Source organism: Oncorhynchus mykiss, chromosome 18 (genome assembly GCF_057628025.1).
Source record: "Oncorhynchus mykiss isolate SJ-2025 chromosome 18, ASM5762802v1, whole genome shotgun sequence".
Classification (NCBI taxonomy): Eukaryota; Metazoa; Chordata; class Actinopteri; order Salmoniformes; family Salmonidae; genus Oncorhynchus; species Oncorhynchus mykiss.
In genome coordinates this window covers 34521217-34593305 of record NC_143039.1, presented here as the reverse complement: position 1 = coordinate 34593305, position 72089 = coordinate 34521217, and positions in this window count along the sequence as shown.

The following is a 72089-nucleotide window of genomic DNA, read 5'->3' as shown; positions in this document are numbered from 1 at the left end:
TTCATTAATCTGTCATTATGCTAAAGACTACTGACATCGCCTTGATCAACTGTAATCAGGACGGATCATCTCATCTTAGGTATTATATGAGGATTTGGTTGCAATCGTGAATATTCCATGTTTTGAATTCATTTCATATTTGCTTAATTTTCAACTGGGTTGACATTTGTTACAGGCCATTCTGTAGGTCTGGGTCAAGGGTCAAGTTATCCTAACAGTGTTATAGCACATAGACTTCACACTCATTGTTACTATTGTGAACAAAATTCTTCAATTCAATCATTTGACTGAACGTCTCCTGCCTTTCGTCATGCTATAAAAGCCTTTACTTTTAAATGTAAGTTTCCAGAGAAACTGTTGAGTGCTACAGTGGGTCTAATCCTGGGCCCTGATTGGTTAAAACCGCATTCCAACCTGTGTCTATTCCACAAGTTACCACCGGCTAAAGCTAAGATGTTGATATGCCTATTTACTCTATTCCATCTCACGGCACAATCCACTACCATCAGCCCAGCCAGGCAATTTAAAAACTTGATCTCCACTATAAAAAGCATCTAGACATAATCTCCCATTTCTTTTAGACTAGCAATTGGTTTTCAATAACTAAAATTTGTATAAAGCTTGCTGTCTCTCTGATATTTGCAACATTGTTTCAGTATTGAAATTTGATCTCTAGCTGTCCAATAGTAATGAATGTGTAGGGGTCAGTAGTCCGGATGAGAAAGACAGGAAGGCAGCTTTTTTTTAGCCTGTAGAAATCATGAATCAGCTGGCATAATTTTTATGTATATATACAAAGTAATGTCAGTAGGAATCAGGTCTTTCCAGTTTCAGTTTGAAGTAGCAGTTTGTGCTAGCTGTGCTGTTGGCTAGCTCCTCTGAACAACAGTGTCCTGACCAGAGAGCATATTTTCTTTGCGAGGTGAAATCGGCCATCATCAGCTCATTGTTATGGAGTTACCAAAATAAATGTCACTAGAAAACAACTTATAGACATCCAAATGCAGCTACTTTGTTGTTACTCCCTCTGCACTGTTTGACGTGTCTGCAAGTTAGCCATAGCTGGCTAGCAAGCAAGCAAGGGATAAGAACGTTGGCAATAGAACATTTAAATACGAACGACTGGGTCGCGTCCATAGATACAGAACAAGAAGACTTAACAACTGGGTCGTGTCTCTGGCAACTGAACCGATAGAATTAGCAACCAGACGGCTTGGGTAGCAACCTTAGATTTGTGTCGGAAACATATCTCGTGGAAGGATGAAATAGTATCAATAAATTCATCAAAGTAACGTTTCTGAAAATATGTCAATCATTATTTGACGATGTTGGTAACCGGTTGTATAAAAGTGATAATGCCCTCGAAGCCCGTGTTTGGAGGATATATTGACACAGTTTGCTGGCCCTTGATTTTGTCTGGGCCTAACAACACCCGGGCTAGTATATCCTCCAACCACTGGCTTCTCTTGCATTATCACATAAATATTTCACAGGACTGAAAACTCTCTCCCTCATCCAACAAATAGCCTAGACGACGGGCCTGGGATGTGAAATGTGTGTATTAGAGCAGTCTGTTCGGTAAAAATAAAACAGTACAAGAGCCACAGTCTGAATCTGAAATGGAGCCCTATGGGCCCTTGTCAAAAGTATTGTGCTATATAGGGAATAGAGTGCTATTTGGGACGCATTCACTGGTCAGCCGCTGGCCGACAGCCAAGTTTTCACAGAGAAGGGATAAGGATACTGATGAAGAGCTTCTTCGTTTTGAGAGCAAAATAATCATTTTCCGGAGACTTGTGCTTTCAATCAGATCCACTTGCAGCAGTTGTTATCTTGGCATGGCGGTTGAGATCAATAACAACCTGAGTGACTCTGCCAAAATGATCAGAGTAGCTGAGCAAGCCTTGCATATCTTCCTCAGTCTTTCATATTTCAAAAGTCAAAATAGAGACATTGATCATATAAACAATCAGAATAGGCCCAGTGGCTTACCCCTGTCATTGGCTTGAGGCCAGTGCACACCACTTTTTGTGCTCTGGCTTCAGTCTGAACATGGAAAACCCTTCATCATGAGGGTCTATGTGGGCACTCCTGACATGTTATCACTGGAACTGCAAGTCAGTGTATTGGTAAGGTATTGGTTCGAGTCCCACTCCTGACATGTTATCACTGGAACTGCAAGTCTGTGTATTGGTAAGGTATTGGTTCGAGTCCCACTCCTGACATGTTATCACTGGAACTGCAAGTCCGTGTATTGGTAAGGTATTGGTTCGAGTCCCACTTCTGACACCATGTATAGACAGGCCACCATTATGTTTGCTTCAGAACTTAAAGCTAGAATCCGGAGTTGAAACAATAACAAAGCGGACACCCCGCCTCTGTTTTGATCAAAAGCTGAGGGATGGGCCTGGATAAATGTAGCCACTCTCAATATTTTTTTTATTTTTTACATTTACGTTGTTTACAAACAATGGAGTAAAACAAGCTTATATTGTGGGTTCTGACGGGGTTTGACAGATGAACTATGCTCATGAGGTGCTTATAAGTTATAACCTTTAAGAATCAATGGTTATAATTAAGTCAAAAAATGGATGCAGCAACTGCAGATTCTAGATTTAAGTGCCCTTGGTGAGCCTGTAACTGTCCTAACATTTAGACCAAATGAAAGCACAGTTTAAAGGCCCTCTTTGTAAGCTGCACTACGGAAGCTATTGTTATATATTACTACGATACTGCTGTTGACTTCACTTCATATCGTTATATACAATCATTTATAGATTTTCATCATGGGCATTTGGGTAATAACTTTGTTTTGTTTTGCACACAAGTTAATAAGGGAACTTGATTTGTGAAATTACCTCTTCTAATTACAGAGTCAATTAGACAGTAGATTACAATTATCCTGATTTGACAACAAATGAAGCCACTTGAATTAAGACAGAGAGCGAGAGGTGGGTAACAAGAGTTACAGGGAGGAGAAAACACAACACAGCAGCTCCATGACTTAGCCTGTTCGTTCAACACATTTGTTGTTGCTGTTGTTGTCATACGTATTCCCCGTCCTCATGGGGCTAACATCAGAGAGACAGCTCAGGTTAATATCAGAGACAAATCTTTTCCTACATAACAGCCTATTCTGATGGGGAATGGGTCCTGTGTAGCTCAGTTGGTAGAGAATGGTGCTTGCAATGCCAGGATAGTGTGTTTGATTACTGGGACCACCCATATGTCAAATGTATGCACACATGTTAGTTAGTTTGGATAAATGGCATTTATTATTATAATGTTACGTGTCTTTTCCTTCACTCTTAGTAGCACTGATGTTGCAGATGGTTGCTAGTTTTGAAGATGGATTTACATTCCTTTTTATTTTTGTATTATTATTTAACCAGGTAGGCTAGTTGAGAACAAGTTCTCATTTACAACTGCGACCTGGCCAAGATAAAGCAAAGCGGTGCGACACAAACAACAACACAGAGTTACACATGGAGTAACAATCATACAGTCAATAATACAGTAGAAAAAGTCTATATACAGTGTGTGCTAATGAGGTAGGATAAGGGAGGTAAGGTAATGAATAGGCCATAGTGGCTAAATAATTACAATATGGCAATAAACACTGGAGTGATAAATGTGCAGAAGATGAGTGTGCAAGTAGAGATACTGGGGTGCAAAAAAGCAAAATAAATAACAGTATGGGGATGAGGTAGTTTGATGGGCTATTTACAGATGGGCTATGTACAGGTGTAGGGATCTGTGAGTTGCTCTGACAGCTGGTGCGTAAAGCTAGTGGGGGAGATATGAGTCTCCTGCTTTAGTGATTTTTGCAGTTTGTTCCAGTCATTTGCAGCAGAAAACTGGGAAGAAAGGCGGCCGAAGGAGGAATTGGCTTTGGGGGTGACCAGTGAAATATGCCTGCTGGAGCACGTGCTATGGGTGGGTGCTGCTATGGTGACCAGTGAGCTGAGATAAAGGCGGGGCTTTACCTAGCAGAGACTAGGTCTTCTTCTTGATCATGCTCATTGGTTGTTTTTCCTACTTTACTTGAAAGCACTGATTGTACGTCTTATCCAGAGAGACTGATCTGTAAAATCTAAATGCCATGTAATGAATCTGTGCCGTAGTGAGTTACATGTGCTCCTACTCTGCAGTAAGGCATCCATGCATGTTTTAGTTGGGCCCTCAAAGGGTGCCACAGCAGCTACCGTAACAAAGCTGCAAAAAGACACAAAACCACACAACAGCCCACTTAAATGGGGATAAGCACTTTGTACTTACACAGAGACCTGTGGACCCAACTGGGAGATGTGTCCCAAATAGCATTATATTCCCTAGTGGTGCATTACTTTTGACCAGGGTTGGATGGTCCATAAGGCCCTGGTCAAAAGTAGTGCACTATATAGGGAATACGGTGCCATTTGGAACGAAACCTGGGTGTTGTAGGGTGACGGATCAGGTGTTTCTCTGCTGATCTGACTTAATCTGCATCCTAAATGACACCCTATTCATAGGTCAAAAGTAGTGCTATTTGAGAGGGAGAAAATGTTGCAGCGTGTGCAGGGTTAGGGAGGATAGGTGGGTATAGGGTGTCATTTTGGACTAATTCCTCAATCTGTAGAGCCGGCACCACTTCTGACAAATCCTTACAACCTGACCTGCCATTGCACTTTTTTTTTGTAAATAATTTTCTAAAACCTTTATTTAACTAGGCAAGTCAGTTAATTAAGAACACATTCTTATTTACAATGGCCAAACCCTAACAATGCTGGGCCAATTGTGCGCCGCCTTATGGGACTCCCAATCACGGCTGGTTGCGATACAGCCTGGAATCAAGCCAGGGTCTGTAGTGACGCATCTAGCACCAAGATGCAGTGCCTTAGACCGCTGTGCCACTCGGGAGCTCCATCACAGCAACACAGCAACAGGTTCAGAGACTTTTTGTCTGAAGAGAATCGACTGCTGGGACAGTTCTTTATTTTTTTAATGTTGTTTTTCTATATAGAGCCATAGTTCTAACATGGGATTTATTTGGGATGATATCAAGCTAGTCATCCGAAGATATAGCTCTGGAACCGTCCACCATCTTCAGTAGACGTCAGAAGATGTACTGTGTGTTGCTTGTGATAATGAGTGGCCTTGTTAGACAATTCAGCAGGACCGACAAGTTTCTCCCAACACTGTCACAACACATCCCATCAGACATCATCAAGAGCAATCCATTGGATTGTCAGTGGTGAAGACAATGTGACGTGCTGAAATTAAACAACGGTAATGCTTTTTAATCTGCAGTGGGACTCACACACACACACACACACACACACACACACACACACACACACACACACACACACACACACACACACACACACACACACACACACACCCTGCTCCACAACCCTGCCCACACTAATGTGCCTAGCCTGTCACCGCTGCTTCAAACATGGAACAGCCTAGCTTAGCCTGTAACGCATGCTGCGTCTATGAATTGGGGTTTGTGATGAGATGCATTTGTTTCTGGAATTAATGTAGCTGTCCAGGAGCTCCTGGTGGGCCCATTATCCAAGCTGGGTCTTGGGTCTACTTTAGGAAGAGCTACATGGTACACAATGTACTGTATTAAAGGACATGGAATTCTAATCATCCAGGGGGGGTAGGGGTGGGGTTAAAGGGGGTAGGGGTGCAGGGTGGTGCAGGGGTAGGGGTATTGGAGGGTAGGTGGGTGTAAGGGTAGCGGGGATAGGGAGACATTAGGGACTAATTCCTTAATTTGTGGCACTGGCACAACTACTGCCAATGCATTACGACCAGACCTGCCATTGCTGCCATCTCACTTTACAGCAACAGGTTCAGATACTTTTTACCTGAAGAGAATCTACTGCTGGGACAGTTCTTTATTGGGGTAGACATCCAATGTTGTTGTTCTATCTAGAGCCACAGTTCTAACATGGGATTTATTGGGGATGATACCAATCTACTCATCCGACAATATAGCTCTCCAACCGTGCACCATCTTCAGTAGACGTCAGAAGATAAAGATTCAGTGGAAACACTACAGGTTCGGTACCGTGTGCTGCTAGTGATCAAGAGTGGCCTTGTAGACAATTCAGCAGGACCGACAAGTTTCTCCCAACACTGCCACAACACATCCCATCAGACATCATCAACAGCAATCCACCAGTCAGTGGTGAAAACAATGTGACGTGCTGAAATTAAACAACGGTAATGCTTTTTGATTTGCAGGAGAAACCACACACACTGCTCACTCAAAAGAAGTGCACTATATAGACTGAGTGTACAAAACATTAGGAACCTTTCTAATATTGAGTTGCAACCCCTTTTGCCCTCAGAACAGCCTCAATTCGTCAGGGCATGGACACTACAAGTTGTGGAAAGCGTTCTACAGGGATGCTGGCCCATGTTGACTCCAATGCTTCCCACAGTTGTGTCAAGTTGGCTGGATGGCCTTTCAGTGGTGGACCATTCTTGAAACACACAGGAAACTGTTGAGCATGAAAAACCCAGCAGCGTTGCAGTTCTTGACACTAACCGGTGTGCCTGGCACCTACTACCATACCCTGTTCAAAGGCACTTCAACATTTTGTCTTGCCCATTCACCCTCTGAATCACACACATACAAATCCATGTCTCAGTTGTCTCAAAGCTTAAAAATCCTTCTTCCACCTGTCTCCTCCCCTTCATCTATACTGATTGAAGTCGATTTAACAGGTGACATCAATAAGGGATCATAGCTTTCACCTGGATTCACCTGGTCAGTATATGTCATGGAAAGAGCAGGTGTTCCTAATGTTTCGTACACTCAGTGTATGTGTGTCATGATACATTAAGAGGTCAGGGGGTTCTTGCAGGCCCTGTGTTTAGATGTCCTGGTTCTCTGATGTCTCTCCATGTCCCTTCGAGCCCCATGCATGTTGTTGTTGGAGGCAGAAATAGCCTGAGCATTCCTCGCCTGGGCCAGAAAAATCATGATCGGAGATGCTGATGAACCAGCAACCCGTTCAGGAGTGAGAGTGTGAGAGTGTGAGAGTGTGTGTGTGTGTGTGTGTGTGTGTGTGTGTGTGTGTGTGTGTGTGTGTGTGTGTGTGTGTGTGTGTGTGTGTGTGTGTGTGTGTGTGTGTGTGTGTGTGTGTGTGTGTGTAGCAGGCTGGCGGGTTATAGGGACTATTTTCAATAAACACAAACCCCCAGCGGCCCTAGCCGCCCGGTGCCGCTCCAGATCCTACCCCATTACCCTGGCCAACAAGTCAGTCAGGGAGGCACCATGGTCCCATGTGGCTCAGTTGGTAGAGCATAGGGCCTGCAATGCCAGGGTTGTGAAATTCCCACGGGGGACCAGTAGGAAAAAAACTGAATGTATGCAGTCACTACAGTAAGTTGCTCTGGATAAGCGTGTCTGCAAAATAACAAATGTAAAAAAAAATGTCAAATGTAATGCACTGTAATCACACACCACCTGCTCTGCTGGTTCCCTGCCTGCTTACATCACTACATGGCCACTCTCTGAGTCCTGCTGTGCCCTGTCAGTGTGAAACACTCCCCACCGGGCAATGTAATTTCAAAGAAATTATGTTGAACCAATGTTGAATTGACATCTGTGCCCAGTGGGACGAACACAATTGTGGTTGGTGATGAGATCCATTTGTTTCTGTAATTAATGTGGCTGTCCAGTAGCTCTTGGCGGGCCTATTATCCAGGGCTGGGTTCTGGCGCTATTTTAGGAAGAGCGACATGGTACACAATGTACTGACTTAAAGGGCATGGAATCATCCAAGGGTATTAGGGGTGGGGGTAAAGGGGTAGGGGGACTGGAGGGTAGGTGGGGATAGGGGATAGGGGATGGGGGGCATTTGGGACTCATTCCTTAATCTGTATCACTGGCACCACTTCAGCCAATGCATTAGACCCAACCTGCCATTGCTGCCATCTCTCATCACCGAAACAGGTTCAGAGCCTTGTGATTTTTTATCTGAAGAGAATCCACTGTTGTGACAGTTCTTTATTGGGGTTAGAAATCCAATGGTGTTGTTCTATCTAGAGCCATAGTTCTAACATGGGATTTATTTGGGATGATATCAAGCTGGTCATTCGACGATATAGCTCTTCAACCGTCCACCAGCTTCAGTAAACATCAGAAGATAAAGATTAAAAAATTCAGGGGAGCAACTCAGTGGGCTCCTGAGTGGTACAGTGGTCTAAGGCACTGCATCTCAGTGTGAGAGGTGTCACTACAGTCCTTGGTTCAAGTCCAGGCTGTATCACATCTGGCTGTGATTGGGAGTTTCATAGGGCGGTGCACAATTGGCCCAGTGTCTTCTGGGTTTGGCTGGGGTAGGCCATCATTGTAAATAAGAATTTGTTCTTAAAAGATTCCACCCCTATTTTTTCAATGTTCACCTAAAATGACACACCCAGTGCCAATCTAACTGCCTGTAGCTCAGGACTTGAAGCAAGGATATGCATATTATTGATACCATTTGAAAGGAAACACTTTAAAGTTTGTGGAAGTGTGAAATGAATGTAGGAGAATATAGCACATTAGATCTGGTAAAAGATAATTCAAAGAAAAAATAATGCGTTTTTTTTTACCATCATCTTTGAAATGCAAGAGAAAGGCCAAATTGTGTTATACCAGCCCGGGCGCAATTTAGATTTTGGCCACTAGATGACAGCAGTGTATGTGCAAAGATTTAGACTGATCCAAGGAACCATTGCATTTCTGTTCAAAATGTTGCATCAAGATTGCCCAAATGTACCTCATTGGTTTATTAATAACTTTTTAAGTTCATAACTGTGCACTCTCATCAAACAATAACATGGCATTCTTCCACTGTAGTAGCTACTGTAAATTGGACCGTGCTGTTAGATGTTGTTAGAAGTTAAGCTTTCTGCCAATATCAGATATGTCTATATCCTGTGATATGTTGTTACTTACTACCTCATGCCAATTGCATTAGCCTACATTAGCTCAACCATCCCGTGAGGGACCCACCGATCCTGTGGAGGTTAACTGACTTGCCTAGTAAAATAAATGCTAAATATAATAAATAAAAACACTGCAGGTTCTGTACCGTGTGCTGCTAGTGATCAAGAGTGGCCTTGTAGACAATTCAGCAGGACCGACAAGTTTCTCCCAACACTGCCACAACACATCCCATCAGACATCATCAACAGCAATCCACCAGTCAGTGGTGAAAACAATGTGACGTGCTGAAATTAAACAACGTTAATGTTTTTTGACCTGCAGGAGAAACCACACACACTGTTCCTCCCGTTGGGCCCTGCTCAAAAGTAGTGCACTATGTAGGGCAGAGGTATTCAACTCTGACCCTACAAGGTAAGAAGAGCCTGCTGGTTTTCTCTTCTACCTGATGATGAATTTTACACACCTGGTGTACCAGGTCTAAATCAATCCCTGATTAGAGGAGAACAATGGAAAAATGCAGTGGAACTGGATTTGAGGTCCAGAGTTGAGTTTGAGGGATATAGGGAGTAGGGTGCGATTTTGGGACTCAACCTGTATGTACTGGATGTTTCTGCGGTTAGTTGCAATAACAATTGGAAGGGAATCAGAGAGCGTATGTGTCATAGTAAGAGGTCGGGTGTCATTGAAGGACCTGTGTTTAGATGTCCTGGTTCTCGGATGTCCCTCCATGTCCCTTTGTGTTGTTGAGAGGCAGAAACTATTTTCAACAGACACAAACGCCTAACCACCCTAGCCCCCCTGCTGCCGCTACAGATCCTGCCCCCTGAACCCCAACACCCGGGCCAACAAGTCAGGCAGGCACCATGCATCATCCTCACACGCAACCCTTTCTGCTGGCTCCCAGCCGACTTACATCACTACATGGCCACTCTCTGAGTCCCGCTGCTCCCTGTCAGTGTCGAACAGTGTGAGGCACACACAGACTCCACTGGGCACACACTGGTTGAATCAACATTGTTTCACGTCATTTCAATGAAATTACGTTGAACCAGCATGGAATAGACGTTGAATTGACTTCCGTGCCCAATGAGAAACACACAAACGACCCCATAACTAGGTGGTAAGGGATAGGGAGGGGGGGGGGGGGGGGTAAGGGGTACAGTGTATGAGGGGTGACCTCATGTAACCGTGTCTTTGAAGGATTTAATTGGTAGCGGTAATGAGGACAGCACATGGCTGGTTGTCATTTATAACACCACACTGTCTGCTGTTTAAGAATATCACCTTGACTGGGATGTGTATGTAAGGCCTGCTCTGTAATGTGACACTGACAATGTGGTCAGTACTGGTTTTAAATGGGTTTTAAATGTCTCAACCGTTGAACTGTATGAACCCTTGTCTTCAAGTGCAGGACAAGACTGGCTACTGTGATGGGCTCCTAGCCGCTGTGTGCCTGCCTTTTGGGGTGTACGTCATTGTATAGGAGGTTTTTATAGTCACAGATGGGACTGTCTCCACTAAAACAACACCCCAGCCTGATAGACATCTTATATGACAATAACACATTTATGCCACCAGGGTCAAGGCTCCCTGTGTTTTTCCCTCTGTCCCTTTATATTTATATTCTGTTCAAAGAAGCCTTTAGGCCACAGATCTCCTCTTTCTCGTCACAGTCATTTCCGGTCCTATTTTGGAAAGCGCTGATACTAAGGTACACAGCGATGTCGAGGCAAAATAAACCTCGCTTTGATTGACAGAAGAATGTGCGGCTATTAAGTTGCTGCAGGAGGGCAGGGGGTTCAATGGGGAGCTGGGTGTGTGAGTCTGGAGGGCTTCTTTGCTTGCACACACATTCTTCTTGTTCCCAATATTTTTTTTTTTAAACAGAAAGAGACCTTGGGTCACCCCATCGTCCCCCTGAGAGGGTGAGACCTTGAGGCCTGTCACTCTAGGAATCCGATACCACCAACAGTATGATTGATGAGGTGTGTGCGTGTGTGTGTGTGAGGCCCCTTTCTCATTTTCAGCTCAACGGTGAAGGATTAAACATGCCTCCTGTTGCTGTTTACACAGTGTCATTTCAGATGGGCCCTGTTTGCCTGGTTTTCCAAACTTAAACTTGTTTAACATAGTTTTTACTGGTTTGACGTGTTTAAATGTCTCTGCAGAGCAGGATGCCGATCTATTTCTACTTTTCACTGTTATTTCCCTCATTATCTGACACAGAAAGGATGAAAAAACCCAAGATATTACATTTGGAGTCTACAGTACAGTAAATGGATGTCACCAGCCGGGGTGAGAGCAGCCGATTGGCTAGTGGTGATGTCATGCACAAGATAAATTATGCCCTGGGCTCCTCCCACTCCAGCCAGAATGAGCTCATCGGTTGCCCTTGGTCTGGGTTCTCTCTCTCTCTCTCTCTCTCTCTCTGATCCCACTATTAATTTCATCATGAGACGCAGTGCTGGCTTCACCATTCTGACTGATATCCCCTTTTCCCCGTGCCACACCTTCTGAATCCCAAATCAGATGGGAAGTGAGCTGGCCATAGAATTAGAATCATTCTATTTCTATGGAGATGGCAACAGGAGTATTGCTGGCATCAGTACCATAGATGCCATCACCCTAAATGCCATCTCGTGCTTGATTCTGTTGACAAGGCACTAAGCCATAGGGTTCCAAATGTATAGTATGTCCCCATGCCTCTACTAATCCACTCAAATGTAAAAATAGTGTCAAAAGGGTAACACATTATATTAACGTTCAGTAATACATTTCTAAGGCATTTACGAACAGTTTGACTCCCACATCTGTAAATGTTAGTAAGCTAGTTATTCACACATTTATTTAAAATGTTCAATATATTTCCTTAAAATATCCTGCTTATTCCTTTACCAAATTACCATGTTCTAGGCCATTTTGCGACATTAAAGAGATTCTCCGGTACTTTTGTATACTTTCTAGACCGCAGTTCTGAAAGTAGCTCTCGCAAGCCAAAAGTGGTCCCCGAAATATGCATACTACTTCACACACCTGTATGTGCAGATATGAGCACCACGTCATCGCTCTCTCTCGCTCGCTCTGCTGTGCATGCCTCTTGCTAGCTGTCACTCACATGGCAAGTGGCTGAAGCTCATTTGCTAGAATATGAATTGCTATGGGGCTGGCCCACATTGGGGGAACATTTTGGGAAAATGGAGCAGCATAGCTTCCAGAAAAACAGTTGCTTTCAAACTAGGGATGTCATGGCTAATTATGGTAAGACAGTAATTCTGCTCATAGATTATGCATGTACAGTATGAACTACACATTGACACATCCAGCCCAAAGCTGGATGTCTAAAAAACGCCCAAGTTCCAGAGCATGTCTTTAAGGAGCATCAGGTACTGCTGGAATGTCTACCAAAGCAATGTCCATAAGTTCTGTGAGAAATTACACAGGTCACTCAAAATATTTACAAAGCATTTATAAAGTACAAACAGCGCTCACTTTAGATTAGGGACCGCAAAAACAGTATTAATGATTAGTAAATTGTTTATAAATGTGGGGGTAATGAATAATATAACTATTATAACGGCCTTATAAATGGTTTATTACTGAATGTCAACATAAAATGTTACCTTTGAAAGCACCAAGCCATCTCTCTATATCCAGATTTAACCCTGAGAAGCTTTGAGCTTTGCTACCTACTACCGAACAACAAAGCACTGGCCTCTTGAATATCCTGTATGAATCATAGGAATTTATAGAATTTTCATATAACAGATATGGCCTCTGGGCATTTTCTCTTCTTTCATATAGCGATGTGAATGGATCTATAGTACCTAGTGCCCGCCCACGCAAGCAGAGAGATGGCTGTAACGGCCGTTGTTGGTGGAAGAAGGTGAGGACCAAGGTGCAGCGTGGTATGTGTCCATATTTATTAAAATTAACACGGAAATAACAAAAATACCAAAGAGAAACGACCGAAAACAGTTCTGGCTGGTGCAGACACACAATAGAAAACAGAAAACAATCACCCACGAAACACAATAGAAACAGGCTCCCTAAATATGGTTCTCAATCAGGGACAAAGATTGACCGCTGCCTCTGATTGAGAACCATACCAGGCCAAACACAGAAATAGCAAATCATAGAAAAACTAACATAGACAACCCACCCAACTCACGCCCTGACCATACTAAAACAAAGACATAACAAAAGAACTAAGGTCAGAACGTGAGAATGGCTATGTTTATAGGTAGTCTTTTGTCCATCCAAGAGTACAGTACATCCCATTTTAGTTGGTTCAGTGCCAAGGCAATTTGAGGAAGGACCCTATTTTAACATCAAGAGAGGTGATTCAGGTTGGGATATAGTCGTTGATCTTCTATAGAGTACAAAATGCAATGCTGCCCTCTGATGGCTATTTTAAATGAGTAGAATGGTTGATTGAATTGGCTTCTAGTATATGTGTTATCACTGACATCTAGTGGAATCTCAGTTTAATTCCACTCCCGGCCATATATTCAGGCTGTATTATTTTCTATAATGTGGTTCTGGTAGCAGCTATATCTAAACTAGAGCAAGCAGCCTACATTCGAAGTGTGGCACAAAGCAAAGCGATAGGCTACTCTGCCCACTCACAAACAACACCCTCACTATCCTATGTTTAGGCCTTCTGTCCACACAGGTATGACAAATGGCAGAATGCAGAGAAAAAAGACATGGCTTATTTGTTTTCACTGGTAGTTGTCATATCGATCCCGGTATCGGGATTGCAGCCATAACAGGTTTTTAATGTAGCTATATAGTAGCACATAGGCACACCCTTATTCCTATGTTTTGCAAAATGGCGGATCTTTCAGTTTGCCCTAGCCCAATTTTCTAGATCCAATTGGATCTTGGGTCTAGTATTATAACATATACCCACCCACTTGGCGAGATATTTGCCAACCCATGCTTGGCTGTAGCTGCTTGGCAATGCTACCACCCCCTCCAAATCAAAAGCAAACATGGATTCCACGTTGGGTTCTCGCTTCGAGTGCACACTTGTCTGTGCTTCACACCTGTTTCTCCTAGCTAATCAGCCTCGCAATATGGCCACCATGCTGCCACAGACAGGAAGTAGACAAGAAGTAAAATGGAGCATCGGGCGCAGAACGTTGACATCCCATGTTTGGTTTTGATTTGGAGGGGGTGGTAGCATCTAAGAATTGGATGTAATATTTTTTGGGGCCTACTGCTTGGGGACGCAAATTAGGACTTCCTAATCAGAACCATCTACTGATTACGGACATACCTTCCAACATCGGATACAGTCATTTGCAGCGTCCTTAACTCAAACACTTATCCAATGTTATGCACTAAGACGGAGCCTTACTGTTAAAATAACTGTACTTACTGTTAAAATAACTGTACTTACTGTTAAAATAACTGTACCTACTGTTAAAATAACTGTACGTACTGTTATTAACTGTACCTACTGTTAAAATAACTGTACGTACTGTTATTAACTGTACCTACTGTTAAAATAACTGTACGTACTGTTATTAACTGTACCTACTGTTAAAATAACTGTACGTACTGTTATTAACTGTACCTACTGTTAAAATATCTGTGCGTACTGTTATTAACTGTACCTACTGTTAAAATAACTGTACGTACTGTTATTAACTGTACCTACTGTTAAAATATCTGTGCGTACTGTTATTAACTGTACCTACTGTTAAAATATCTGTGCGTACTGTTATTAACTGTACCTACTGTTAAAATAACTGTACTTACTGTTATTAACTGTACCTACTGTTAAAATAACTGTACGTACTGTTATTAACTGTACCTACTGTTAAAATAACTGTACGTACTGTTATTAACTGTACCTACTGTTAAAATAACTGTACGTACTGTTATTAACTGTATACCTGAAGGCGAGCTCTGTAGGGATAAGTTTGATCACACACCTGTGGCCGACCTGCCCCTGTGTGTTTATGGTAAGAATCACATTGTTTTCACTTTTATTTGAATTTGGATGAAGTTACATTTCTGAATATATGGGGCTCATGTTTTGGGAGCTTTGTTTTCACTCGGCTACAAAATAAAGTTTGTTTGTATTTACAGGAGCTTTGATATGCTACTTTTTGATTGAGACAAGGCAAGATGAACGCTGATGTAGGCTACAGCTGAACCAGCGAGAATGAAATCACACATATTTCAGAGTGGCAAGTGCTGCTATACTTACTAAACGTAGGCTATTTATTTCTATTTACTTGAGAGTTTGAATCGGCTGGAGTTTCTTGTTTGGTAAATTAACTATCTCTGTTTTCCCCCTTGTTTTCCCCCCCTTGGTCAACGATCTACACAAAATACTCTGTAATGTCAAAGTGGAAGAAAAATTATATTTATATGATGTTTTTTTAAATTAACAATAAAACACTAATATATCTTGATTCGATAAGTATTCAACCCCCTGAGTCAATACATGTTAGAATCACCTTTTGGCAGCGATTACAGCTGTGAATCTTTCTGGGAAAGTCTCTAAGAGGTTTAAGTCAAAACTGTAACTACTGTAAGCCCCTCAGGAACATTCAATGTAGTCTTGGTAAGCAACTCCTGTAATGGGTGCATGCTGGTGGCAGGGAAGTCAGGCACAGGAGAACGAACTTGGTATAAACAGAGTTGTTTAATAAGTGCTCATAAAACTCCAAAAACCAAAATATACAAAAAATAATAAAAGTGGGTACAAAACCCGTCGCACACCGACACATGACTTGCAGAATTACAGACAATCAAACAATCTCCGACAAGGACATGAGGGGAAACAGAGGGTTAAACACACAACATGTAATGGATGAGATTGAAACATGGGTGTGAAGGAAGACAAGACAAAACCAATGGAAAATGAAAAATGGATCAGTGATGGCTAGAAGGTTGGTGACGTCGACCGCCGAACACCGCCCGAACAAGGAGAAGGACCGACTTCGGCGGAAGTCGTGACAACTCCAGTGTAGATTTGGCCTTGTGTTTTGGGTTGTTGTCTTGCTGAAAGGTGAATTCATCTCCCAGTGTCTGGTGGAAAGTGAAGGCACTGTATGTGTTTAAACACTACCTCAGCCTATCAGAAACTGAGGCCTGAAAGGCATCCTTCCTCATCTAGATCCCAGAGAGAGGATATATACAGTGCCTTCAGAAAGTATTCACAACCTTTGACTTTTTCCACATTTTTTTGTTACATCCTGCATTTAACATGGATTAAATTGAGATGTTGTGTTATTGGCCTACACACAATACACCACAATGTCAAAGTGGATTATGTTTTTAGTATTTTTTTGAAGTTTTCAAGTTTTCATCCCTTTGTTATGGCAAGCCTAAATAAGTTCTGGAGTACAAATTTGCTTGACAAGTCACATAATAAGTTGCATGGACTCACTCTGTGTGCTATAATAGTGTTTAACATGATTTTTTAATGACTACCTCATCTCTGTACTCCACAAATACCCTTATCTGTAAGGTCCCTCAGTCGAGCAGTGCATTTCAAACACATACTTAACCGCAAAGATCAGGGAGGTTTTCCAATGCCTTGCAAAGAAGGGCACCTATTGGTAGATGGGTAGAAGAAGAAATAAACAGACACTGAATATCCCTTTGAGCATGGGGATGTTATGAATTACACTTCGGATGGTGTATCAATATACCCAGTCACTACAACAATACTGGCATCCTTCCTAACTCAGTTGCCGGAGAGGAACAAAACCGCGCAGGGATTTCACCATGAGGCCAATGGTGACTTTAAAACAGTTGCAGAGTTTAATGTTTAACCTTGTTCAGTCTGCTTTCCAACAGGCACTGGGAGACAAATTCACCTTTCAGCAGGACAACAACCTTAAACACAAGGCCAAATATGCACTGGAGTTGCTTACCAAAATGACATTAAATGATCCTGAGTGGACTAGTTACAGTTTTTACTTAAATCGTCTTGAAAATCTATGGCAAGACTTGAAAATGGCTGTCTATTTGTAATGATCAACAACAATAGATGATATCTTGCTACCATGGAAAGGAAAATACCTGTCTATTTGTGGAAAAATCACCCTGATTAACTCTTTAGTCATATCACAGTTTACCTATTTGCTTATGGTTTTTCCTACACCTAGTGACCTGCTTTTTAAATTACATCAACAAAAAATATTCATTTTGATTTGGAATGGCAAGCCAGACAAAATTAAAGGGGCCCATTTATGTATGAATATGACTTCGGAGGGCAGAAATGATTAAATATTAAAGCATTAGACCTCTCACTAAAGGCATCAGTCATACAAAAGTTATACATAAATTCAAACTGGTTCAGATTACAACTGCTCACTTTCGGTTGTTTGAAAACGAAATCAGCTCCAAAATATCGTTATTTTTAAACAAGCCTTAGAAAGTGGGTTGCAATTTCAGTTTAATACACCTGAAAAGACAGAACAAATAATACAACAAATATTGTGGTTAAACTCAAATATACTAATTGATAAAAAATGTATTTTTCGATACATTATTTTAAAAAGGTATAATTTTTTAAACATGATATCATAAATAGGACTTGTGGAGTTATGTCACACATGTAGCTAACACAGACATATGGAAATGCCTGCTCTACCCAAAATTACAACCAACTAATTGCAGCATTACCACAAAAATGGAAGAGGCAAGTTGAAGGGAGAAAAAGTAAGGAACTTTTCTGTCGGCCGTGCATTGAAGAACATAAATGGTTAAAAAAATTGTGATAAATAAAAACAAATACACATTTAATTTCAGGACCAAAATATTGACAGCTGTGCCAAATAAATTTGACCCATTTTACCCATTCCATGGCACATGGTTCATGAATTGACACGCAAAACAACTCTGGATTCAAAACTTAAAATTGTTCTATTTAAATTATAACACAAATTTCTTGCAACCCATAGAATGTTATATATACAGTGGGGCAAAACAAGTATTTAGTCAGCCACCAATTGTGCAAGTTCTCCCACTTAAAAAGATGAGAGAGGCCTGTGATATTCAGCATAGGTACACTTCAACTATGTCACACCCTGGTCAAAGTATTTTGTGTTTATCTTTATTTATTTGGTCAGGCCAGGGTGTGGCATGGGTTTTTGTATGTGGTGTGTATGTGTGGGGATTGTAGCTAGTGGGGTGTTCTAGCTAAGTCTATGGCTGTCTGAAGTGGTTCTCAATCAGAGGCAGGTGTTTATCGTTGTCTCTGATTGGGAACCATATTTAGGCAGCCATATTCTTTGAGTTTGTCGTGGGTGATTGTCCTTAGTGTCCTGATGTCATTGTTCTGTGTTAGGATACACAAGTATAGGCTGTTTCGGGTTTTGTTAAGTTTATTGTTTTGGTAGTGTTTGTGTTTAGTGTGTTAATTCATTAAACATGGATTGCAATAGACACGCCGCATTTTGGTCCGACTCTCCTTCTCATAAAGAAAACCGTTACAGAATCACCCACCACAAAGGGACCAAGCAGCGTGTCAACAGGCAAGAACAGCCCAAAGTGGAGTACAGTATGGACTATACTTCTTGGGAGGAGATAGACAGGTGGGCGGTCGACCCAGGGAGAGTGCCGGAGCCCGCCTGGGATTCGATGGAGCAGTGCGCGGAAGGATATAGGAGAATGGAGTTTGCGAAGCAAGCAAGGCGGCGCGGACGGAGGCCCCATAGTCAGCCCCAAAAATTTCTTGGGGGGGGGCTCAGGGAGAGTGTGGCAGAGTCAGGAGCCAGACCTGAGCCAACTCTCCCTGTTTATCGTGAGGAGCCAAGGAGGAGACCAGAGCCGGTGTTGGAGGTGAGCGAAACAGAGACTGTGAAGGAGTTAATGGGGAAATTGGAGGAGAGAGAAATGAGGGAGTTGCTGTGTTGGTGTTTTAAACATGGAATTCGCCCGACGGAGCGTGTCGGGGATTTGATGGCACCTGGGTCAGCGCTCCATACTCGTCCTGAGGTGCGTGTTAGTCGGCTGGTTAAGATGGTGCCAGTCTCACGTACCAGGCCTCCTGTGCACCTCCCTAGCCTTGCACGTCCTGTGCCAGCACCGCTCTCAAGATCTCCAGTACGCCTTCACGGTCTAACCCATCCTGTGCCACCTCCACACCCCAGCCCTCCGGTAGCAGCTCCCCGCACCAGGCTTCCTGTGCGTGTCCTCGGCCCAGTACCACCAGTGCCAGCACCACGCATCAGGCCTACAGTGCGCCTCGCCTGTCCAGCGCTGCCAGAGCCTCCCTCCTCTTCAGCGCTGTCGGAGTCTCCCGCCTGTTTAGCGCTGTCAGAGCTTTCCGCCTCTACAGCGCTGCCGGAGTCTCCCGCCTGTTCAGAACTGCCAGTTAGCATAGAGCTGCCAGTTAGCATAGAGCTGCCAGTTAGCATAGAGCTGCCAGTTAGCATAGAGCTGCCAGTTAGCATAGAGCTGCCAGTCTGCAAGGAGCTGCCAGTCTGCAAGGAGCTGCCAGTCTGCAAGGAGCTGCCAGTCTGTAAGGAGCTGCCAGTCTGCAAGGAGCCGCCAGAGCTGCCTGTCTGCAGGATGCCGCCAAAGCTGCCAGTCTGCAAGGAGCCGCCAGAGCTGCCAGTCTGCAAGGAGCCGCCAGGGCCGCCAGTTAGCATGGAGCAGCCAGGGCCGCCAGTCAGCATGGAGCAGCCAGGGCCGCCAGTCAGCATGGAGCAGCCAGGGCCGCCAGTCAGCATGGAGCAGCCAGGGCCGCCAGTCAGCATGGAGCAGCCAGTCAGCATGGAGCAGCCAGTCAGCATGGAGCAGCCAGAGCAGCCAGTCAGCATGGAGCAGCCAGAGCTGCCAGTCAGCATGGAGCAGCCAGTCAGCATGGAGCAGCCAGTCAGCATGGAGCAGCCAGAGCTGCCAGTCAGCATGGAGCAGCCAGTCAGCATGGAGCAGCCAGAGCTGCCAGTCAGCATGGAGCAGCCAGTCAGCATGGAGCAGCCAGAGCTGCCAGTCAGCATGGAGCAGCCAGTCAGCATGGAGCAGCCAGAGCTGCCAGTCATCATGGAGCAGCCAGTCAGCATGGAGCAGCCAGATCTGCCAGTCGACCAGACTCTTCCAGATCTGCCAGTCGACCAGACTCTTCCAGATCTGCCAGTCGACCAGACTCTCCCAGATCTGCCAGTCGACCAGACTCTCCCAGATCTGCCAGTCGACCAGACTCTCCCAGATCTGCCAGTCGACCAGACTCTTCCAGATCTGCCAGTCGACCAGACTCTTCCAGATCCGCCAGTCGACCAGAATCTTCCAGATCCGCCAGTCGACCAGACTCTTCCAGATCCGCCAGTCGACCAGACTCTTCCAGATCTGCCAGTCGACCAGACTCTTCCAGATCTGCCAGTCGACCAGACTCTTCCAGATCTGCCAGTCGACCAGACTCTTCCAGATCTGCCAGTCGACCAGACTCTTCCAGATCTGCCAGTCGACCAGACTCTTCCAGATCTGCCAGTCGACCAGACTCTTCCAGATCTGCCAGTCGACCAGACTCTTCCAGATCTGCCAGTCGACCAGACTCTTCCAGATCTGCCAGTCGACCAGACTCTTCCAGATCTGCCAGTCGACCAGACTCTTCAAGATCTGCCAGTCGACCAGACTCTTCCAGATCTGCCAGTCAGCCAGGATCTGCCAGTCAGCCAGGATCTGCCGAAACCACCAGCCAGCCAGGTAGATTCATCAACCTGCCTGAGCTTCCTCTCACTCCTGAGCTTCCTCTCACTCCTGAGCTTCCCCTCAGTCCCGAGCTGCCTCAGTCCCGAGCTGCCCCTCAGTCCCGATCTGCTCCTCAGTCCAGTGGGGTTCTGGGTGAGGACTACTAGGCCATGGTCGGCGGCGAGGGTGGACTATCCAGGGACGCGAGGAGAAGGGACTAAGACATTGATTGAGTGGGGTCCACGTCCCGCACCGGAGCCGCCACCATGGACAGACGCCCACCCGGACCCTCCCTATTGTTTTGAGGTGCGTTCGGGAGTCCGCACCTTAGGGGGGGGGGTTCTGTCACACCCTGGTCAAAGTATTTTGTGTTTATCTTTATTTATTTGGTCAGGCCAGGGTGTGGCATGGGTTTTTGTATGTGGTGTGTATGTGTGGGGATTGTAGCTAGTGGGGTGTTCTAGCTAAGTCTATGGCTGTCTGAAGTGGTTCTCAATCAGAGGCAGGTGTTTATCGTTGTCTCTGATTGGGAACCATATTTAGGCAGCCATATTCTTTGAGTTTGTCGTGGGTGATTGTCCTTAGTGTCCTGATGTCATTGTTCTGTGTTAGGATACACAAGTATAGGCTGTTTCGGGTTTTGTTAAGTTTATTGTTTTGGTAGTGTTTGTGTTTAGTGTGTTAATTCATTAAACATGGATTGCAATAGACACGCCGCATTTTGGTCCGACTCTCCTTCTCATAAAGAAAACCGTTACAAACTATGACAGACAAAATGAGAAAAAAAATCCAGAAAATCACATTGTAGGATTTTTAATGAAGTTATTTGCAAATTATGGTGGAAAATAAGTATTTGGTCACCTACAAACAAGCAAGATTTCTGGCTCTCACAGACCTGTAACTTCTTCTTTAAGAGGCTCCTCTGTCCTCCACCTGTATTAATGGCACCTGTTTGAACTTGTATTCAGTATATAGGACACCTGTCCACAACCTCAAACAGTCACACTCCAAACTCCACTGTGGCCAAGACCAAAGAGCTGTCAAAGGACACCAGAAACAAAATTGTAGACCTGCACAAGGCTTGGAAGACTGAATCTGCAATAGGTAAGCAGCTTGGTTTGAAGAAATCAACTGTGGGAGCAATTATTAGGAAATGGAAGACATACAAGACCACTGATAATCTCCCTCGATCTGGGGCTCCACGCAAGATCTCACCCTGTGGGGTCAAAATGATCACAAGAACGGTGAGCAAAAATCCCAGAACCACACGGGGGGACCTAGTGAATGACCTGCAGAGAGCTGGGACCAAAGTAACAAAGCCTACCATCAGTAACACACTACGCCGCCATGGACTCAAATCCTGCACTGCCAGACGTGTCCCCCTGCTTAAGCCAGTACATGTCCAGGCCCGTCTGAAGTTTGCCAGAGAGCATTTGGATGATCCAGAAGAAGATTGGGAGAATGTCATATGGTCAGATGAAACCAAAATATAACTTTTTTGTAAAAACTCAACTTGTCGTGTTTGGAGGACAAAGAATGCTGAGTTGCATCCAAAGAACACCATACCTACTGTGAAGCATGGGAGTGGAAACATCATGCTTTGGGGCTGTTTTTCTGCAAAGGAACCAGGACAGCTTATCCGTGAAAGTAAAGAATGAATGGGGCCATGTATCGTTAGATTTTGAGTGAAAACCTCCTTCCATCAGCAAGGGCATTGAAGATGAAACGTGGCTGGGTCTTTCAGCATGACAATGATCCCAAACACACCACCCGGGCAACGAAGGAGTGGCTTCGTAAGAAGCATTTCAAGGTCCTGGAGTGGCCTAGCCAGTCCCCAGATCTCAACACCATAGAAAATCTTTGGAGGGAGTTGAAAGTCTGTGTTGCCCAGCAACAGCCCCAAAACATCACTGCTCTAGAGGAGATCTGCATGGAGGAATGGGCCAAAATACCAGCAACAGTGTGTGAAAACCTTGTGAAGACTTACAGAAAATGTTTGACCTCTGTCATTGCCAACAAAGGGTATATAACAAAGTATTGAGATAAACTTTTGTTATTGACCACCATAATTTGCAAATAAATTCATTAAAAATCCTACAATGCGATTTTTCTGATTTTTTTTATTCTAATTTTGTCTGTCATAGTTTAAGTGTACTTATGATGCAAATTACAGGCTTCTCTAATCTTTTTAAGTGGGAGAACTTGCACAATTGGTGGCTGACTAAATACTTTTTTGCCCCACTGTATATGGGGGATACAATCTTCCCAGCTATGCAGATTTCGCTGTGAGGAACCAGAGTCATAAGATCCTTTATTTTGGCACTATCTTCGTGTAGCTCGTTTTTGGTCACAGGTCCAGGAATGGCTGAAAAATTGCAACATTTGCCTAGATCTAATGCTACAGATAGCAATACTGGGTGATTTGAAAAGTCATAGTCAATCAATCAATAATTTAATAATTATTTTAGCTAAATGTTTTATCTTTAATTTACAATCTGTAGAAGCTATGAGAATAGAAAGGTTCAGTATTTTTGTGAAGCATCACAGCACAGTTGAAAAATGTATGGCATAGAAATGTAACATTGATGGTGTTAAGAGATAGATGGGAGGGGTTGAATGGTGCTAAAGGGTGGGACTAATAACAAGATAACCAATGTAAAACATACGGGGTCTGTAAAATGTATATAGGTTCAGAAATCTTGTGAAATAGCACAGTTTCAAATAGAAATCAAACTGTATGTACATCAGAAATAGAGGAAGGACTAAAAACAAACCAAATATAACTGTTGTAAAATAGATTGTGTCTGTAAAATGTGCATAATGTGTATAAACTGAAGGTAGAAGCCTAAGTGTTATTGTTTATTAGTTTACTCCAATCGGGGGAAGGGTGGAAGGGTTTGCGGGAGTCGGAAGTTTACATACACCTTAGCCAAATAAATTTAAACTCAATAAATTTAAACTCAGTTTTTCAATTCCTGACATTTAATCCTAGTAGAAATTCCCTGTCATTAGGTCAGTTAGGATCACCACTTTATTTTAAGAACGTGAAATGTCAGAATAATAGTAGAGAGAACTATTTATTTCAGCTTTTATTTCATTCATCACACTCCCAGTGAGTCAGAAATTTACATACACTCAATTAGTATTTGGTAGCATTGCCTTTAAATTGTTTAACTTGGGTCAAACGTTTCGGGTAGCCTTCCACAAGCTTCCCTCAATAAGTTGGATGAATTTTGTACCATTCCTCCTGACAGAGCTGGTGTAACTGAGTCAGGTTTGTTGGCCTCCTTGCTTGCACACGCTTTTTAAGTTCTGCCCACAAATGTTCTATAGGATTGAGGTCAGGGCTTTGTGATGGCCACTCCAATACCTTGACTTTGTTGTCCTTTAACTATTTTGCCACAACTTTGAAGTATGCTTGGGGTCATTGTCCATTTGGAACACCCATTTGTGACCAAGCATTACCTTCCTGACTGATGTCTTGAGATTTTGCTTCAATATATCCACATAATTTCCCATCCTCATGGTGCCATCTATTTTGTGAAGTGCACCAGTCCCCCCTGCAGCAAAGCACCCCCACAACATGATGCTGCCACCACCGTGCTTCACGTTTGGGATGGTGTTCTTCGGCTTGCAAGCCTCCCCCTTTTTCCTCCAAACATAACGATGGTCATTATGGCCAAACAGTTCTATTTTTGTTTCATCAGACCAGAGGACATTTCTCCAAAAAGTACAATCTTTGTCCCCATGTGCAGTTGCAAACTGTAGTCTGGCTTTTTATGGCGGTTTTGGAGCAGTGTCTTCTTCCTTGCTGAGCGGCCTTTCAGGTTATGTTGAAATAGGACTCGTTTTACTGTGGCTATAGATGCTTTTGTACCTGTTTCCTCCAGCATCTTCACAAGGTCCTTTGTTGTTGTTCTTGGATTGATTTGCACTTTTCGCACCAAAGTACGTTCATCTCTAGGAGACAGAACGTGTCTCCTTCCTGAGTGGTTTGACGGCTGCGTGGTTCCATGGTGTTTATACTTGCATACTGTTGTTTGTTCAGATGAACGTGGTACCTTCAGGCATTTGGAAATTTCTCCCAAGGATGAACCAGACTTGTGGAGGTCTACAATTTGTTTTCTGAGGTCTTGGCTGATTTCTTTGGATTTTCCCACGATGTCAAGCTAAGAGACACTGCGTTTGAAGGTAGGCCTTGAAATACATCCACAGGTACACCTCCAATTGACTCAAAATGTTCTGAAATTTTCCAAGCTGTTTAAAGGCACGGTCATCTTAGTGTATTTAAACTTCTGACACACTGGAATTGTGATTAAGTGAATTATAAGTGAAATAATCTGTCTGCAAACAATTGTTGTAAAACTTACTTGTGTCATGCACTAAGTAGATGTCCTATCCGACTTGAAAAAACGATAGTTTGTTAACAAGACATTTTTGGAGTGGTTGAAAAACGAGTTTTAATGACTCCAACCTAAGTGTATGTAAACTTCCGACTTCAACTGTATATGGGAACGTGTTTGTATGTATATGCATATATATATTTAACCCAAGAATATATGGGTGATTGGAAATAATGCAGACAATTACATCAATGGAAGCAACAAGCTTTCTGCAATATTATGCTGATCCATCCCTAAAAATAAAAAAAATAAAAAAATACACATATATATATTTTTTAATGATCAACAATCAAACAACTAAAAAGAGTAATGTGCAATTATTGTACAATCCAGGTGTACAAAGTTCTTAGAGATTTACCCAGAAAGACTCACAGTTGTAATCACAGCCAAAGGTGATTTGAACATTTATTGACTCAGGGGTTTAAATATTTACTGTGTGTAAATGAGATATTTCTGTATTTCATTTTTAATAAATGTCTTCACTTTGTCTATATTGTATATTGGGGTATTGTGTTTAGATGGGTAATTATTATACTTCAAAAAAATATATATTTTGAATTTAGGCTGTAACACACCAAATTGTGGAATAAGTCAAGGGGTATGACTACTTTCCTGTTGTATTTGTTACCAGATGTCACGCCCTGACCTTAGAGACCCTTATTTATTCTCTATGTTTGGTTAGGTCAGGGTGTGACTCGGGTGGGAGAATCTATGTTTTCTATTTCTTTGTTGTTTTGCCGAGTGTGGTTCCCAATCCGAGGCAGCTGTCTATCGTTGTCTCTGATTGGGGATCATATATAAGTTGTGATTTTCCCGTTTGGGTTTTGTTATTGTTATTTTCTGTTTAGTGTCTGTGCCTGACGGAACTGTTCGCTTTCGTTTTGGATTTGTTATTTTTGTTTGAGTGTTTCTGGTAAATAAATATCATGAACACTTTCCATGCTGCGCTTTCACGCTCCGCTTTACACCAGAAGGGTAATCTACGTGGAAGCAGTAGTAAAAGAGTCACAGTACAGCTGATCTTTAATAAGCTAGGTATTTTACTCAAGAACAGCCTGTGTGTGTGTGTGTGTGTGTGTGTGTGTGTGTGTGTGTGTGTGTGTGTGGGAGAACCGAGTCCTTCGACTTTGCACTCTCTGGAGTCTTTTATTAATTATTAAAGAGGATCGAGTCTCTGCGGTTCCCAATCAATATTCTATTTTCGTTAAAACATCAAATGTGTATGTAAAGTTGCACCGTGCATACAAATGTAACATTTGCTTCTGATTACTAAGGTTTCTATTGCTTGCACGAACATATCAAACAAGTTCCATTTGAACAACGTGTGTGTGAATGTGTGTCAGTGTGTGTGTGTGTGTGTGTGTGTGCGCACAGTACACAGTATCTTCTGCATTTGGAAATCAGGACATCAGGAAGTGAACACGTTCGGGGACAGGCAGGATTAGTCTCTGTCCTGAATCCTGGGCCACGTTTCAGCAGCCAAACATTGTTGAACGTTACAGATAGAAATGCCATGAATAGAGCAAACATGATTTCTTGTCGCCCCTGGATTCACTGTATTTATTTAGAGGTCTATTATGGGCATCATTTTAGATAACATATCCATGCTTGGCATGCTATGTGTGGTCTAGGCCTACCTCCTTTTTTTTATTGCTGAAAGTGTACAGTACCAACAACAGTTAAGTGAATTAATCACTGAATGATTGAAATCATTGATCAATGCTACAGTCTTCTCAGTGCAACTAGAACAAACCTTTTATTTTCCAGCGTCTGGGTCCAGCGATTGATTGAGGAAAATTGAACCATAATCGGTCAAGTGTATCTTTCTCCGAGTCTATTTCTCTCTCTCTCTCTCTCTCTCTCTCACTGCCTTTCATGCGGTCCGTTTTCACAGGGAGTCAGTCAGGGGAAGTGTGATGACTTCAGTTTTGCCTCAGCACACAAGCCATTTACTTTACAACGGGGGGAGCAGCAGCAGCAATCACGAGGCCAGTCAGGTAGAATCTCTCTGAAGCAATACTAAACGTGTTCATTTCGCTCTCACCGCCTGCCATGCCAAAGCCCTGATAAAGAGTGTGTGTGTATGTGTGAACATGGGATACGAGCCTTGCGTCTCTAGTCGTAGTTGTTCTACAATGGAAATTATATTTGGAAAAAAGAGGGGAAAGAAGAGTGCTGTCAATTCTGAGCGGGGCATTAAAAGTGTAATAACAGTTTAAGGATATAATCCATCAATCCTGTCTATTGTTGCGACGGAGAGAAAAAATAAGTTGATCCGTCTCTTAGGTCATCATTTTCCAGCATATTAGATGACAAATAATTGCCCATTCATCAATAACAATAGATGAAAGATGAAATGATTTATTGCTGTTTGGCTGAATATCTATGATGGAGCCTCGCGGGTCACTCATGCACAGCACTGCAGGGGAGGTTGAGAGAGAGGGAGAAAGAAATAGGACAGAGCGAGCAAGAGAGTGCTAGAGAGAGTGAGAGAAAGAGCCAGAAAGAGGGAGAGAGCGAGGGGGACAGAGTGAGCAAGAGAGGGGGACAAAGGGAGAGAGAGAGAGAGAGAGAGAGCTAGAGAGAGAGAGCAGGGAGAGAGGGGGAGAGAGGGAGGGAGAGTGAGGGAGAGAAAGAGGGGGACAGAGGGAGAGAGAGCTAGAGAGATGGAGACAGAGAGAAAGAGGGGGAGAGAGAAGGAGAGACAGAGAGTGATAGTCTTCAGACTTGATTTAATTTTCACAGGTCTACACTAACATAGTCATAGACAAAAGGCTGAACCCATCTCAAACAAGGTGGATCATTCAGGGAAAGATGAAAAAAAGGTGATTGGTGGGGTGGTTCTTCATGAGCAGTGGAGCAGCACAGGGAGACTATCCTCTGCCAGGCCCCCTGCTCTGTAAACTACTAAATCACTCTGGCCTGGGGTGGGCTGCTCCCTGGCACTATGGTAATGAAGGGAAATTGTACTACTAATTCAAGATGAATGACTTTGAGGACTGTGTAAATGTAGCACTTGGTGACGCTGGTGGGGTTGGGACAGGAGGATTCTAAGTGTCCTTCTTCGTCCGTGGGACCCAGGACCTAGGCCCAGTTAGTCCATGGGCCAGAAGGTCAAAATTCACATGTCGGTACCAACTCAAGTGTCAATGTCTAATTATGATATGAGTAAAGATCCATGTACAATGACACAGTTGTGTGAAGACAAACAGGGGTTCAGTATAGGCTACAGGAACCTATAGCTCGGATGCTGTTGTAGATGACATGGCGGTGAGTATTGACGTAAATTCATGATCATTTTAACAGGATATCTTGCACAGCTGCACGCAGTGATACACAATAGCACTATTGATTCTGTGAGTGAACTGCTGATCCCTGTGAGATCAGGCCCCTCCATCCCTCTTGCTCTACTGACTCAAGTCATTCCATCTTGGCACTGTCAGGGCTATTGCTCTTGACGTGGTCTCTTTTTTAGGATTTAGGATTGTTATTATGATCCCCTCTTTTGTACGGTTATATTTAGTATCGTTCTCTGTTCCAAGTGGTACCCTTATTCCCTATATAGTGCACTACTTTTGACCAGGACCCATATAGCTCCGGTCAAATATAGTGCACTATGTAGGGAATAGGGTGCCATTTGGGATGCAGCCTTTGCACAGCAGGCCCCAAGCTCTCGCTGTTTTGGCTGGGGCTAGATTTGAACTATATATTTGTGGACTAAAGCAGGCTATTCGGTTAGACAGGTACTCAATTGCAGTTATCAAAACTCATAATCTCTATATTTATCTACAGAGGAGCTTTGCTGGCAGGAGCTCAGCCACTGAAGTCTCTGGATCCTCTCATCTCCTCAGCCCATCCAGGCCCCTCTCTCTCTCTCTCTCTCTCTCTTTCACAGAATCAATGAATCCGGTTACTGTAAGAGGTCATTTATCTTGTCATCTTAGGAGGAAGTGAGACGCGGCCCAGGCACTCAGTCACTCAGCCTCACTATTGCATTTTGGGTAGTCTGACAGACAGACACAGGAGACAGAAGAAAAGAAGCCTGGGGGCGTGAGGTGTAGGTGCATAGGAGTCTTGTTACCATGAAACAGATTCTATAACTGTCAGAGTAGAGAGAGTGCCTTACCTGTCAACGATAGAAGCCACAAAGAACTGACTCACACATCTCTTTCCCTCCACCCCTCCTTCCTTTGATAGTTATACCTTATACCTGGAACTGTCAGAGCTCTATCATACCTATCAACAATGAAGGCTTTCTTGACCTCTACTGGGACAGTAGTACAATGATGTGATATATAAAATATATAAAATATTGTTGGTGACACGTACAGTATATGCAAAGGTAGCCTTATTATTACCAAACATATGCCTGTGTCAGAGGACTGCTCTGTCATACCTGTCAACGATAGAGATCGTATTCAATTGACTCCCTTTGGGATAGTAGTGCAATAGCCTATGTGAGGCTCCTTCCATTCCTTCCATTCCTTCCATTCCTTCCTTCCTTCCTTCCTTCCTTCCTTCCTTCCTTCCTTCCTTCCTTCCTTCCTTCCTTCCTTCCTTCCTTCCTTCCTTCCTTCCTTCGCTGTCCTTAGTTGAGCTGGTGTCATGTCGTTGGGACTTTCTCTACGGTTCAGTGTCCCCTCTCTCTCTTCTGCTTGTGTGCGTCCCTCTATTATCCTGTTCTCCCTCTCTCCTTCCTGAGTAATTGAAGTAATTTCCCACCTTGGCCATGATGAATGTGTCCCCGACTTGGAGCCTGCCCTTCTACTTTACCAGACCTAATTAAAGAAAACATTCCATGATTGCCTATTTTTCCTCATGCGTGACAACCTAATATTCTTCCTACTACCTGATTAGAGACTTATTATGCTTAGATTTAGATTGATTTAACAGAGAAGTCTAATAAAAGACTACTTGGTTTGATTTAAAGGGAATTGCAGGTTTGAGCCGTGCAGTCTCGGAATGTAATTGTCATTACTCGGTCATGATATGAATGTGGCGTGGAGAGGGGGGCAGAGAGTGTGGGGAGGAGGGGGGGGGGGGGGTGTTCGAGGCGGTTGAGGGGGACCGGAGGAGGCTAAAATTGAATTAGAAAATTAGAAGGTCACTCTGTGAACAACAGGTGACATTTTGGGGATATTCTAGCCACAATAGAGCTGTCAAAGAGGCGCGTTAGATGGTAGGTTTGTCCAGTATGATAAATCACATCCATCATGGTCGTTTTGAAACTGACATATTTCCATCAAAACAAGATTAATCTTTCCATCAGCAGGAACAAGGTTTTCATAATCATTTGTAAGTCTTGGATTCTAAACTGGAGAATAAATTGCCTTTTCAGTGTTTCCCCTGTATAAATCTATCTGCGCCGCAGTGCTGCTGCTAAATTGCTGCCGCCACACCAAAAAAAAAAATATATATACAATATATATATATTTTTTTCATGTTTTCATTCAACTTAAATGACTAAAATCAGACAGAAAGATTGTTTTCAATTTTCTTTTGTGATTCTAAGTTCTCAAATATGATATGATTAAAAAAAAAGATATTCAGGTCAATTATCTTTTCTACACTGTAACCCAAAAAATAAAATGATGAATTTAGGAGTTCTTTTGGCATGGCTGGATTACTGACTCGGCACGCAGGTATGGTGCCATATACAGGCTATGGTAAATGAGTCACCCCTACAATATTTGTTTTACAAATATGTTATTGCTAGAAATGACCTTTTCACAGTCCTTCTACAAAAAGCCACCACTGCTAAAGAACATTCTAGGGGAAACACTGTTTTTATTTGTGTTGCAGCTTGCAAGTGATTGATTTGATTCTTCTGTAATGAATGTGTTCATTAGAGGATACAAAAACCTCTCACTCTGATTGTTGAGTGTTTATGAATAGTTTCTGGTCATATATCCCTCTGATGCACATATACATCATTTATCAATTGAATATAGCCTATTAATTTGGGTCAAACACATGAAATACAACATTTCGACTCCCTGAGGTAGCGCTAAAATGAGGCATTGCTATGTTTTGTATGGATACATACACTAATCTTGAATATCAACGATATCAGTGACAAGACAAAAAACAAACGGTCAACCGACAGAGAAGCCATGGTTGATTATGCTTTAAGTAAAGTTGCTTTCTGCTGAACTTGTTGAAGTTAAATGATGGCAGCCCCCCCCCCCCCGCCCCTGTGCCCTTGCCTAAATCTAGTTAGTGTAATCACACATATCGACGTGCTTCAGCAGCACTTTGATAAATGACACGATTAGAGGTAAAATGAACAGTTTCACTTCAGCCAGGAGATAACGCCGTTACGATCGTATACGTGTGCGGCCGGGACACCCCAGCTCCGTCCTTTACTGAGAATCTCAACAATTTATTGTGGATTCCAATGTAGCCTGGCTTTGACATGTTATCATGGCATGGTTATTGACCACGTTAACGTTTATATTGGTTCCTTGATTATGCGTTTCTTGATTAAAAGACTTCTAGCATGAACCACAGAAAGGAGACGTCCAAGCTTTTTGTTCAAGACCCTTAGTCCCTGGCAACATAAGGTAAGTAAGTAGCTTTGCGTGAGCCAGAACAGCTCACAGGGGCGGCAGGTAGCCTAGTGGTTAGGGTGTTGGTCCAGTAACTAAAAGGCTGCTGGATCAAATCTCCGAATTGACAAGGTAAAAATCTGTCCTTCTGCCCCTTGAACAAGGCGGATAACCCACTTTTCCCTGGTAGGGTGTCATTGTAAATAAGAATTTCTTCTTAAATTAACTGACTTGCCTAGTTTATAAAAAAACGGAACGAGCCTATCTCTGTAGTGAGGCAACTTGACGTACCTGTAGACCCCTGGACAGGACACTAGTCTATTGCAGGGCCTTGCGCCCAACATATCTTCTTAAGGCCAAGCAGAGACGCATCAGGTCCCATCTTTGGTATGACTCAACTCAGGGATTGAAATCACAACCGTCTAATCTCAGGGCGGACCCTCTAACCACAAGGCCACTGCGTTGGTGGCTACACAAGGTAGTGGCCATTTTATAGATTTGAACCCATGCTGCAGTGGTATATGTGGCCACACACTGTTGTAGACTACTGAGCTCACCTAGAAAGATGAGAGGGAGAAAAACAAAACAAAACATATGTTCCCCACAATTGTATCTCGCAGACAGCCAAGCTGTGAAGGCTTGGAGCAGGGTGGGTTCATTTTCATGTGTGCAGTGCACTGTAGTATCCAGTAAATTGTTTGAAGGAGGATGAGAAATAATGCAGATAAATGATGAGATGTCAAGCCCCTGATGCTCTTAAATGAACCTATTATGGCAGGAGAGGGGATGGGAGGGGGGCTGTGGAGGGAGGAAGGGGGACTGAGAGGAGAGGAGGAGGACAGGAGGGGGGCTGGGCCGGGTTGGGGTGTCTGAACAGGAAGGGCGGGGTGTCTGAGATGGAGGGGGGAGCAGGGAGGTGGGGAGAGCAGGGTGGTGGGGGGAGTAAGGGGGAGGAATCGCAGTCATTGCCTCATTATAAGAAGTGTTCAACTTGTCAGTAAAGTGAAAAGAGCTGGAATGATTTCCAGTTTATTTGTCATTTCAGTTATTAAAGCTGTCTACTGGGCTGGCATGAAAATGAATGAATGGGAAGACTCTATACAGAGTAAATTGTGTAGTGACGCAGGCTTGGCTTCCTTCACACAGATAGATAGATCTTCTATTTGTCCAGTGAAGCAGCAAAAATAAACCTTCAAGACATGAAGTGGCACTACATGAGAGAGAGTGGAAGCGGGAGCAGAGAGAGGGAGTGTGAGAGAGCAGGCAGAGAGAGAGCAAGAGAAGAGGGAGAGAGAGACAGCAACAGAGAAGGGGGAGAGAGAGCAGAGAGAGAGCGGTAGAGAAAGAGAGAGGCAGGGAGGGGAGAGCAGAGAGAGAGAGAGAGAGAGGATCAGAGATCCATGATGTTTATTAAGTCCTGCGTAAATGAGATGTTGCCGAGCAGCGGGCGGTGGGGCGAGGGGGCGGGTGCGGTTCCCGGTTGGGACTGACGGAAGATAAAGCTAAACATTAAAAACTGATTTCTAAAAGAATTAATAACACTCTGAAAGCCATTGATGATCACTCACTGAAGACTTCATTATTGCAATTAATGGACCCCTTGGCTACTTGACCCAATCATCAAAATTAGTGCCAAGGAACCTTTAGGACTGATGGATGGACTGCTGGTGTCTCATGGTGGCTAATTGGCAGCAGCCACAATCAAGAAGGAATATGTTGATGAGACTCAAGTGCATCCCAAATGGCATCCTATTCCATAGGTAGTGCACTACTTTTGACGAGAGCAAATGGGGCCTGGACTAAAGTAGTGCACAACATAGGGAAAAGGGTGCCATTTTTGGATGTAAACATTAACTGGCATACATTAGTTAACACAGAGGCAGAGAGATGAATTGGAGAGGGACAAAAGATGCCGAACAAACACATGATGACACACCATCTTCCAAAAATGTTTTGATTCATAAATGAACCATTGTAGGAGGTGTAATCCAGAGGTTTATGAGTAACACGGCCTATCACGTTTCATGTGATGTTTATATTCATGTGTTGTAGCCTTCGCCACAAGTCGGTAGCATTAGATACTTGTTGTTTACTCCTCCCCTTTTATCAACACACCTGCTGTAACAACTAGGAGATGGCGTGACTTTGACAGCTGTGGATACAAAAGGAAACATTATCATGTCTGGTCATAAGGTAGAGCAGTTTGTCTCCTCTCCTCCCCTCTCAGGGGTGATATAAACATGATGTATAAAACACAAGATGTACAGGACCCAGGTGAGCCATCGCTGGGACGTGGGGACGTGGGAGAGCGGGCCATAAAAAAGCAAACATAAATGATAGCAGCCCCCCCCCCCCCCCGTGCGCTAGACTCATTGATTTCCCTTTCAGCGAGAGGGAGAGGAGGGAGAGGACAAATGACTCCCTACTTTTCTCCCATACACAGACTAGCCAGGCAATAAAATAGTTAGCCTGGATGGGTGATCATGAAATTTGGCTGACGGTGAGAGTTTGCACGGATAATGTATGGGTAACGTATGCTGTACTGGCAGTGTATTGATAATGTATGACTAGTATGAATGCCCATTGCAATAGATCCACTTTTATCTTCCTGGTAGCTAGACATCAATATCATCTGAAAACTTGGATGGGATCGTAGTATGTTGTCCACCAAGGCACAGCTTTAGGCCTAAGTGAGAGTCCCCTGTATAAAACCTCAGTCAGATCAGCAGTCCCTTTAACTACTGCCGAGTGCCCATATCTCACTAGATCAGTTTGAGATGGCTCATTAGGCCTAAGCATATAGATAACACTCTCAATTGACAAGCACAAAGTATGGGGCTGGCTCCCTACATTTGGAAACAAGAAGAGAGAGAGAGAAGGCCAGGAGATTGATGTTCATGCTCCTTAGGAAAACTCGTTGGCTCTGGCACGCTCCTGCAGAATGTTCCGGCGTATTCCGGAATTCCCAGGGCTTGGCTTCTATTGTTCCGTGGTTCCTCAGTCCTGCAACCTCAAGGACAGCCTTCACCATTTGACTTGAGCCGTGACAGATGGGCTGCTATAACGCTGTGTGATGGATAACGCCGCTGCACTGGGACATAATACCTCTAATTGTAACAGCTACATTGTCATGGAGATTAATGGCCTTGTCAAAACTTAACTTCTCCACCCCGATTATAACCCCCCTGCCCCCATCCTCCCCCATCTTTACCCCCATTTTAAAACACTTTTCAGCTGTTAAAAAAATGTTGCATCCAACTAATTTATTCAAATGATCCCGTCCCTGGTTCCTCGTCTTCTCAGCATTTCTTCTCTCTCTCTCTCTCTCTCTCTCTCTCTCTCTCTCTCTCTCTCTCTCTCTCCCCCTCCCTTCCTTCACTCAGTCTTGAACCTTTTTGGTGCAAATTAACGTAACAAAAAGTATATTAATTAATGTTTGTGGCTTTTAATTTCTGGCAAAGGATGCCTGTCTTGAAGCAGCTGGCTGTTGGGGGGGCCGGGGCGGCTGTGGGCCCATATCGCTTGCGTTGTGGTTGAACCCATGCCAGAAAAGTGCAGATGTAATTCTGTTATCTCTTGCTTAGTCGTTTACGCAAATTAATTTCAACAATTAGCCCTCTACCGGTCTTTCATGAATCATGCAGGAGGAGCTGCCTGGAAAGGAACACTTGCTGATGTGGAAGAAGCAGTTAATGTCTGACTTGCATCTAAACGTCTAAACAGCAGCCACAGAGGCTCAAATGTCTCAAATGGAACCCCATTCCCTATACAGTGTGTTACTTTTGACCATGGTTCATAGGGCACTGGTCAAAATTAATGCACTATATAGGGAATAGTCATAGCGTGACATTTGGGACTCTTTATAGCAGGGTTACCCAACTTGCAGTTTTTATTTGGCCCCCTAATTTTTCTGAGCAAAATATATTGTTTTAAATTATCAATTACAGCTGATTTTCTGGTGTTTTTATGTCCCAAAATTTTTTTTTTTTTAAATAATATATTTTCCTATGTATTCCAATTCATAATAGAGAGATGTGATCGTATACAAACGTAAGCAAGGTTTGAAATGATTCAGTTTTAGTCAAATATGATATCTGTCTGGGATTCTTGAGGACTATTTGCAGTTTACAAATTATTTGTAATTATGTTCCAGCACCCTGACCATCCGCTCCAGAAAAACATCGTCCCAATCTAGTTGATGATCCAAGCTTTATAGTGTACTACTTCTGCCCAGGGTCCATAGGGCTCCATGGTTAAAAGTAGGGCAGTATAGGGAATAGGGGTGGGAATTGCCAGGGACCTCACGATACGATATTATCATGCAACATAGGTGCCAATACAATATGTATTGAGACTCTCACGATCCTTTAAGCAGTGCAATTCGATACTGTGATTCTATTGCAATGTTGATGTTCCAAACATATCGCTAACTATATCTCTGATGCGGAGAGACAATAGAGAGCATGAGAACATTTTGTTCCGAGCATTCGTGGAGATTAAAGTGCTGAAAACACGTTGGCTCCCTATTTAAAAAGAAGACGGAGAACAATCTATAGGATGAAAAATACCGGCGTCAAAAGTTCCCGATATAATACCATCCAAAACAATATTGCGATATGTATCATCACCAAGGAAGAGGGTGACATTTGGGATGCATACAGTCTCTATTATACAGTATGTGTCTCAGACATGCCCCATGTTTGGGCTCCTAACTGCTCAGTGTATTATTTAATCCCCTGTCATACTATGTACTGTAAGTAATAACGTGACATGGCTTTCAAAATGCAATAAATCAAATGCCTTAGATTTGAAGAGAAAGTACTCCCATGCGGTTATGGCTGTTACTGTATGACCTTAATCACTTGGCAATAGGCCTATGCTACTACTGGCAGAGACACACTGTTGTGAATTAGGCAATTTGCTTTAGTTAATATCCCTGATGTGGTCTGTGTGGGTCTGGATTATAACTAGTTTAATCTAGACCGCTGCTGTATTTCGGCTGCAACCCTTGGAATTTCAAACGAGTGGAGAAGTGGTTAGTTGAAGAGATTGAACAGGATTCTGTTGTAGACAGAATACGGCTCTAGGTGATTGTTTTTCTTATCTTTTTCTTATGTGTTTTGGCATGTCCAATGGCTACAGTCTCCGTTTGATTTCAGAACTAAGCTCATCAACAATAATACTTAGTCAAGTGTCGGTTTAATGTAAAATTACAGATTGTGAGCGTCTTTCATGTGCATGGAGATTTTCCCCAATCCCGAAAATACATCAGAATTTGTATCTTCATTCTTTTGCACTGAAAGTCCATTTTGCCGAGAGGCGGGCGTATGAATCAACACTTCCCCACTGTGACCAGTAGGGGGAGTTTGTCCCCTATAGTTTCTGACTGAGCAGTTCATTTCCATCACTTTCCTCTGAGCGTGCACTCTGTGCTTGATTGCTCCTCGTAAAAGATTTACGACTATGGAAATAATGCAGATTTTGTTTCACATTGTTCTGTGATAGAACTAAGCATACTGTTGAGGAAAATGTGTAACCCTTAAATGGTTCATAATGTAGATTACGGTATCATGCAAAAAAAAAAAAAACATGTCAGGGGAGGGGTCACCACTGAAAATCAGGTTTTGATTTGCAAGTGTTAAATATGACACTCAGAGAAAGATGCACCTACTGTATGGGGAAAGTAGAGTTTGAACTAGCGTCATGTATAGAAGCCACTGGCAGCCGTTCAGCCTAACATCTGCACAAAGCTAATGAGATGACGGCAAAAGGAAATCGAAATGGAGGTTTGCTTGGTTTGAAATAATAATCGAATAAGCAGGTTTCTTGGTCTAGAGGCCAATGAATCTTGGACATTATCTGTAAATACTATACTAGACATGTTTTAAAAAGATACCATTAAATGTAATAAATGGAATCCATACCCCCCCTTGCTAATGACATGTAATGTCTGTGACATTTATGTGTTGTTACGCAAATGTATTGGGAACATTTTCCCAGTAAGTGCCTGCTAACTCAATTGCACTTGTGTATTTCTTCTGTTCAGTGTTTAATGTCCATTAAGAGTTTGAGACGCCATGACTGAAAACTATAATGGTGAGTGTTCAGGCTGCACACGACACAACAGCGTCAGTTTTTCATGGGCTTCTTAAGAGCAATTACTGCAAATGTCTTCTTTTTAATTGCATTTGCCTTGTCACTCTCTCATAAGCCATTATATAAAACAAGGATAAAATGACCTTCGATTGACGTAATCTGATGGACACGTTTTACCAAGTGTTTTGAGATATTGGTTGGGGGTTTCTTTTATTCAGAAGAATGTATATTATATAAGCAAATATACTGTGTGTATTTACAGTACTTAAATATATATATATATGTAAAATATGTGTAGGCTAGAACTTCGAATTTAGATTTAGTAAAATCCATGCTATCATGTCTGTCATTTGAACTACAGGTTTATCCTGGATTTCATAGTGTGTCATGCTTACTTTACAACTGTAAATCCTCAATCAGTGTTCTTCTTGATGACAAGTAATAACTGATAACTGTAACAGAAGACACATTCAACATCCTACAGAGGACCTATATACATAGGAGACTCCCCTTATATCCTACACAGGAGAACCACCTGTCACAAATGACTTGTCTCTGTGAAATGCAGAATTGAGTGTCTGTGACTGCGTCTTTGGTGTATGTAATTCACCATGTCCTGTCCTCTCCTGTAAGTGTGTGTGTGTGTGTGTGTGTGTGTGTGTGTGTGTGTGTGTGTGTGTGTGTGTGTGTGTGTGTGTGTGTGTGAGTGTGTTTCTGTGTGTGTGTGTGTGTGTGTGTTTCTGTGTGTTTCTGTGTGTGTGCATGCGCGCGCATGTGTGCACATGGGTTCTGGAGATCTGCCAAAACCAGTGGAGAGGCCAGAGAGTCAAAGGTCAACAGGAAGTGATGTCATCAGTGATTGTGTTCTGAGATGGCTCTTCTCTGCTGCAGGGTAATGGCAATGGCAGCACAGTATCTGATACGATGTGTGTAGGGCAGGCAACGGGATAAGAGGTGGGTGGGGATGTTGTAACATTCACATTCCATCAGGTAAGTCAGCAAAAAGCAGTTTTGCTCCTTAACCTGCCAATGTAAATGCAATTACAGCTGTACAATAAGGTAAAATATTTGACTTGGGTTTAAAAGAAAACAACAGTCAGATGTTTGCAACGGTCAAATGTTTGCTGACAATACACATTGTTATTATTTATATTAATTTTATTATTAAAAATAAATATGATTTGTATAGTAGTACTACTACTGTAGCAGTATTAGCAGTAGCAGGAGCAGTGGCAGTATAGGCTATGTATAATTGAATTGGTAGTAATAAATCTGTAGTATTATAGTGCCCAGAACATTCATATTCTCATTGCTTCTAATCATCTAAATGCAGTATTTTATGAAGTTGCCAAAAGGGAAAGTGTATTGTCTGAAACCTTTGCATTTTGTAATGGTGTTGTCATAACTATTCTTCTCTATTCAAGGCTAAATGAACGTGAGCCGCATCTTTTAAACTAAGCTAACAAATGAACACATTCTCCATCATCAAACCAGCTCTGACAGTGATGTATGGATTCCAAGATGGACTCTGAAAAACTGATGGATTTGTGATCTTATAAATGCTTAGACAAACTAATGCATGTAATTATATTTTTCCCATTTGAAGTCTATTGCAAAGCGTCTTATTACAATATGATTAGTCAAAAATGGACCCAAAAATGATACAGTTTGCACATTTTTCTTCTGGGCAATTATGGGATGTCTATTTCTTTGACTGGGACAAAAACGAATTCAATTTGTTTCTTTCTCAGGAAGACGTTATTGGTCATTGCAGTGTAAGTGTTGGTAATTGTAGAAAATCTTATTTACCGCACTCTTGTGGATAACCCTTAGCCAATGGAGATTTGGAGATTGCCCGTGTGGGGTGTGCATGCATACAGATGTATGCCATAGAAGAGTGCTGCTGTGCCTCGAGCCTGTGTGTGTGTGTGTGTGTGTGTGTTTGTGTGTGTGTGTGTGTGTGTGAGTGTGTGTGTGTCTGTGTGTGTGTGTGTGTGTGTGTGTGTGTGAGTGTGTGTGAGTATGTGTGAGTGTGTGTCTGTCTTTCTCAACGTTCTTGAGAAAGAGAATGAAACATGCTAGGAGCGGTAGCAAAGCTCATTAGCAGGGTACCAGGGGACCTTAGGCTCATATCAGCCCCCCTCTACCCTAGTCCCAGGGCTCTCCGCTGTGGCTAGGGCCACAGCGTCTACAGCATCTAGAACTTCTATGACACGGAGACCTTGATCTCTCTCTTCCATGTCATCACATCGGGACATCAACAAAAGTAGCTGCACTCCTTCAGTAGGACCTTGTTTCTGTTATATTATGCTCAGATTCATGACGATTTTGTATTTGTCCAGAAGATCCTTTATTAAATAGGCTCACACACTATTTGCAACCTGTATTCTTCTTAACGTTACGTTTAGAACTGCTGTCTGAGTTCTCAAGTAAAGTGTACGGTGTCCTTTCTAGGCCAAAGTGTCAGTGCACAGTACTGTACTTCACTCAGCATCACTGTTTTAACACTTACAGTGTCGACACTGCAACGAGACTGTAAGGTCCTCATCCTAAACCCTTTATCATAATCCTACTGGCCTCAGAGTTGAAACTACGGACATTTCCGGGTGGCTGACATATGTGATATGATACTGGAGTGACTTTCTTATTAAAGGCCGTCAGTATTGAAACTGTAAGGAATGTCTCGAGACATAATGAAACAGACTTAGCCGCCATATAAAAAAAAAAACCATACAATTATATTTGCTATTATTATTATGATTGCATTATTTTATGGGAATGAACTACAGTTAAACCCATGGCATGCCAACGTTTCCCTGCCTCTCCTTTGACAAATGAGATGTTCATTGAACAATTATCGTTTTCACGATCGCAAATGTGGTAATATAATTTGTCACTGTCTCATTGTGTGTTTAAAACCATATTAATCAAGTGATTAATTGCTAAATATTACTCATGGAACAAGTACTGCGTTTCCTATTCTAGTGCATCACCAATGCGCCTTTTACTGTAACTTGACTCTTGTATTATAGCATTGTTAGAACTACATTAACCAGTCAAAAGTTTGGACACACCTACTCAAGCAATATTTTTTTTAACAATTTTCTACATTGTAGACTAATAGTGAATACATCAAAGCAATGAAATAACACATACGGAATCATGTAGTAACCAAAAAAGTGTTAAACAAATCAAAATATATTTTTAGATTCTTTAAAGTAGCCACCCTTTGCCTTGACGACAGCTTTGCACACTCTTGGCATTCTCTCAACCAGCTTCATGAGGTAGTCACCTGGAATGCATTTCAATTAAAAGATGTACCTTATTAAAAGTTAATTTGTGGAATTTCTTTCCTCTTTAATGCATTTGAGCAAATCAGTTGTGTTGTGACAAGGTAGGGGTGGTATACAGAAGACAGCCCTATTTGGTAAAATACCAAGTCCATATTATGGCAAAGAACTCAAATAAGCAAAGAGAAACCGCATTCCATCATTATTTTAAGACATGAAGGTCAGTAAATCCAGAAAATGTCAAGAACTTTGAAAGTTTCTTCAAGTGCAGTTGCAAAAACCATCAAGCGCTATGATGAAACTGGCTCTCATGAGAACCGCCACAGGAAAGGAAGACCCAGAGTTAACTCTGCTGCATAGGATTCATTAGAGTTACCTGCACCTCAGACATTCAGCCCAAATAAATGCTTCACAGAGTTCTTGTAACAGATACATCTCAACATCAACTGTTTAGAGGAGACTGCGTGAATCAGGTCTTGCTGCAAAGAAACCACTACTAAAGGACACCAATAAGAAGAAGAGACTTGCTTGGGCCAAGCAACACGAGCTTGGGCCAAGTACACGAGCAATGGACATTAGACCGGTGAAAATCTGTCCTTTGGTCTGATGAGTTGTGTAAGGGTGTGTAAGGGATATTTGACCAAGAAGGAGAGTGATGGAGTGCTGCATCAGATGACCTGCTCTCCACAATCACCCAACCTCAACCCAATTGAGATGGTTTGGGATGAGTTGGACTGCAGAGTGAAGGAAAAGCAGCTAACAAGTGCTCAGCCTATGTGGAACTCCTTCGAGACTGTTGGAAAAGCATTCCAGGTGAAGGTGGTTGAGAGAATGCAAAGAGTGTGCAAAGCTGTCATCTTTTTAATACTTACACTTGCTTACAGGCATAATGGTCCTCCCTTCTATTCACATGTCAATGACGAGTTTGAACATTCTCTTAGAAGATCAAAGATGAATACATGAAAATTGATAAATCATTCCAACATACTGTGAATATGAATCACCGGAGAGGATCCTACTCACAGTTTTGATATGACTGTTATTGTTTTTATTTCTTAAGAATGTGAGCAGTCTTAAATAAAGTAAATAATGCCAATAGTGGTTGATAGAGTAATCACGTAATGTTGTTTTACCCTGTAATAGTTGTGTGGTATCCCGGTTTATTAAAGACGTTGAACTGGTGCTCAAAATGGCCACTGGAGGGGGCTAAGTTAATGTGTCATACCACTCTTTCTTTCTGTACATCTCTCTCTGTCTCTCTCTCTCTCTTTCCTCTCCTTTTTGAACACACTCCAGTTCAAAAACAATTCTAATTGGGCCTTTTGCTCTTTCTCCCCTTCTCGCTTCGCCTCAGTGATAGACACATACCGTGTTCCCGTTCTATCTTAGATGCACAATTTAATTCTGACAAATGTGATGTTTCAGTTAAAATGTTAATGGGGATAACAGGACTGTGAGAAGAGAAGCAGACATCAAAGAGACTGCATCAATACTTACTACTCATGTTATTTCTTCTGCTGTTTAGTCTCCCGGGGAGAGGAATATTCCAGGCGTGTTTGAGGAGAATCTCCTGTTTTCTCGGTGTTGTTAATACGTTCTGATATGTCAGTTCCTCAAGGTAAAGTACCTCGGCGTGCAAATGAGGTAGGTTGATGGGTTGATCGTGGTGGGTGCTCCACCAAATGACAGATCTGAAATAAGGGGGTTGAGCCCTCTGCCCAGATCTACAGATGTAAGGAGTGGTTGCGTTGAAGAAAATTCCATCAAAAGAAAAAATAAATGAAGGAGAACGTTGCATTTAATACCTTGTGTTTTGAACTCTGACAGACAAATCTCAATTGGCTGGCATTTGAATGAACAATGGTGGAGTCGGTCGGTGTGGAATTCCTCCTTCAGGTGGGGTGCCTGATTTTTACAATTGTTCTGATAATGTGAAACACCTACGTAACTTAAACCTCTGTGGATGTCTACTTCGTTTAGAGGAAAAGGACCTGAGTCTTGTAAGGAGTGCTGATATAGCATCAGTTTAGCCTTCTAGATCATAGATCAGTTTAGCCTTCTAGATTGATTATAGACAGAAGGCAACTGATCCTAGATCAGCACTCCTACATGGGCCTTGGCCTGCTTGTCTCATTCCTGTACTGTTGATGGAAGGTGAGCTCAGCTCAGCTCCTCACCATCTCATTCGCTCTGGGTCCCCGGGCTAGATTCTCTCCTCCCGTGTGATGTCATGTGCTGTGTTCACCGTCTTACCGACAACCCTGCCAACTGCGCTAAGTGTCTTTTAACCAGGTGAAACAGCGCTGACCTCCCTCCGACACACATCCTCCTCATGACAAGTCAAAAGTGGGGGAGGGAAGCGTATTCACCGAGACGTACGGTATTTGGCCCTACTACATGTCTGCCAGAAGCAGTTATCTGTCAGTCTAAGACAATGTAAACATTGACATGACCAATAAGGCCCAGGTAGCAGTGAATCTGTCAGTGTGGATTTGTACAGCCTTCGCTCTCCCTCCCACAGCTCTCCTTCCTAGCGCTTTGCTGGCCTGTGTGTACACACACACGCACACGCACACACACACACACACACACACACACACACACACACACACACACACACACACACGCGCACGCACACACACACACACACACACACACACGCGCACGCACACACACACACACACGCACACACACGCACACACACGCACACACATTTGCAGTAGCTACGCTCTGTGTTTACTCATAGTGCAGCAACGGGGGTCGGTCATATTTTCTGCAGCAAGCAGTTTCCAAAATGTGATACTGAGGTTGTTCTCTGAGTTTTTCAATCGCTTCGGTGCAATTTGCACAAGTATGTGGTACACTTTCACAACCTTTAGTACAAAATTCAAAACAGATCATCAAAAAGGCAGTTGTTTCAAAACGAAGCACATTTTCAATTGGCTAAGTACAACACAGTCACATTTTCAAACTTAATCAGTGTTTCATCGAGAAATTCATGTTTCACATTGCAATACATGTTCATATAAAGTAATTGCCTTTCACAATGCAATGCTCTCATTATTTTTTTATATGATTTTTTCCCTTATTTGTTAAAATATATTTTACTACTGCTCTTAATTGATAATCCCTGAACCATTTGGTAAACCCATAGATTTTTCTACTGGTTTGTCTACAACAGATTTTAAGAACTATAATATGTAATGAAAATGTATTTTTGTAAAATATAAACATATGAAGTATGATATATACTGTACTACTATAAAATCTGATATTGACATCAGATATGTAATGTATGTAATGCATCCCCTATACAGTAAACATGTATCCATAATGATGTTGCTGGCCTCTTTTTGATGGTTGGTTTCATACTGCTTTACTGAAATTGCATTGGCCAATACAGTACTGTAATACCGCAATGTATGCCATTTACGTATCCAAAGTGACAACAGTGAGTCATATGTGACCCCAATGGGAATCGAACACACAACTCTGGTGTTGCTAGTGCCACGCTCTTACTAACTGAGCAACACAGGACCACTACAATACATAAATACAATACAATACCGTAAAATACAATACAGGTGGAAGGTGTATGTTTGCCTCCCTCCTCCTGGCCATGGATGAGGCATGCAATGACATCAATCCAGACCTACTGTATATGAGGATTGGATTCGCAATTCCGAAAGGTTTCTCACAAGGCGCATGAACAATGAGGACATGTCGATAAGAACATATGTCCAAATGCTCAAGACAGGCTTGATACAAACTAGTGCCTGCTAAACGTTGTTTCTTTCGTTCATTTAATTTGCTGAATTTGAATACAGTACACCTAAATTGTAATTACAGTATATCTGAACAATACATTTTTGCATCAATTATTGTAAAAGATGGCTTCAATGATCACTCCTTTGATTACACATGGGATAGAAATGACACATGGCATTAAGATTTCCCTTCACTGGAACTAAGGGGCCTAGCCCAAACCATGAAAAACAGTCCCAGACCATTATTCCTCCTCCACCAAACTTTACAGCTAGCACTATGCATTGGGCGGGTAGCATTATTCTGGTATCCACCAAACCCAGATTAGTCCGTCAGACTGCCAGATGGTGAAGCTTGATTCATCACTCCTGAGAACTCGTTTCCACTGCTCCAGAGTCCAATAATGGTGAGCTGTACACCACTCCATCTGACGCTTGGTATTGTGCATGGTGATCTTAGGCTTATGTGCAGCTGCTCGGCCATGGAAGCCCCTTTCATGAAGCTCCCGACCAACAGTTATTGTGCTGACTTTGCTTCCAGATACAGTTTGGAAATTGGAAGTGAGTTTTGCAACAGAGGACCGGCGATTGTTACGCGCTACACGCTTCAGCACTCAGCAGTCCCGTTCTGTGAGCTTGTGTGGCCTACCACTTCGCGGCTGAGCCGTTGTTGCTCCTACAAGTTTTTACTTCACAATAACAGCACTTACAGTTGACATGGGCAGTTCTACCAGGGCAGAAATTTGACGACTTGACTTCATGGAAAGGTGGCGTCCTATGACGGTGACACTTTGAAAGTCACTAAAGACTTCAGTGAGGCCATTCTACTGCCAATGTTTGGCTATGCAGATTGCATGGCTGTGTGCTTGATTTTATATACCTGTCAGCAACAGGTGTGGCTGAAATAACCGAATCCACTAATTTGAAGTGGTGTCCACATACTTTTGTATTTATAGTGTATTTTGAATCTATGGTTGTGTGAATGCAAAATAAAAGGTTTCAAATATAAGACTTGCTGTGTTACAAGTGTTACCAGTTTGGAGTTTGGTACTAAGAGTAAAAAAAAATCACCACATACTTGTGAAAATTAGCTCCATAAGCAATTTAAAAAAAATGTAATTGATTAATGTCTGAGCAAATCACCTTCAGACAGACAATGGAAAACTGAAGCTACATACCAAATGGCATCCTAATTCCCTATACGGTGCATGACTTTGACCAGAGACTATAGTGCACTATGTAGGGAATAGGGTGCCTTTGGGACACAACCTGAGAGAAGACAAAACACAACAGAAGGATTGCATGATCGCACCTCCCAAATCTCTCCTCTTATGTTGTCTTTTGCAAGGCTGTGCCAGACCAGTGTTGTGAGCTGTGTTTTAACTAGACTTTGGTTTGTTCCTACGTTCTTATTGTAACCTATTTTTGTTCCAGTTCCGTCCGTTTGTGATTTCCTCAAAGTGTTTATTGTGTGCTTTTCTTTGGGCTTGGGACTTAAAGTGACTCCCAAATGGAAATCTTTTCCCTATATATAGTGCACTACTTTTGACCAGAGTCCAAGGGCCCTGGTCAAAAGAAGTGCGCTAAATAGGGAATAGGGTGCCATTGGGGACACATGGTTAGAGTTGGCAAGGTGGAGAAGAGCAGAGAGACAACTGTCCGAGAGAGATGTGGGAGTAAAATTAAATGGCTGTTTATTATTTTTGCAAAAACCACATACCTTTTCGAGTGGATTTGGATTAGTGCCTAAAACAACATTGGGGCCATGTACACAAATTACAGGTCCTGCTAGGGGGCGAAAGGGGTTCAATGTAGCTGTTCTGCCAAAATTATAAATGGTGAGTTATTTGGATATGAGGATATGTAAACAATCGGCTCAACTAAAGGTTGAACTGTGCAATATTCAAAAACATTAGGAAACAAATGAAGCTTATTTCCAAAATGCAATACCTCCCCAAAGTTTTTTCACCAAAAATGACTGCTTACTGGTACCTTTATGTGTATGTAAAATATTACTGCTCTCAGATTTGTGTTAAGACGTTTTTTTGGTGTTGCAAAAAACTAAATAATCCTTTGTTTAGCTAGAATGGAATGTTTGTATACTTGACATGTGGTTGTGTCACATAGCTATCTTTTACCTTTGCTTAGCTAGGCAAGTCAGTTAAGAACACATTTTTATTTTCAATGACAGCCTGGGAACAGTGGGTTAACTTCCTTGTTGAGAGGAAGAAGGACAGATTTCTCCCTGTCAGCTTGGGGGTTGGATCTTCCAACCTTTCGGTTACAAGTCCAACGCTCTAACCACTAGGCTACCTGCCGCCCCACATGAATGCATTAAAACTTCTTCGGGATCGGTGTCCCTTCCATGGGACGGTTGAGCTAATGTAGGCTAATGCGATTAGCATGAGGTTGTAAGTAACAAGAAAATATCCCAGGACATAGACATATCTGATATTGCCAGAAACCTTACATTCTTGTTCATCTAACTGCACTGTCCAATTTACAGTAGCTATTACAGTGAAATTATACCATGCTATTGTTTGAGGAGAGTGCACAATTTTGAACTTGAAAAGTTATTAATAAACAAATTAAGCACACTTGGGCAGTCTTGACACAACATTTTAACAGAAATACAATGGTTCATTGGATCAGTCTAAAACTTTGCACATACTCTGCAGCCGTCTAGTCGCCAAAATCTACATTAAAATACAAAATAACGATTGTTTTGTTTTCTTTATATTATCTTTTACCAGATCTATTGTGTTATATTCTCCTACATTCCTTTCATATTTCCACAAACTTCAAAGTGTTTCCTCTCAAATGGTACAAAGCTTATGCATATCCTTGCTTCAGGGCCTGAATTACAAGCAGTTAGATTTGGGTATGTCATTTTAGGTGAAATTTGAAAAAAAGGGGCAGATCCTTAATTAAAGAGAAGTTCACTCTTGTACTGAGAAATGCTAAACGAGACAGACTATGAAATTAGTGAAATACATTAGAAAGGGGTCACACATGCTTATGCCAGGTCTTACAATGCATTATAACTGCATCATAATGCAGTTTAACTACAGGCTTTAAGTGTTAACATCCCTACTAACTGTAGGGTGATAAAAAGCTGAACTCAAGAGGTAAAGCGTGTCCTAATGTGGCTGCTGGGTCTCTGGATGTGTTCCAAATGGCATCCCATTCCCAAGTGCACCACTTTTGAAAGTAGTGCACTATGTAGGAATTAGGGTGCCATTTGGTGCTCAGCCTGTGTCTGTACTCGGTCATGATCTCTCTCTGCAGCCAGAGCAGTGTTAAACTGGCCAGCCCAGCCACAGCTGTGGCCTGCCTCAACCCACTGCGGTCGTGTGTCTCTCTCTAGTCTATCTCGTACGTGACCTTTTTGATGTTCATCACATTTTTCCTGCCCCTTTTGTAAAACTTCAATTGAAAGGTTTTTTCTTGCGCTGCCCAATCGGTGAAACGTACTTATAAATACCATGGCATGCATTGGCTCTGTGATTATGCCTCAACTACACCGCAGTCAGACCAGACTCAATGGAAAAAAAATCAGAAATAGTTGCAACCTGTGTTCTCACACGAAGGCAGTGCAGCTGGGGTGAGTCGGAGACCCAGAGACCACAACACCCACTAATGTAACGTTTGACTGCCAAACCAATACAGAGCAGAGAGAATATTCGGTCTCAACTCCATCTTCCTATAGACTCAACGACAGGATGATATCACCCACTATTTTCCACCTTACACAGCTCCGGCTCATAAAAACCTATTGGCTCTTGGCTTGGCTAACAACTGAAATAGCCAAGGTATGATTTCAGGGATGGGTAAAGTAAAAATGCCCTTGCCTGTATGTAATAACACCTCTGTTCCAAACACTAAAAGAGCAATGGTTCCCCCCAAAAAACAGAGGATCCAAACAAACTGAGGGACAATGGTTTCATTACATTAGTAGGGTTTGGAGAGAATCGAGAGATAGGACATTGATGGATGAGCAGATGTGTTCCAGATCGCAGGACATCAGTGGCTGGGTTGTTATGTGCTGAGTAACCCCATTTCCAGGCTGCAGTTGACCCTACCCGCTCCCATCAGCCACTGGACAATAGGCCGCTGGTTCCACACCAGGGGTCAGGGAAGGTCACGGGAGCTGGATGGGAGGAGGAGGACAGCTAGGCTCAGCACTGAGGAAAGGCAGAGCGGTCTGGGACCAGACCTCTAGGTTGTGTCCCAAATGGCACCCTATGTAGTGTACTAGGGTTGACCAGCACTATTTAACATTTTTACATTTTAGTAATTTAGCACATGTTCTTATCCAGAGCGACTTACAGGAGCAATTAGGGTTAAGCGCCTTGCTCAAGGGTACATCAGCAGATTTTTCACTCAGTCAGCTCAGGGATTTGAACCAACAACCTTTTGGTTACTGGCCCAACACTCTTAACCGCTAGGCTACCACTATGGGCCTTGGTCAAAAGTAGTGCACTATATAGGGAATAAGGTGCCATTTGGGATTCAACCTAGAAATGTAGCTACCGGCCTGGCTGTAGTCTCACCACCAAGGCCTGGCCAGAAGCACTACTCACATGCCCTCTGGTCCAGACCAGGCCAGAAGTTAGTCTAGTGTTGTGACATTAGAAATTCTTACATAATTGAATTCTGAATTCTAGTATATCCCCGGCCATTCTAGATTGATTAAATGAGTACTGTCTGAAGCTTTTAGTGAATACAATGTATATAAAATATTCATAATTTTGTAATTCTTATTTTAATTAAGTATGTTTTGAATGAAGTATTGTTCTTCGCTATCATATTAAAAACATCTGTTAAACTTCTTTAAGTTTGACGGTTAAGCTAACGTAGGCTAATGCGAGTAGCTTGAGGTTATAAGTAACAAGAAAATATCCCAGGACATAGACATATCTGATATTGGCAGAAAGCTTACATTCTTGTTCATCTAACTGCACTGTCCAATTCACAGTAGATATTACAGTGAAATAATACCATGCTGTTGTTTGAGGAGAGTGCACAATTTTGAACATGAAAGTATTTAATAAACAAATTAAGCACATTAAGCACAGTATTTAAATAACAAATTAAGCACATTTGGGCAGTCTTTTAACAGAAATACAATGGTTCATTGGATAAGTCTAAAACTTTGCACATACACTGCTGCCATCAGTGGCCAAAATCTACATTGCACCTGGGCTGGAATAATACCTTATGTCCTTTCTCTTGAGTTTCAAAGATGACTGTACGAAAAAAAATACAAAAGAACGGATAGTTTTTTCTTTGTATTATCTTTTACCAGATCTATTGTGTTATATTCTCCTACATTTATTTCACATTTCCACAAACTTTAAAGTGTTTCCTTTCAATGGTACCATATCCTTGCTTCTGGGCCTGAGATATAGGCAGTTAGATTTGGGTATGTCATTTTAGGCAAAAGGGGTTGATCCTTAAGAGGTTTTAATATGCCTTGACTTAATTCAAATTTTGTTGTTACAGCCTGAATTCAAAATGGATTATATATATTTTTTTCTCATCCATCACCACACAATACCCCATAATGACAAAGTGAATGCATGTTTTAGATTTTTTGGCAAATTTATTGAAAATGAAATACAGAAATATCTCATTTAGATAAGTGTTCACACCCCTTTGCTATGACACTCCAAATTGAGCTCAGGTGCAGCTGTTGTCAGATCAAACTGAGTAACCGGGACGATGGACCTTGGTCAGGGTGGTGACAAAGAACCCAATGACTACTCTTTCAGAGTTTCTTGGCTGATATGGGATAACCTGCTAGAAGAACAACAGTCTCTACAGCACTTCACCAATCTGGGCTTTATGGGAGCCTGTCCAGACGGAAGCCACTCCTAAGAAAAAGGCACATGACAGCATGCTTGGAGTTTGCAAAAAGGCACATGAAAGACTCTTAGAGCGTAAGGCAAAAAATAATGTGGTCTTACGAGACAAAAATGTAATTATTTGGCCAGAATGCAAAGCATTGTGTCTGGAGAAAACCAGGCAGAGCTCATCACCCGTCTAGCACCATGCCTACATGGAAGCATGGTGGCGGCAGCATCATGTTATGAGGGATGCTTTTCAGATGCAGGGACTGGGAGACTGGTAAGGATAGAGGGAACAATGAATGCAGCCATATACAGGCAAGTCCTTGATTAGAACCTGCTTCAGAGTGCAAACAACCTTTTCTTAGGGCTAGGCCCCTTTTTTCTCCACTTCCTGTTTGACTGACGTGCCCAAAGTAAACTGCCTGTTACTCAGGCCCTGAAGCCAGGATATGCATATAATTGGTACCATTGGAAAGAAGAAAACACTTTGGAGTTTATAGAAATGTTAAAATAATGTAGGAGACTATAACACAATAGATATGGTAGGAGAAAACCTAAAGAAAAACCAACTGGAATTACATTTTTTATTGAGAGCCCATGCTCTTACAATGGAACGTATAGGGAAACAATTAAATCTTGCTCCCAGTATGCAATTCCCATGGCTTCCACTGGGTGTCAGTAGTCTTTGTTCAAGGTTTCAGGCTTGTTTCTTCCAAAACGAGTAAGAATACTACAGGGACACAGACTTGGAAATTCCTGTATGCACGCGATGAAGAGGACACGCACCTGCTAATATCGTTTTCCTTTTGAACATGCTTCTTTCCGTATAAAATATTATAGTTTAATTACATTTTAGGGTAACTGAGGAATAACTGAGGATTAAAATAGAAATGTGTTTTGACTTGTTGAAACTGACTTTTTTGGGATATAAATAATCATTTTATCTAACAAAATGACACTACAAGTTAAAGCAAAGTGTTATAGGGACCCTTTGGATGACAAATCAGAGGAAGATTTTCAAAAAGCAAGTTAATATTTAATCGCTATTTGTGAATTTATGAAACCTGTGCCGGTGGAAAAATATTTGGCATGGCATGCTTTCGCTCTAAAGCCTGCTGTAAATCAGACAGTGCAGTTAGATTAACAAGAATTTAAGCTTTCGACCAATATAAGACACATGCATGCGCCTAAATGTTTAATATCCATAATTTTAATGATTATTTATTTGAATTGCTCCACCTCCAGTTTCACCGGAAGTTGTCCCGCTAGCGGGACCCCTATCCCAGTTAAACTCCAACAGGACAATGACCCCCAAGCATACAGCCAAAGCAATGCTATTTTGCTTCAGAATAAGAATGTGAAAGTTCCTTGATTGGCCCAGCCAAAGCCCAGAATTGAATCCCATTGAACATCTGTGGAAAGACTTGAAGATTGCTGTTCACCGTCGCTCCTCATCTGACTTATCAGAGCTTCAGAAAATCTGTATGTAAAAATGGGAGAAAATCCCCAAATCCAGATGTGCGAAGCTGATACAAACATATCCAAGATGACTCATAGCTGTTATTGCGTGCTTCTACAAAGTATTGACTCAGGGGTCTGAATACTTATGTAAATGAGATATGATTGTATTTAATTTTCAACCAATTTTCAAAAACATATTTTCAGTTTGTCATCATGTGATATTGTGTGTAGATGGATGAAAAAAATATGTATATTTAATACATTTTGAATTCAGTCTGTAACACAACAAAAAGCAGAATAAGTCAAGGGGTAGGAGTACTTTCTGAAGGCACTGCATTCATGGAGATTCTTTCCAAAATGCTATACATCCATTTTCAGAAATGTTGGCAAATGAGCTTTTACTGTTTAAAGAACTTATGAAAGATTGTGTTTTTTCACTATCTAGTCCTGCCATGGGCTTGTTCAATGACAGACATGTATTTGTTTAAAATCTATCACTTCATGGTTTCATTTCAGAGAGGAACGGTGTACAAAACATTAGGAATATCTGCACCTTCCATGACATAGACTGACCAGGTGAATCCAGGTGAATGCTATGATCCCTTATTGATGTCGCCTGTTAAATTCACTTCAATCAGTTTAGAAGAAGGGGAAGAGAGACAGGTCAAAGAAGGATTTTTAAGCCTTGAGACAATTGAGACATGGATTGTGTATGTGGGCCATTCAGAGGGTGAATGGGCAAGACAAAAGATGCAAGTGCCTTTGAGCAGGGTATGGTAGTAGGTGCTAGGCACACTGGTTTGAGTGTGTCAAGAACTGCAATGCTGCTGTTTTTTTTCTTCACTCAACAGTTTCCCACGTGTATCAAGAATGATCCACCACCCAATGGACATCCAACCAACTTGACACAACTGTGGGAAGCATTGGAGTCAACGCTTTCGACACCTTGTAGAGTCCATGCTCCGACGAATTTAGGCCGTTCTGAGGGCAAAGGGAGGTGCAACTCAATAGGAAGGGGTTCCTAATGTTTTGTACACTCAGTGTACTGGAAGTAGCACTGCTAGGTTTTCCAAAGTGAAATGTAACAAATAACTACATTTTTAATAAAGAACTGCACAAAAATGTTTAACAGATTTATCAATACAGTAATACGAGATTTGTATGTAAAACATTTACATTTGACATTTTAGTAATTTAGCAGATGCTCTAAAAAACAAAGCATTCCTAATCTAAGCATGATCAGAAAGAGGAAGAGTGAGAGAGAGTTCATGGCCTGAAAGGCCATTCCCCTATGGGACCATGGGGAGGAGAGAGAGAGTGTAGGTACATTTCATCACCAGAGCAGTTCAGGAACAAAGGAGGAAGAGACAATGAATTTGAGAATCTTGTATAACCATCTGAGTTGTTGACCAATAGCATTACTGTAAAGTTAACCTCCAATCAAACCTACAGGATGTTATCACAACAGCACCACTGCTTCCCAGAGGTGTGATATAATGGGGGTTGGAGGGAGCAGCACAGATAATTCAGGATTCCTAAGAAACACATAATAATCCTTAAATAGAATTGATAAGCCAGGTTGGAGCCTGGGCTGCAACGACACGAATCACAGCACCCTCCTCTTTAACCTTTATTTAGCTAGGCAAGTCAGCTAAGGACAAATTCTGATTTACAATGACGGCCTACCCTGGCCAAACCCGAACGACGCTGGTCCAACTGTACGCCGCCCGATGGGATTCCCAATCACGGCCGGATGTGTTACAGCCTGGATTGTTAATGGCAATATTGCTTTGTAATTTATGGTGTTGTGAATTCGTTCATTTTACAATGTTCTTAAATACTTGCCTTTGATATTCAAGACCAATTATTGCAAGTCAACTATAATGCCTGATGCTTGCTTGCACATTGCTATGTATCTTATGGAGTCAGATGTTCACTTTAATAGATTTTGTTAACGTCAATTGCATGGTCGCAGGTGAGAAATATGTATCCAAAATATTCTGCCACTGCGTTAGCCTGTGATGTCCACGAGGCTTTACAAGAAGCACAATCAGAGATAAGATATTTGAATGCATGAGAGCAGATGTGCCCACCAAATAGCACGTCAGCTGCAGTCGCCCATACATAAACCTAGAAAAGGTTAACATTGATCCATTTTTGTTTCTCGCACGGAGAATTCACATTATTGCAAGTAAATATATACACATGTTGTCTGTGCAAATCAAAGGAAAGACTCGGGCACTGGTTAGGAGAAATAGAAAAACTGCCGAAGTGGTGCGTTAAGGGAAGCAGAAGAACAGAGAAAAGATCCAGGATGGGCAAATAGCCATGAAATCCCTGGTGCCTGCCTTCTGCCAAGCTAGAGATATGAGGCTCCTCCAACTGGTCAAATCCACAGGAACTCTCCTCCCTCCTCCTCGCTCATGCAGTCGACTCCAAAATGGCTAGGACATCACCAAAGCCTCCCAATGTCAAGTGGAATTTATTAGATACATTGAGAGGAGATTTAGTTTTTATGTTTGAGAACGAGAATGTCCCTGATGATCTTATGTGGCCCAAGAAGGAAAATGCGCCAGTGTTGTTCTGCGTTTCCCCGCGTCTTATTTTCTATATTTTTTGACACTGATCCACATTCGTTGTTCTTTTGTGATTACTGTAAAAATCCTGTTCAGGCCTCAGTTTCAGTCAGGTACACCTGGTACCAAACATTAGGTATGCACTGGAGCCAGAACAACAGCGAATCCATTAAACAACGGCTAATACTTATGGGAGATTACTCAAACATTCTAAAAGACTCGTTTCATGCTACTCTCTGAGGACCTGACAGGATTTTTGCTTGTGAAAATCATTCATTTTTGTTGTTGTTTTGGGGTGTGTGTGCGCATCTGTGAGTGTTGTGTGTATGTATTCAAGAGAGAGTTAGAAAAAGGTCTGACATATTTCACACGGCACTGAAAGGAGCCATGGGTGGTAAATCTTTCCCCGTACAGAAACATGCTACTTAGGAATGAGCCGCGGGTCTATTGGGCTTCAGATTAATTCTATTTTTTACACACAGAGGGCTGCATGATGTTATAATGGCCCTGTGAAGTCACTGTATCTTATTTCTCTCACCCACAATCTGCTGGTGCAGATGATACTAGCAACAGACCTCAAGTCAACTGCTTATTGTTCATTTTTCATGCAGCTGTCCAGCAATCGAAGAACATGAGATTTGGTATCCAAGGATAATCTGTTTTTTTATTCGCAGGCGATGTTAATGCCTTGTCTCGAGCGTGTTGTGGCTTTTTGGTCAAAGAATAGAAATGGTGAAAAAAGAGCTTATGAGTACATCCCCCTTTAATCCTTAGGTGACCACTGGCAGAGCCCTGATGAATTGTTACAGTGACACCATGCTTTAGTCTGAAATAGTTTAGAAACTGCTGGGACATCCCTTTGTCTTCTGATATGCTGTACTACATTAAGCAGGTAGCGGGAGGGAGGCAAGGCACAGAGAGAGAGAGAGAGAGCTCAGCAACAGGGAGGCCAACATTTGTCAGTTCACAGTTCAGAGGACGTTGCAAATCAATTTATTAGATTAAGAGGTCTCTGCTTTGCTTTGAGCTCGTCTACTTTTTTTTCTTCTTCAAATCATATTTTTTAAGAGCTCAATTTCCTGATTATGGGCCACTTTATCGCAGAACGAGGAAGTATAAATTCTGGCCCAGACATTTTAAATCCTGTTTTCGCTCCCTCTTTACAGTGACGTGTCTCATTGTGGCATGTCTTCTTTATACTTTCAAGGTCATTGTGGGGATGGAGTGTGGCTTTGCTCTGCAGTGCCCACTTTGACCTTCCAAACGTTCATTTCTGTTTTATATAAACAGTGTAAAAAGTGTAAAAAGTCTATAGACAGGAAATTATAAAGTTGATTTATTCACTCCATATTTCAGCAGACATAAAAAATCTTACAGGGAGGATTGAAAAGAAGAAAACAAACGAGTTAGAATTTAGAATTTGAAATGAGAGGGTTCAGCAGATGTTTAAATCAGTTAAATAATCGTACATTCACAATCCAATTCATTTCTGGTCGAGTTTTCTGGATGTTTAGCAACTGAGGCATTCGTTTTTAGAATGTGGTGACTGGCCACAAAGATGTGAATCTACAGTATGGTTGCACATGCTTCTGTGAGACACAAATCACTGCTGTACTTCATAAGAAAGCACCTTACAACTTGGTAAGGAGGCAGAAATTGACTGGTAAGGACCTCATGTACAGTATATACTGTAGATAGTGTTAGTCAGAGTTATATTTGGTTAGAAAGCCCCTTACCAAAACTCAGAAGAGAAGAGGAAATAATAGAAGAGAATAGAATAGAAGAGTACAGATGAGAATAAAATATCATAGAATAGATAAGAATAGAATATATGAGAATAGAATCAAATTGACTCTAATTCAAAGGCCATTGTATGGCAAGTGTTTACTCTTTCGGTGACAACTGCATTATTCTAATGGATAGAGTTCAGTACTCAGATTTAAGAAAATATGTGTTTTATTAATTCTTTCGCCGGGAAAGCTAGACCATCTAAAAGTTATGGTATAACCTCGGCTCGACCACTTAGAAGGTTTTCAAGCCTTCATCGAGGCTTATCTTTACAATACTTACTTTGTATCTAATATTAATAGTCACCTAATTTAAGAAAATGTATCTCTGGAAAGCAAGACGATCCAAAAGTTATAGCTCTAAGTCCTTAACGACTTAGTAGGGTTTTAAGACCATCCTTGCTGGGGGAGGGGGGTCGTCTGGTCTTTACAGTCCACATTTATGTCCACATATATCACAGTGTTATTCAGTAATTAATCTATTTGTAATTGATTCATCCAATTAAAGTCAGAATTGATGCACACATGGCTTGTGATGGCTTTTGAAATCCTTCAAGGCCCAATAAAAATGAGCCTTTAAGATTGTTATGGTATTATTTAATGTTTGTGAGCATTTGTTTCTTATTTAACAAATTCATAGTGTGACTTTCAAAGGAATTCATGCATCCCACTCGAATGAGACAATGTGCAATGGTACAGTAATAAATCCTTGTGTTTTGGAATGCCTTCTCACAATAAAACCTCAAAGTGAACCCTTTTACCATAGACTGCTGTCCTTGGAGAAGCTGTTCATAAGGCCCAAGGAGATGTGGAATATGGCCAATGTACTACGGCTCAGGGCTGTTCTTCTGCACGACACAACAGGGAGTCACCTACAGCCTTTAGTCGTGGTATATTAGCCATATACCACAATCCCGAGGTGGCTAATTGCTATTAATGAACTGGTTACAAATGTAATTACAACAGTAAAAGTAAATGTTTTGTCATACACCCCAAGGTGCCTTATTGCTATTATCAACTAATAATAATTTATAGTAATTTGAACAGTATACCTGTGGTATACGGCTTAATATACCCAGGCTTTCAGCCAATCAACATTCAGTGATCAAACCACCCGGTTTATGTCTGATATACACTGAGTGTACAAAACATTATGAACACCGTTTTGCCCTCAGAACAGCCTCAATTCGTCGGGGCATGGACACTACAAGGTGTTGAAAGTGTTCCACAGGGATGCTGGCCCATGTTGACTCCAATGCTTCCCACAGTTGTGTCAAGTTGGCTGGATGTCCTTTGGGTGGTGGATCATTCTTGATACACACAGGAAAAATCACAGCAGCCTCGCAATTCTTGACACACTCAAACTGTTGCGCCTGGCACCTACTACCATACCCTCTTCAAAGACACTTCAATTGTTTGTCTTGCCCATTCACCCTCTGAATGGCAAACATACACAATCCATGTCTCAATTGTCTCAAGTCTTAGAACTCCTTTTTTAACCTGTAACCTGTCTCCTCCCCTTCATCTACACTGATTGAAGTGGATTTAACAGGTGACATCAATAAGGGATTATAGCTTTCGCCTGGATTCACCTGATGTCATGGAAAGAGCAGGCTTTCCTAATATTTTGTACACTCAGTGGATACATAGCTGAAATTCTGTTCAGAATTATGGTTGTGCAGTATTTTATTATGGATATCACAATAACCATCGCCTTCAGATAATGTAATTGATGCTAAAGAGATCTGACAGTTACCATTAGAATAAAATAAAATAAAAACATTTGACAATATCACTTTCTTTGTTGAATCTACATTGACAGAGCTCTCTCTTTTTCCAGCCTCTTTCGTGCAACAACTCTGTTCTGTTTGTTACAAGCCACAAGCCACACTTGGTTTACTTGGGCCATGTATGGACATGTAACTTTTCTCCCATTTTGGAGCCAACTAGTGGTAGAGAGAAGGAACATATTATTTTGCCTGCAGTAAACTCTCCCCCCGCTGATTTTGGTTTTTCAAAAACATGCATTGTGGACTGAAATGTAAATAAAATATGAGCAACAAGAACAAAAGGAAATAAAATCATTAACTTTTCCAGGCAAAATTTGCAATAAAAGTCAGCTTCCGTTTGTTGTAATGCTTTATGCAAGGAACCTAAAATAAAATGGGTTCTTTTCTTCTTAAAAGGGGTGGAGTTTAAAGGTGCATCTGGAGAACATAGTTATAGATATGTTTTTTCACCTAGGTGGTAGGTAGAGGGTAAATATGTATTTCTCTCTGCTGTATCTGGAAAATGTTGGTGTGGTGTTGCTGTTTAGATACTGTATGTCAAGGTGCTTCTGTGTGCATGTGCAGATATGTTACATTTGGTCACCATGACTCCATAAATCAACAATTCACCTCTTGTCAACATCAGAGCAGACGATGTCTCTTTTGATGAAAAAATATCGCCATGCATGCAACAGTACTGTCTACGGTACCTGAGACATATCCGCATCATTGACTTTAATCAAAATGGCAATGAAAGTGTGCTAGGCCTGTATCCGTTCAAATAAAGACATGGTTGCAACCTATAGTTCATGACATTGATTAAACGAAATGTGGTTTCAAGTTGGATCGCTTACCGTAGAAAAAAAATGTGTTGTACTTACCACTGTCACCATCGGGTATAGGATATCACACCTGCGGTGATGCCACATGGCATTCTCCTCTCTTCTTTCCTATATTCGTCATCTGAGAGCGTGAATTTGAAGGCGTTCTTGTGGGAGAGAGGTGAGTAGGATATGCAGGAAAAAGCGTGTGTCATTTTGGAATTAGTACAACGTTTTACAGGTAACCTCCAGAGGGAGAGCAGTTTTTCTGGAATCATTTCACTATACCTCTGCAGGCCGTATACCTAACTAACTGTATGTACAACTGCACTGCATATCAATAGACTTGTCAAATCAAAGATTGCCATTTCCTTTAACGTAAGGCTGACAGTAACTTGGCTGAATTCACCGTATTCAGAGTGTCTCCCCTCTCATTGGCAACCCCTCCACCTTTAAGAAAGCAGGGGAGTCAAGGAAAGGGGGAGAAAGAGGGGGAGTAAAGGAAAGGGGGAGAAAGAGGGGGAGTAAAGCAGATGAAAAGGCATTATTAGCCTCTCCACAGTAGTGGGCCATTTGTGTCCATTTGCATGTTGAAGGAACCTGCAGCTGAGAGCATCTCGGCGAGGTATAATGACTGGTTGTCACAACACACAGGGAGGTGGCCCTGTGCTGGAAATGATGGCCCTGTCACTCCTCCTCATTCCTCCACTAAGAGACGACACTGGCAACCTGTAATTCCCCTCGCAGCTCTTCCTTCCTGGACCCGGCGGTTTGGTTAAATGGCACTTTGAAGGAAGTAAATCTACAAAGTTGTGTTTAATAACATTAGGAGAGTGATGTCTGACGGCGGAGGAGGGGAGGGGGCATATATCGAGAGGCTCACAGGGTTAAGAGGGATTTGTCATTTGTTTGCACTCACAGGGCCTAATCTGTTCATTGAAACGGCCTATCTTTTCAACTAGCCACGTTGAAGTAAATTGAAAACAATTATACAGCACGCCGCATGCAGATGGGTGAAGTCATGTTGGTGGCGTCCTTGGTGAAATATGCCTACAGTTTCCCTCCTTCAGATGGTCATGAACGATCCTGAGACTGTTACCGTGGTTTTCCCGGAAACTCTCTCTCTAGATACACATCCTACTGCTATGGAAGCGTTCGTCTCCCAAATACAAACTGCCTTTAATGACAGCTGTGTATTTAAGTGATGAATACTATTATCGCTGTTTTTGGTCATTACCTTAGCAAGAGACATACTTAAAAGGTATCATGAAGCGTACAGAGTTAGCACCAATATGATTAGAAAGTACTGGACGGTAAAATGACTGCGAGTCCCCATAATGTAAAAAGTACAAGAAACATGCAGTATGAATTCCAAGATTTGTCAAAGATGGAGGGAAAGATTATGGTCAAGGTAAAGGATGGTTTGGGTTCTTGCATGTTCCTCGCGGAGGCCTATATTGGATTTATCTTTTTTAATGCGACGTTCAAATTTCTTCTCAATGGAAAGTTTCACTTCCAATAGGTTTTTGTTGCACTTGGAATGTTGGTCGTGAGTTGAACATAACTACTTGTATATGACTCGTATCGAGGTTTTAAGACATTGATTCTCTCCCTGAGATGTGTGAATGAACTTTTCGCGACAACACCGATTGAACCCAACTCTAGCCATGCACAGCATCTGAGACAGTGCAGATGTTTTTGTGAAGTGGCACATTTGTATGCAAAAAAAAAACAAAACAGAAGAAACTTCGACTGAAAGACCCCCAAAAGGCAAACACATAACTTAACCAAACCTGAGTAGAGAAGTGTGTGCCGAGGAAAAATTAGAAACAAAAGCATTATAATTTGTCATTGGTGCATAAATCTTGCTGACAGATCCAAGTCACTTTAATGGCCTCTCTCTTCTGCTTCTTGAAAACGGTGCAAACTTGCGCAGTTGCAGAAACCAGAAAACTATATGTTGAACATCACCTTATTTGCATAATTTACCAAAAGCCAATGAGGCAGCGCAAGGAGTACGGGTGATAGTAATAAGTGTTTGGGAAAGGCAGAAGAGATCGCTAATGGTTTGCCTATGGGGATTTTCTGCTACACCATGGGGGAGGAAAATGAGAAATATTTTTCAAACAGCAGGGGTAAAGGTTTTAAAACTAGGAGCACATGGAGAGATAAAGATGTTAATGCCATGGGGTGCGACGCGGGTAAAATGGCAACGGCTGAGGAAAGACAAAAAGAAGGCCCCCGTAATTTCAGCATTAAAAGGTAATAATCATGTTTCAGCAATGATATTAAAACAGTAACCCGCAAAGTCTGGGTCTGGTGGCACGATCGATAGATAAATAAATAAGGAAGTAGAAAGAGAGAGAGAGATTCTATCATCAGGTAGCCTGCCTGCCCTGGGTAATGAGGTGGTGGAATGTATGTGCTCTGCCTCCTGACTATGTCTAAGTGCTCTTATCACAGACTCCGAATGAGAGTAAACAAAGACGGTGTGTACAGGAAAGAGAGGAGCAAGGGCATGAACTCCAGGGTCCCCCACCAATCCTTTATCTATCTAGCCCCCTCTGCTTTCACTTCCTGCTGTGCCTAGAGAGACCACCAGTTAGGGGCTTAGCTAGTTGACAAATGTGTTGTTGAGGAGGTATTCCGTGTCGATCAGAAGTCAAGCTGTGCAATGTATTTGTTACGTTAAATGTGTAGCGAAGTGTTCTAATTCCACATATTCCCAGGTTATGAATTATCTGCACAATGTACTATATAGACTCACCCAATTCAGTAAACATACACTGAGTGTGCAAAACATTGCAATCCCCTTTGCCCTTAGAACAGCCTCAATTCGTCAGGACATGGACTCTACATGGTGTCGAAAACGTTCCACAGAGATGCTGGCTCATGTCGACTCCAATGCTTCCCACAGTCGTGTCAAGGTGGCTGGATGTCCTTTGAATCATTCTTGAGACACACGGGAAACTGTTGAGCAGGACAAACCCAGCAGCGTTGCAGTTCTTGACACACTAAACTGGTGTGCTTGGCACCTACTACCATACCCCATTCAAAGGCACTTCAATCTTTTGTCTTACCTATTCAACCTCTGAGTGGCAGACATACACAATCCATGTATCATTTGTCTCAAGGCTTTTTATTTAACCTCTCTCCTCCCCATCTACAGTACACTGATGAAAGTGGATTTAACAAGTGACATCAACATTAAGGAATCATACCGTCACCCGGATTCACCTGGTCACTCTATGGTGTGGAAAGAGCAGTTGTTCCTAATGTTTGGTACACTCAGTGTATACTGTTCAGTGAGTTACTAGATTAGTTAGGTTATCCTGTCTAGGACACAGGTTCCGCTAACGGACCCCCCCCCCCCAACATTCCGCTGAAAAGGCAGCGCGGGAAATTCAAAAATATTTTTGGTAAATATTTAACTTTCACACATTAACAAGTCCAATACAGCAAATTAAAGATAAACATCTAGTTAATCTACCCATCCTGTCCGATTTTTAAAATGTTTTACAACGAAAACACAACATATATTTATGTTAGATCACCACCAAATACAAAAAAACACACAGCCATTTTTCCCAGCCAAAGATAGTCACAAAAGCAGAATTAGAGATAAAATTAATCACTAAGCTTTGACAATCTTCATCAGATGACACTCATATGACATCATGTTACACAATACATTTATGTTTTATTCGATAATATGCATATTTATATCCACAAATCTCGGTTTACATTGGCGCCATGTTCAGAAATGCCTCCAAAATATCCGGAGTAATTACAGAGAGCTACGCCAGATAACAGAAATACTCATCATAAACTTTGACGAAAGATACATGTTTTACATATAATTAAGGATACACTGGTTCTTAATGCAACCACTGTGTCAGATTTTTTTAAAAATGTTACGAAAAAAGCATACCATGCAATAATCTGAGACGGCGCTCAGACGTAAATATATTTCTCCGCCATGTTGGAGTCAACAGAAATACGAAATTACATCATAAATATTCCCTTACCTTTGATGATCTTTCATCAGAATGCAGTGCAAGGAATCCTAGTTCCGCAATAAATCGTTGTTTTGTTCCATAATGTCCATTACTAGTTGTTAATTAGCTACTTTTGCTAGCTCGTTTAGTTCAACATGTCCAAAAGCTGGCACTGGTCCAGGCAAACTCGGACGAAAACTTCAAAAAGTCATATTCCAGGTCGAATAAACTGGTCCAACTAAGTAGAGAATCAATCTTCAGGATGTTATTATCATATATATCCAATAACGTTCCAACCGGAGCATTCGTTTTTGTTTACAGAGTAATGGAACGCAAGGCGATATAATGACTACTGCGCGTAACCAGAAACTGGCATTCAGCCAGACCAGTGACTCAAATAGCTGCCATCCGGTCCCACATCACACTAGACGTTTCATTCCACGTTCTACTAACTGTTGCCATCTAGTGGAAGGCGTAGGAAGTGCGAACAGATCCATATCTTATTTGGATGTGAATAGGCGATGAGTTGAAAATCAACCAGCCCCAGAATTTCCACTTCCTATTTGGAAGTTTGCCGGCCCTATGAGTTCGGTTATACTCACAGACAAAATTCAAACAGTTTTAGAAACTTCAGAGTGTTTTTTCTATCCAATAGTAATAATAATATGCATATATTAGCAACTGGGACAGAGTAGGAGGCAGTTCACTATGGGCAAGCAATTCATCTAAAGTGAAAATGCTGCCCCCTAATGCTGCCCCCTATCCCTAAAAGGTTATGATCCTTTTTTTCACTCCACTGAAATGTAGAAAGTCTACATTGTTTGACTTGGTCAAGATCTATTCATCCAAAGCCTGAAAGTAGCAAGCAGAGGAGATTTTAGTTAGTGGTTCAGGAAAAGGTCACGTTGTAATGTAGAGGTTACAGGAGAATCAGACTCTTGTGACATGCCTGTTTCTCCTTGTCTGAGTTTTAAAATGTTATTACTGCCTTTCAGCCTCAGACTTACCTTCACAAAGTTAATATTTTGGTCTATTTGACTCATAACATCCAGTGTGAGCCCCATAGTCATGAGCTGATACAGTGTACATACTTAATGGAAGCACATGTGCACATTGACTCAATTACTAACTAGTACCGGTTAATCACTACAGAATAAAAACATTTTACTGCCTGGACTATCTATGTTTCCAAATGTTGCATGCTCCAGTCTTGTCGGGGACAACTGTAGCATTTTTACCTAACCGTCCCCTAATCCTTATTCTAATCCCAATTCCCATAACCTGCGACTTCAATTCCTGACCTTTGTTGTTTTAGTTCTCCTAACCTTTGTGGTTAGTTCCCCGAGCCGCCAATGTAAATTCTCCCTGTAATTCTCCTTTGTTTTTATGGTGCAACTAGCAACCATTAAATAAAGACATGCAATACTATACATCTTCCAAGATGTATGATAAGTTACATCATCCAAATCGTATGCTATTGTACGACCGGGTAAGACGTATGATACTACATGTCCCCTAATTTGTATGATATTGTACCACCTCTATTCCACTCATAATGTAACCTAACGTAACGTCACATATCATACTAAATGGAGTGCCACAGATTTACGTACAGAATTATACAAAATGCCCTGAGACCACATAGACTTTTTAGGGAGAGATTTGTGTGATGTATTTTCTCTCGGGAATGGGAGAGAGAGATGGTGATGGAGAATGAGAGGTTTTGTGAATGTCAATGTTAAAAAAGCTGTTAACTTTCCAGTAAGAAATTCATAAACAATGAGAGACAGTTCTAGCTACAGTACATTGCGATAATGACATCTGGGAAGGGATACTGTTGCAAAGCTGTTAAGCTCTTTCATTGCACCAAGAAGATTAGTGCATAACTAGATGGGCCTGAATGACAGTGAAGGTACAGTAGGCTAGCATCGTCCTATCCTCTCCCAGCCATGCTGCTGAGGACTTGGCATACAGAGGTCCGCTAAAAGCCAAACACTCACTTTACACCAAGGACCAATTGTCCTTCCGTCACACAACAAACTATTGCAAACCAAAGCCATAGCAACAAAGCAAGGGCATTCAGTGTCTGTAGCCCAAACCAATACATTTGTTATATACTGCAGCCACGTCTGTGGGTTTTTATGAATCAGCGCTTGCATTTGTATTTGTTTAATTTGTTTGTGACGAGGTAGTTTTTTTGTTACATTTTTCAAATGTTGCCTTTTTCTGTTGGTTTGTCTTCATAACATTCCCACTCTGTGCCTGAGTGAAGGACTGTGAAAGGGTTTGTGGTGTACAGGGCCTGCAGTGGGCATTAGTAGTAGTTCTCTTTCAGAAGGTGGAGGGGAGTTATCTTCCCCCGTCCACTCCCCTACAACCCATTTCCACCCTCCGTCTCAAACCCCAAATGGTGGCAGTATTGGCGCATTAGACCTGCATGACCAAAACCCAGACAGGAACCCAAGAACTCTGGACGCACAGCTGTGTGTTGTATGTCCTATTATCTGGCACATTGGCTTGCCACAGCTTTAACCCTTGTCACATTGCCTATTCCCATTATAAGCCTTTGGGGACAAAATCCCACGAAGTCTGAAGTAAAGTGTGTGTGTGTGTGTGTGTTTGTCTGTATGTCTCTGTGTGTGTTTTACCCCCCCCCGCAACCCTTCAGCTTTCTTCAGATTGTTTGTATCTCTCTTGGTATTTGATATTCCTCGTCTTGCCCTCTTGTCCACAACAGAGGCCTTTATTTATTAATATTGTCTGACTGACAGAGGGGGCTGAGAAAGCATTTTGTCAGTTCCTAAGTGTGTGACAATCTGAATGAAGTTTACCATGCTCGGAACAAGAGGCCAGGGCATCCTTTCTTCTGATGGAAGGGAAGGTGCCTGGGCGAGGAAAAAATATGGAAATGACAGGGAAGAGGAGATGAGCGAGAAAGGAGAGCGAGAGGAGAGCGACAGTGGAGCAACGGTCGCAGAACCCCTCAGTGCATTAAGGAATTTTCATCCTGTCATCAGAAAGCAGGGGCTAGAGCAGAGAGTGGCGCAGGAGGACACATTGTCGTTGACCCCCAACTCCCCCCAGCCTCGCACCGGGCTCCCTGGTGGTCACAGCCCGGAGAAATTGAAAAGAAGTTGTGAAACACAGGAAGCTGCCAAAGTGACAGTGAAGGCATCTCAAGAGGGGATCACTCTCCTCTCCTCGTCCGCTCCTAGACGACCACTCTGTCGAACTCCACTCCTCTCTCGCCTGTCAATGACAACAACCCCTTGAACTTGTCGTGGATTTGGTCAAGTAGTGGATAACATGCTAAAGGGACATGAATGATTTGCTTCGACAGAAGTGTAGAGAATCGCTTAAACGATTAGAAAGAAACGTTGTTTTGTTTTCCGGATGAGGTGGTTGGTGGTTTTGTTAATATGTTCTCTGTGGACACAAAGCTATGAAGGGGACACAGTTACAGAAAAACTACATGATTTCATGTGGGAAAATCAAATGTGGTTTTGGAATAGTTCACTTGTGATGATATTTCACATTAAGTTTCACATGGATTTTCATGTGTGATCACATAACGTTTACCACATGAATATCTTTTTCACGTGAGATTTAACACGTGATGCCCCGCCAAACAAATAATTGTCGTTAGGATATCACAAAAGAGTTGCAGTCTTTTCAACTGACGTATTTGACATACATTGTGTATGTTTATTTATACAGTTGTTATTATTTAACTAGTCCTCTTCACCTGGGATTTGAACTCTCAACTTCTTGGTTCACAGCATTACGAACTTCCTGCTACGCCACCATTTCTGTGTCGATGACTCTCCTGTATTCCTACACTTTGGACTTTGTGAAAAATACGCTCAAGAAAAACTATTATATTTATCATTCAGGAGTAAGATTAAAACAGAATAATATGCCCCACCAACAATAAACAACTATACCATTTTTTTTTATTTTTTCTGAAATAAGTAAATTCAATCAATGATGAGAGAATAGTTAGATTAACTGAAAATAGCAGTGCGTACGGCACGCTTTTGCTAAGTGCAGAGATGTACAGTATTATACCTTGTTTTCTGAAAGTATTCATACCCCTTGAATTATTCCACATGTTGTTGTGTTAGACTGAGAGAAAAAAAATGCATTAAATACAGTGCATTCAGAAACTATACAAATATATATATAAAAAAATATAAAACAGATACCTTATTTACAAAAGTATTCAGACCCTTTGCTATGAGACTCAAAATTGAGCTCAGGTGAGTCCTGTTTCCATTGTTTCCACATCATCCTTGAGATGTTTCTACAACTTGGTTAGAGTCCACCTGTCGTAAATTAAAAAATATAAGCACTCAGCCAAGATAACACAGAGTGGCTTCGGGACAAGTCTCTGAATGTCCTTGAGTAGCCTAATCAGATTAAAGGAACTACATTTTCAGTGCGAAAACTTGTAAATAGGTCCAATTCGACTGGAACAAAACAGGAGGGTTAAGTCAAAACTGTAACTAGGCCACTCAGGAACATTCAATGTCATCTTGGTAAGCAACTCCAGTGTATAGGTTATTGCCCTGCTGAAAGGTGAATGTGTCTCCCAGTGTCTGTTGGAAAGCAGACTGAACCAAGTTTTACTCTAGGATTTTGCCTGTGGTTAGCTATGTTCTGTTACTTTCTATCCTAAAAATCTCCCTTGCCGATGACAAGCATACCCATAACATGATGCAACCACCACCATGCTTGAAAATATGAAGACTGGTACTCAGTGATCGGTTTTCTATTTGCCCCAAACATTTGTATTCAGGACATAAAGTGAATTTCTTTGCCACGTTTTAATTTTTTTTACTTTAGTGCCTTATTGCAAACAGGAAGCATGTTTTTGGAATATTTTTATTCGGTACAGGCTTTCTTCTTTTCACTCTGTCAGTTGTGTTAGTTTTGTGGAGTAACTATAATGTTGTTGATGCATTTTCAGTCTTCCATCAAAGCCATTAAACTCTGTAACTGTTTTAAAGCCACCATTGCCCTTATGGTGAAATCTCTGAGCGGAAGTCCTTCTTCTTCGGCAACTGAGTTAGGAAGGACACCTGCATCTTTGTAGTGACTGGGTGTGTTGATACACCATCCAAAGTGTAATTAATAACTTCACCATGCTCAAAGGGATATTCAAACTGGTTTTTGATTTTTTTTTACCAATCTACCAATAGCCCTTCTTTGCGAGGCATTTGGAAAAACTTCCTTGTCTTTGTGGTTGAAATTCACTGCTTGACTGAGGGACTTTACAAATAATTGTATGTGTGGGGTACCAAGATGAGGTAGTCATTATTACACTCAGAGTAAGTTCATGCAACTTATTATGTGACTTGTTAAGCAAAAGTTTACTCCTGAACTTATTTAGGCTTGCCATAACAAAGGGGTTGATTTTCATTTTTAATTAATAAAACAAAAATGTATAAAACATCATTCCACTTTGACATGATGTGATATTGTGTGTAGGCCAGGGACACAATCTCAATTTCATGAATTTTAAAATTCAGGCTGTAACACGACAAAACTTTTAAAAAGTCAAGGGGTGTGAATACTTTCTGAAGGCACTGTAGACAGTAAATCCATTTGCAGTGGCAAAGTGTTTTCCCCTTCCTAAATAAAGCCATATCTCCTCCCTCTCACCCAAAGCACTTGCACTTAAGCACTCGCAATGATACCAACATAAACACATGCAGTGTTCTTCATTGTAATTTGTAGTCCAGGGTGTTTAATGAAACTGAGATGTTTTTCCTCAACAGATTCACACAGAAAAAAAAGAACAACAGCAGTGAAAGCATTGCCGAGCACAGCAGGTACTCCTGAGTAACAGTGTAACAAATACCTCCCGAAGAATGTTATTTAAATGCCCCATCTGCTTTGACAGGTGCTGTTTGGAATGTAACCCCACAGGGGACAACCTTGCAACTTTTTATGCGCCTCTTTGTAACTGGGAAAGAAAACACTGAACGCTGAATTCTTTTTTTGTCAGCCCTCTGTCTCACATCTAAAATATACAGCACGCAAAGGTTTTTGATGCTTTCCAACTTGTTCAAAACCATCTGAGTTCACGCCGTGATGATCCACAGTGCTCCCCACTGGAGAAGATGTTATACGAAAGAAAATGTATGTGTTTACGTACAATTATGTGCGTTTTGTGTGTGTGTGTATGTGCGTGCATTCGTGCGTGAGCACGCGCGTGTGTCTATGCATGCATTTGTGTGTTTTGTGTTGCCATGATTTGAAGTAATACACACGTTATAAGGTGTTTTGTGACCAACACAAACAGTTCTATGAAACCGGTTTATTTATAATAAATCAATGCACCTGTTTTCATCGCTTCGCCCGTGAAGATGAATTACACATTTAATAAATGATGACACCCAGTGCACAATGACAATTACCTGACTTATTTTCCATTAGGGTTGAAATAGAAGACACCTTACACTGTCACGGATGACAGAGCGTAAACGGCATCCTTTAGCTTTAATTGGGCCATGTATCTCCCCATCACAATAGCCGCACACACTCAATCATCACCCAGCCTTGCCTCAGCCTCCCAGCCCGTCCACAGCCCCGCAAATCTCTCCGCACGCGCATTTAGAATAGATTAATACCAGAATATAAATACCTTTTTTTTTTCCCTCCCCTTTGTCTAGGTCAAGCATGCACTTCAGAAGTATCTAGTCGTTTGTTGTTCATTTTCCTCTCGCGTCTTGTCATCATTCTTTGTTATCTTAAAAGGTTTACGAAAGCGTTTGATTTAATTGCTCCACCATACCCTTGACTGCGGTGTGCAGTTGTCATTATGCTTCCTGAAGGATAATTGTTATCGGTGGAGAGATCACAGATATTGCCTTTATGTGTGTTTTGCATCTCTCAGACAGATGATATCTGCCATTGCAGTAAGGTTGATTCCTTAGATGGTAATTGCTGTAGTTCAAGGAGGCCAATGTCTTTCTGCACAATTTTTCTGTCAGTTATTTATTTATTCCTCAGGTAAAAGATACAAACTACACATTACTCACAAACTTTGTGGTCATAGGTCATACATCATACCTTGACTAACATTTGACAATTTAGGGGCTAGAATTGGTAATGTAGAAGAGGTTTTCTATTCAATTTCTATTCTATTTCTATTCTACGACACTATAATCCTATGCATGAGGGTGCCTTATGCTTTGCTAGGAGTACCAATAAGAGGAAGTAAACATTAGAACTACAATTGTGGCAGACTTTAAAGGCTCAGTCTAGGCAAATGTTGACTTGACCTAAAATCAAGATGACTCATTTTAAGGGCCTAAGATGGAATCATTTCCCAAAGGTTTCACATCCCGGGGGGAACCCTGAATTAAACAATTTCATACAGAAGCAAGAGATGAAACTGAACTTAAAGAAATAAATAGTATTGTTTCAAAAACATAAAGAATGCAACACTCATTGGAGAAAGAAGTGGAAGAAAAAAAAAAGAAAAAGAAAGCAGTGGCCAGACATCCTGGCATCTGTTACTATTAATTTACTGCTCACTGCTTTCAATGTGATTTCCCTCCATATGCTTCAGACGCTGCTGCCTTCCTTCTTCTGAAACAAACAGCTTTTTCTCTGAATAATTCACTGAACACACAGAGAGAGTGGTTGGAATACGGTCCCCCGTAAAAGCACCATAAACAATTTATCCGCCGCTCTGTCATTAAAAGATGTCATTCCCATTTCCTGAGATACTCTGTTACATTTTTGGTCATTAGGTTCTAGTCTTTACACACTTACCTAAAAAACATTTTAAAAACACACACACCTTTGTGAACATTCAGTCGTCAGACAGACAGGAAAGTCATTTTGGGGGAATTTGTCATTGGTTTTCCCATGGCTAGGTTGGTCTCTTTATCAGATGAAGTGAAGGTGGGTCTTGCACATTGCAACGTAAAGCGTGTTCTAACCCAAATCTATTCGTTTAAAGCACAAGGAGACAGAAACCCCCTTTGAAACCCCCTAGCAGATAACAGTCTCCAGAATGCTTTGTTGTAGAACAAATACAATGCAACATTTTAGGTCGAGAGGGACGACATATTGTCAAATACCTACCTCAGATATGAGGACAATCTTGTGTACTTTTTGCAGTTTGCAAAATTGCATGTTTCTTCTTCTTGATTGAAGCTCAAGCTTAATGTAACGTAGCTCACCCAAATTACACGTCAATCTCATGCTATGTATACCTGGAAAACAGTTTACACTATAGGCCCAGTCAGTGAGAGACTTGGGTTTTATGTTATTTTGGCTGTGTGTCTGCCCTTGTCTGTCCTTGATCTTAGATACACCACCCTGCGAGTTGCTGGCTACCGAAATATCACAGCAGTGTTTCCACAATTCACCCAAAGCAACGGTTGGACATGGGGTACTTTTTCCTGTTACAGACATAGCAAAAAATAAACAAGAGCATCTTTGGTGGCGAAAGGGGGACTTTCCAACATACATTTTTTCATACGTTGCTCATTACACTGATGACTGCGTGGTAAATTCACAGTCATGGGAAACGTATGCTACTATCCACCATGCCATATAAACCATGGCCAACGATAACAAGCATCGTGACAGCCAGCCTTTCCTCTCAGAGACATGTTTGTCAACCTACTAAACCGGAGACAAGAGATCTTCAAAAGAGTTTCATAATGTAAAGGAAATGAACTGCTCTGAATGGACAGGGTACATAAATAGCAATAAGCGTATAATTGGGTACACAATGACTGAATTGATACAGTACATATCAAAGGTCCAGCGTTACTGTGGCAATATGTTTACTCGATAATGTGTCCATTGATAAGTCCTCATTGCAGCATTACTGTCTCTAGGCATATCAGACTCTTTCGTGGTAATCATGACATGCTTGTTTCGAAGAATTAGACCCCCCCCCCCCCCCAAATACCTACAAAATTACTATAAAAACTGCCAAAGTTTCAAACTCTGTCCTTGTAAGCTAGGAGACACTCGGTCCCTTGTGCTCTCGACTCATACCAGTCTCAGACAGTCGTAATGGGAAAGATAGATCCTGTTGTCCTTTATTCTCTCTGCTTTCCCCCAAGTGCTACTGATCTGACAGCCAGAGTTCT